The 72,089-nt window shown below is 43.3% G+C and overlaps 1 protein-coding gene and 1 pseudogene across 1 annotated transcript; both read right to left on the bottom strand.

Annotated features, from left to right (window-relative positions):
- Positions 1 to 16,400: 16,400 nt before the first annotated feature.
- LOC134909950 (uncharacterized) lies at positions 16,401 to 24,174 on the bottom strand. The gene is made up of 6 exons (XM_063917405.1): positions 24,079 to 24,174; positions 22,798 to 22,912; positions 22,510 to 22,700; positions 21,947 to 21,968; positions 17,648 to 18,421; positions 16,401 to 16,507 (listed from the first exon to the last, which is right to left on the bottom strand). The coding sequence occupies exons 3-6, from the start codon at positions 22,528 to 22,530 to the stop codon at positions 16,401 to 16,403; spliced, it is 924 nt and encodes a 307-aa protein (XP_063773475.1). The 5' UTR covers positions 22,531 to 22,700; positions 22,798 to 22,912; positions 24,079 to 24,174.
- A 14,390-nt stretch (positions 24,175 to 38,564) lies between these two features.
- LOC134961620 (5S ribosomal RNA) lies at positions 38,565 to 38,683 on the bottom strand (annotated as a pseudogene).
- Positions 38,684 to 72,089: the final 33,406 nt, after the last annotated feature.

Below are 72,089 nucleotides of genomic sequence, written 5' to 3'. Positions count from 1 at the left end.
GGTAAAATTACTGTATGAAATTCTATTATGATAGCAAGAAAGTAAAGTAACAAAACACACACTCACCCACACTTACTCATATACACAGGGCTGGAGCCACCATTAGTCAACTTAGGCAGCTACCAAAAGGCGGTCACCTCTGGAGGGCACTTCTGCAGTGGCGTCACAAGCCTGGTGCGGGGGGAAGCACGGTGACACCAAAGTGCCGGCTCTTCTGCAGTGACAGGAGCCGAGTGCTGCAGTGTGATATTTACTGGTAGCACTTGACTCTTGTCAAAAATAATGAGCTGGCACTCGATGCAGGCCAGTCTCCAGGTGCAGGCAGCATCTCCAGGGATGCTGGAACCCCTCCCCCACCCCCGAGTGAAGAAACGAAGATCTCCATGAGGCCCCTTTTGTTAGGCCACACCCTTTTTGGTGTCCGCATCTGCGGTGCAGGGGGAGATGGTGCAGGGTGCTGTCTCAAATAGATAGCATTCTTTTACCCTGTGCTAGCTGCAGCTGTGGGTCTAACCAGCCTCAGCCACTGCTGTCACTCAGTAACCTTATCTCTCACATGACCTCACTGGCAATGTCAGGTCTCCACTACATCTACCAGGGCTGTCAGCAGCACAACGCTGGCTGACATGCACTGTTTTCAAGTTTGGGCGCTTGACCTCTGGTCTGCTCTATCCTTCCCTTAACGCCTACTCTTCCTTTGCAGAGGAGCAGACTAGGCATGAGCGAGAAGACTAGGTCTGCTGGCGCCTGGTGTATTTTGAGGAGAAAAGATTGAAGGGTGATTGTGTGTATGATGATGGGGGCTTGTGCGGATGTTTGTTAATGAGTGCTGGCAGAATAAGTGTGTGTGTGTGTGTGTGTATCTATCAGGTGGAAGCCATTGTATACTGTGGCATAAATATGTATTGGGGCACTGATGTGTGGCATAATGTATGGGGCACAGCTGCATGGCATATAACAAAATTGGGGCACAGCTGTATAGCATTTAAAAAAATTTGGGACACATACTGTATGTGTGGCCTAAATATAAATTGGGGCACTTATGTATAGCATAATGTATTGGCAGCACTGCCGTGTAGCATATAAAGAATTTGGTGGAGTGATGTATGGTGCAATGCATTAGGGGCACAGCTGTGTGGGATATAAAGAATATGGGGCACATATGTGTGGCATATGTATTAGGTCAGGCTTTTTCAACCAGTGTGCCGTGGCACACTAGTGTGCCGCGATCAGTTGCAAGGTGTGCCGTGGAGCCAGAGCAGCTTCTTGCACATTCAGAGTGAGCTGTTGGCCCAGGCTCTTCTTAGAGGATCAGTCGTGCTCCGACCGTGACCTATGCCTTGAAAACGGTGTGATATCATAGGTCACGGCTGCCGCGTCTCACCACCCAGCCAGCCCACTTGCCTGCATACACATCTTCCAGTTCCTGCCTGCAAACACAGTTTTCCTTGCCAACCTACATCCACACCTGCCCGACCGCCCGCTGCTCATTATTCATAGAACACCACTATGAACAAGCCCCACCACTGAGGGACAGGGAGGAGGACAGCTGATAACAATATTTTTTATTTTATTTCTCCTGTGGGGAACAATAGGATTTATGTGGGGAGAATAAGAATTTATGGATTTATGGTGGGAACAATGTGAATAATTCATGTGGGGAGCAATAGGATTTATGTGGGGAGAAATGTGATTGATTTATGTGTGGAGCAATAGGATTTATGTAGGGAGCAACATGACTTATGTGGGGAGCAATGTGATTGTTTTTTCTGTGTAGGCCAATTTATGTGTGGATTTTTTTTTACTGTGAGGGCCAATGTGTGATATTTTTTTTTTCTGTGGGGAACTGATGGTGTGCCTTGGCAATTTTAAAATATTGTTCAGTGTGCCGCGTGTAAACAAAGGTTGAAAATCACTGTATTAGGTGCATTGTTTGTCCTAAGCAGTGCTTAAAGTGATCCTAGAGAAGTGATGGTGCTTATTTAATAAAGGAACTGTGGTGCAAATAGGAATGTGGCCTCAAAAAGGGGAGTGGTCTTGAAAAGAAAAGGGCGTGGAATTGCAATTGTATCAACAATTCAAATTACGCTACATAGTAGCACAATTTTATTCACATTACACCACATAGTAGTGTCCCTTATTCTTGTTATGACACACAGTAGTGCCTCTTTTACACAATGCACACATTAGTTTCCATTATACCCAATGCCCACAGTAGCAGCACCCCTAATACACAAATCCCCACAGCAGTAGTGCCCTTTATGCAATGCCCACTGTAGTAGTAGTGCCCCTTATGCAGTGTCCACAGTGGTAGTGCCCCTTATGTAGAGCCCATAGTAGTGGGGCCCATTATGCAGTATCCCCAGTAGTACTGTCCCTTATGCCCCCAGGAGTGATGCCCCTTATGCAGTGCCCCCTATGCAGTGCACCCATTAGTAGTGCCCCCTGTAGTAGTACCCCCAGTAGTAATGCCCCCTGTAGTAGTGTCCCCAGTGGTAATGCCCCCAATAGTAGTTCCCCCAGTGGTAGTGACCCCATTAGCAGTTCCCCCTGTAGTAGTTCCCCTTACACACAAAAAACCCCCCAAAACACAATACTTACCTTAAGCCCCTCTCCTGCATCCGACTGCTGCCATCTGTCTGGCTGCCCGCTCCTTGGAACTATGGGAGAGATGTCATGACATCATGATGTCTCTCCCATAGTGCACACTGCAAGAACCGGAAGCCGGAGCTCAGGAATTAACTCCTCCCTCCGGCTACTACTGTAGGGAAGGAGCCGAGCACCGGCTGGTAACAAAATCTCACTGTGTGCCCAGCATCTCCCTGTGGTGCCAGGCTGACATCCTTGGTTAGGTGGGCCGGAGGAGGCAGAACTGGTTTTGTCTCCAAATAGAACTGACAGAATGCAGTTCCGGCCCACTTTAACCCCTGGTCAAAAGTATGAATTGGAGGAAGAGATTTGTGTCTTACAATAAGTTTTGGTCACAGCTACAGTATGTGGCATTTTATATATTGGAGGCATAGATAGGTAGCATAATTATAATATGCGAACACAGCTGTGTGACATATAATGAATTTGTGGCATAGATATGTGGTACATTATTAATTGGGGAAGTGTTACAACGAGGCACATTACGATTTGGGGGCTGTGTGGCATATTATAAACGGGACACTGATGCATGATATATTATGAATTGGAGGGAGCAGGGTCAGTGAGTGAAATGTTGCCTAGGGCACCCTGAAACCTTACACCGGCCATACACACACACACACACACACACACACACACACACACACACACACACACACACACACACGCGCACACACACATCCACACGCCGGACCTGATGTGCACTGTGCTTGCCTTCTGCTGTCTCTCTCTCAGTTGAACGCCTGTCATAGAAGCAGCAGACAGCAATGATGGTCCCCATTGGGATCACAGTGTCCTCATTAATCAGGCTGACCCAGAGAAGCAACCAATTACAACACCAATATTTTTTTGCAAATCCACAGACCAAAACCTTTAACTTAGTACTGTATATGATGTTCCCTGCTCAGACAATGGCATCATGGAAATATGTCACTCATAAAAGTCGTCCTTCTGCTATTAGTGCCATTGGTGTTTCTATAATGGGTGCAATGTGTGCGGTGCACACGGGCCCCTGGGTCCAGGGGGGCCCACACCGCACACATTACACCCATTTGAATACTTACCTTACCGGAGTCCAGCAGCGGGTGCAGCGTCCGCGATGGAAATCACCACCAAAATGGCCGCCGCGCACGCACAGTAGCCACATTGGTCTCCGGATCATGGCGGGTGCCATGTTTCCAGAGACCTGCGCATGCGCAGTAGACTCCGGCACACTGCCAGAGTCTACAGCGCCGTTCAGAGGAGGGGGCCCACCCTGAGGTGTACACGGGCCCCCTCCTCTGTAGATACGCCCCAGCTGAGTGCTGCACTGTGATGGACTTTCATTTATTTATAAAGGCACTAGGCACAGTCATTGTATTTATCTGGAGTGCCGGACCTGTGCTGTTATATATTAATAGTTATATTATATTAACATTTGTTCTTTATTTCAGTTAGATGAAACAATGGAGACTTAACCATTTTATTCCATTTCTATTTAATGACAAAAGAGTTATGTGTACTTTGTAACCAAGCTTCAGGAACAAAAAAGATTTACATTAGTGTTACTTACTGCCAAACATAAAACAGCTGGTACAGTATTTTAGCCATCATGAACTCAGTGTTTGTATTTTGATGATATCATACTTAAACTATTTCTGCAATAGAAAGCATTCAAATAGAGATACCACAGTTTAAAGAATCAATTAAATCAGTGAAATACCATTTTATAATGTCTCATGAAATATAGAATATATTGATTACTACTGTAGGTCTTATTTAATATACTGAACACTGATACATTTTAAGCTTACACCACTAACATTAAGTGAGTTTTGCCCACTACATTACCCTAACATAACACTTTTCCACCCTGCTTTCATCAGTCTTCAGCCTGCATTTGCTTTCTGTTAGTGGTGATGGCCCAGGAGTGAGCTTCCTGTTGAGTTGGTACATAGGTGGAATTTACAGGTTCAGTATGGGATCCCAGCTGTCGGGATGCCAGTGGTCACATGACCAACACTGGCATCCTGACATTGAGAATGCCAACAGGGGACAGGGTAATAATTTTAGCCCTCCCTTGTCCCCTATCCTAACCTTAACCTGCCTTGGAGATGGCTAGGTCTAAGGCTCTGGGGGTTGCGGCTAGGGCTAAGACTCTGGGGGTGGCGGCTCTGGCTAACCCCCCACTCTAGTGCCTAACCCTAATCCCCAGGCCCTAACCCTAACAGTGACCCCAATACTTACCTTCAGTATGTCGGTGGTTGGAGTTCCAGTGCCGGGTTTTCAAGGTGTGTCGGGATTCTGGCATCTGTCACATGACCGCCAGCATCCTGACTGCCGGGATGTTAAACACATCCCGAAATTTACATAGCTGGTATAGTCCAAAATGTAAAAATCCATTTAAATATGCACTTATTTTAACAAGCAATTTGTTTACTAATCAATAAAAACATTTATTGCATTTGTTTTTGTTTGAACATTAAGTTGCAATGTACAGTATTTTCCATCTGTAACCTGTAAATAAGATATGTTACACTATGGGGGGAATTCAAATGTTTGAAAAGTCGGTTGGGTGTCTGTTTTTTCCTGTCTATTAGATAGGAAAAAACAGACACCCAACTGACTTTTCAAACAATTGAATATCCCCCTATGAGTTGCCTACACACACAATTTTCTTAATGTTAAAGTGAACAATCTGATTCACAAATTCTCCTATCATTGAATAGTGCATTTGGTATAATAATTTTGTTAATATAGACAAAAGTTTGAGATTTTGAACATGTTCAAAAGTATATTGTGTCTGGGTTGTACCACCATAAACAGGCAAACAGTGATACAGTAGAAATGTTGTTAAGCAATGGTGAAAGTTGATCTTACAAATACTGTATGAGAACAATTTCTTGGAGGATCATACTTTGTTTTTGAAAAATCAGTAAGTATAAATATATATATATATATATATATATATATACATACCATAATTGATATAATATTTGGTCATCAATTAATATAACTAAATATGTGGACAGCTTAATTTTGTAGAAGTAATTAAAAATGTATATGAAATATGATTTAGATTTTTATTTATTTATCTTATTTTCAAATATCATAGCATAATATGTTCATTTCATTCGATTTCACATTATTGGAAAAACACAAAACATATTTGGCAAAGAATGAGCCTGGCATATTGCACAGACTAGACACTAAGCAGGCCATTACTGGATACTAGTGTTTCATCAAAAGTTACATTTTTGCAAGTTAATAATGCTGAATGAATTGCATCTTAAATCATTAAAAGACATAGCATTATAATAAGTTGGTCTGGAGTGCTCTGTACTGTAATATTGATATTTTTCTCTGGCACTGATAGTGCTTCAGCGAATTGAACTGCTTATAAACTAAAGCCAACAAATATGTAATAAAGAAAACAGATGTAAGGTGGAGTCCTTTATTCACAGTGTTTAAAAAATATTATATCTACATTTCAGTAATTCTGGACTTTAACTATAATGATAATAAATGGTTTTGGTGCAAAGGGGAAACATAAATAATAATGTGATAGTTTGTACAGAGTGGATATGTACTGTAAAAAGTACAGTAATAATAAAAGCTAAGAATTAATCATTGTAGCTAGTTATTAATTCATACATTGTAGACAAAACATATGTTTTAGGTTTTACGGAGTATTTTGTAAAAATAAAAAATACTGTATAGATGAATGACCTGCTTATATTTAGATCACATGTCTGGAGTGAAGATATTGATTTTGGGTGAAATGCAATGTTACTCATCCATATTCTTTTTTGTCATTATATAATTATATTGTCTGTTTTAAACGTGCTGCATATTTTTTTTTATCATCAATGTAGATTAACTCATTAACTCTGGGCCACTGGGGTTCTCTCATATGCTCTGACAGATATTTCACTTATATTCCCAGTCATGTAATATTTGCACCTGTGCACACTAGAATATCATTCCCAAATGCCAACATTTTTATATTTTAGTCTTGTACATACATTACCCATTGAGTGCTTTGGCACTAACAATCAAATGGCAAGGAAAATTCATGGGCGGTCTTGATTGTATATGACTAAATGTAAGAAGATAACACGATGCAGTAATCTTACTGTACCAATTTTCAAAGTCATTGTTAAATTGATGTATTTGAATGAAGAATTACTATGTTCCATAATAATTCTGGGTTCCAGACTTTGTCGAAGCAAAAGACAGTACCATGATAGTGCAGATAGTGCAGGAGATATTGTACCTATATTTGATGAAATGAGCGTGCAAAGCCAGTATGACTCACCAGCCTAAAGCCACCGCTTCCCGGCTTATGCTCTGCATTAGTCTGGTACATGCTCAGAAGCTCTTTTGAGAGCAGAACATGGTGCCCTGGTGGATAATATGGCATCACCGTTTCCCAAAACAGATTTGCTAAGTGTCTCGACGATGCACTGTACAACCTCTGCCATTATGGTTGTTGTACGCAATATTTTACTTTTTTCTCCTTTCCTTTAATTAAGTTTTCTGGGTCTTCTATCAGCCTTTGACGGAACTAAAGTAAATTAACTCAATTTGCAAAGTGTATTCTGTTCTGAATTCTGTTTCTGCCTTAGTTTGCACTGTTTAAGCATTTGTTGCACTAGATTTTCCACCCAAATCATGGCCTGTGGTACTGGATTATTTTCTCCACAGTAACTTTAGAACCAAGACATTAGCATCTACAGAAGGATTATTAGCACTCAAGTTTCTAGCTACTTTATTGTTTATGATATATGTTTATATGTTGTAGTACATAGTCAGGAAGTGACAGTGTAAATAATCTTTACTCACTTAATAACATTTGTTGGGATGATGGTTTGCAGCTTTATAGAGTTATACAGCAGAATATCTTTTTTGTTATATAGCACTATTGGACCACTGTTCTGGCTATCTATTATTGTATCAAAATAAATCTGAAGACTCTCCCGAATTTTCCTCACACATAAATGAAAGGAAAGAGGAAGGAGGATAACATGTCATGCGAGAATGATTCTAAATGTTGCCCCTTCCCTATCCAGCAGAATTCAGCAACATGTCCCACTGATTTACTAATCACTGTACTCTCCTTTCTTAAAATATCTCTGGAAAGCTCTCAGAGAGAAAGTGCAAGTGGTACTAATTCTAATCTAATCAGAATGATTTTCATAGGCACTTCAACTAGGACATCAGCGCAGCAGGAAGTGGCTTGGGGGCATGACGCGGTGTGGGGGAGGGTGGTTTGGGGGCATGGCACATGAGGAGGGGCAGGAGGCATGGTTGCATATTTGCATCATTGTGGCCATGACAGGGCCGGATTAAGCATTGCTGGGGCCCAGTGCACTTAAGACAGGGGGGCCCAAGGGAAGGGGAGGGGTGTATATTAGATTGTGCATAAGTCCCAACATGACCCCTTCTAGGAGTTCTCTCTAAATATATGATTGGTGCCACTTGTATTGAACTATTTCATTGATAAGAAAGTTATTTCAACAGAGGTGATTGCAATCATAAATTAAGAGGGAAGTCCAGGTAGAGGGCATTTTGTCCCTTCTTGAATGGGTCATGTTGAGAGGTATGGATTGTGTATATTACATTTAAACCAATGTTCTATATTAAAATGAAACTCTTGCAAAAATACAATAGCAGCGGCCTCTGTACCATTTACACCCTGGACAGGACTCAGGAAGACTCTCTATGTGTCTCTTTCTTTAGACCTAAATGCTCTCATTAGAGCCAGGTAGGGAGGAGGAGAAGCCTGGATCCGTGGGTCACTTAGAGCTCTCCCCCCTCCTATCTATCTTCTGGTTGGTTAGCTTCATTGGTAGCTTATGACACCTGATACTCCTGTGTCTCTCCTGCACTGCATACTGTACTGTTCACATTCTGGCTGCCTGGTTCTGCTACTGCACAAAAGGGAGAGCTACGGAAATCAGAGGGGGGCCCGGGTTACAGTATGCCCTGTGCCCCCGTCTTAATCTGGTTATGGGCCATGCCCACCATAGACAATGCTGAGATTACCGACACTGTACAGTACGTGAATTGCATCATCTGCCATCTACACCCCCCACTTCCATTGGTAAATGGGAGACTGGCAGCAGGTGATGGCTTGGTCCGGGAGACTTGGCCGCTCTTCCGAGTGGCCGGGAGCACCACCCAAGTTTCAGGATCCTCCTGGCTGTTCTAGGAGGGTAGGCAAGTATGGTGTATGAGAAAATCATCGGGTTGGTGAAGCTGCTAGAGTGAAAAAGGAGGATTGCCATGATTTCATAGTCTGATCACCTTTCAATCATAGAGGAGAATGACTGGTGACTGGTAGCATGTGGCAGGTTGGACAGAAAATATGCCGGCCACACAGAACGCCAAGCTGTAGTAGTACGTTTTTGCAAAATATAAACAACATTTTAGATTGGTCCCTCTTTATCCACCCCTATCATTCTGCTTATTGAGATGTACTTGACTCAGCTATCATAATGTTAAGGACAAAGACCCAAGGGGTATAGCCACTCAGTCCTTACACTGAAAAAAGGCACAGATAAACACGCCTTCCAACCTTAGAAAAACATCAATAACTTTTTTGTACTGTTGGATCACTAACTCTACACTGACCCAAAACCTAATCCAAACAATAACCTTAACTCTGACCCTAAGTCTAACCATAACCTAACCTTAACTGCAGTTGAAGCCCAAGCTTAACACTAACACTAAACCTGTAATATCAATATTGTAATGGTTGACATTCACAATGTCAACATACTGTAATGACTATGTTCCCTGTTAACATTTCAATTATGTTAACATTCCTTAACTGGATGTACTAAGCCTTTTAGAGTGATAAATTGGAGAAAAATAAAGTACCAGCCAATCAGCTCCTAACTGCCATGTTACAGGAAGTGTTTAAAAAAATAACAGTTAGGAGCTGTTTTTTTTAGTTTCCCTTCACCTGATCTCCTCTGCAGCCACCGTAGCTCCACAGGGAAGGTGGGGAGTGCTGCTGGGATGACCTATTAGCACTGATCCGCAGCATGGCAGGCACTAGGTGTGAGGGAACCAGAAAGCAAAGAGCTGCAAATGCAGGAATTTCTACATTAGCTAGGAGCTTTAGAAATCATAAATATACACCTGAGGATCAAGCACTGGTTATGTGTGATTTGGGAATCACTAGGATGTATTGATTGGGAGAAATGAGATAGCCAAACAATCATACCTCCCAGCTGTGTCATATTTATATTCATATTATTGCTTAACTAATGAAGATCAATGTGAACATACCATATTTTATATAGTTATTATACAGGGGAAATTATGTACAGTTATTTTTTACTTAAGCTAAAAATGACATGGGCAGTCGTAGTATGGATCCCGATTTAAATAACTGACCAGACAGTGAACAGAAACTTGTTATGACCTCAGGATGGGGAAGAAAGCTGATAGAAGGTGTCATGCCTGAGGTCTGACTCTGACCAGTGGAGAAGGCGTAGGGGCTGAATGGAATGTGAATCTGGGAGCTTTCATACATAACCAGGATATGGTAAACCTGAGAGTAGGCCCGAAGGCGTGACCAGAATGGAGGAGAATATAAGATAAAACAAGTCTTTTATTCAGCACGCAAGATGGTACAGATAGCGGCAGATGGTGTTAGACTCAATGATCGGTATCACAGATAATGCAGTAACATTGGCACAGGAACAAGGTAATGCAGAAGCATATGTAACATAAATGGCAAGATGTAACATGAGATGCAGTGTGAATCACTGATGAAGTCCCAATTTAATGAAAACACGATAGCAGACACAGTTGCGGTGTAAACCACTGATGAAGTCAATGTAGAGGAATACATAACGTTACTGACCACTGGAGAAGAAAAGGATACCAATGATACTGGGTATTGATGGCAGAGCACCAATGAAGCTAGAAATCGACGGCGGAAAACCAATGGAGATCGACGGCTGAACACTGATGGAGATCGACAGCTGAACACAGATGGAGATCGACGGCTGAACACCAATGGAGATCGACGGCTGAACACTGATGGAGATCGACGGCTGAACACCGATGGAGCTGGAGATCGATAGCAGAACACAGCTGGAGCTGGAGATCGATGGCAGAACACCAATGGAGCCAGGCAGAGCTGCAAGCAGGATGGAACTCAGGTCTCAGGGCAGAATGGAATCTCCTGGGGCAAGGTAACCTGGAAACAGCTGAGCGCAACCATCCATATAGGGTATGACAATCATAGCACTGGCGATCAGGCAGTCCTCACCCAGCATTCTTATAGGAGCCAGTGTGCAGGGATTGGATGGGATGATCAGGTGTGGTAGGGAAGCTCAGACAGTCACATAATTGGCTGTGCTGCTGTCAGGTGATCAGGACTTGTCACAGCAGTGCTCAAGGCTTAGGTTCTGATGTGGATTGAGGCCTAGTAGGCCCAAACACTAGTAAGCAGACATTGGCCCTCATTCTGTCGCAGCGCAGCGATCAGGCTAAAAATCGGCACTTCTGTGCATGCGTATGGTACGCAGTGTGCATGCGTGAAGTACTTTCACACAAAACTATGCAGTTTCACACAAGGCCGAGCAACGCTTTTCAGTCGCTCTGCTAATCGTAGAGTGATTGACAGGAAGTGGGTGTTTCTGGGTGGTAACTGGCCGTTTTCCGGGAGTGTGCTAAAAAACGCAGGCGTGTCAGGTAAAAATGCAGGCATGCCTGGGGAAATGGGGGAGTGGCTGGCCGAACACAGGGCGTGCTTGTGACATCAAACCAGGATCCAAACAGTCTGAAGTGATCGCAGGGAAGGAGTAGGTTTGAAGCTACTCAGAAACTGCTTGCAAAAAATTCAGCACTATTCTGCTAACCTTTCGGCCGCACTTCTGCTAAGCTAAGATACACTCCCAGAGGGCGGCGGCTTATCGTTTGCACTGCTGCTAAAAGCAGCTAGCGAGCGATCAACTCGGAATGAGGGCCATTATGCTGAGAGAGCTATGCAGGAACAGCATGTAAAGACTTTACTCATACCTCCCAACATGACCCTCTCCAGGAGGGACACAATGCTTTGCTTCTGGACTTTTCTCTTAATGTATGATTGCTGGCACCTGTGTTGTACAGGTTAATGGATAAGAAAGGTGTTTCAGCACAGGTGCCAGCAATCATACATTAAGAGGGAAATCCAGGAGCAGTGTATTCTGTCCCTCCTGGAGAGGGTCATGTTGGTCATGAGAGGTATGTTTACTGCCAGCTGGGAGTGATAAACAGAGCCTGGTTGCTGAACACTGGATCTTGGCTATTACTCACAGTGGAAATCCTGCTCAGGTGCTAACCAGCAAGTAATCAAGACTGCAGTTTGTATGAGAAGCAGATGCCTGTTTGCAGAATAAGCTGAGGTAAGTCACAGAACATGATAAATACCATCAGAATAGTGACAGAAGGTATATGAGTCTTTTGTCCCAGTTCAGACTTTGAGGAATTAGTTGTAAGTTGAAGCCTGTACCTGCATTTCCTGCTGTTTCTATTGGCCAGAATAAGTTGCCTGTTACATTGTGTATGTTTTTTCCTTTTTATTTGATATTGCAACATATGTTTGTTTTTCTTTTCTTTTTTAAAATAAATTATATTTTTATTAGTCTATCTCATATGTTTCAGAATGCTGCTTTGAGGAAACGTTAGATCGCTAAGGCTATGCTCAGTGCCGTAACTAGACATTTTAGCGCTGTGTGCAAGAAACGGCATCGGTGCCCCCTTAACACAAACCCAGTGGCCTGTTAAGGGGCGTGGCTTCACAGGAAAAGGGTGTGGCCACGAAATAATACCAATTCATATAATGGTGCACAGTAGTCTCCATTATTCAAATTACGCCGCACAGTAGCACCACTACACCAGGTAGAGCTCCTTTTACACATTACGGCAGACAGCGTCCCCCTTTTACACCTTACGGCAGACAGCGTCCCCTTTTTACACATTACGGCAGACAGCGTCCCCCTTTTACACCTTACGGCAGACAGCATCCCCTTTTTACACATTACGGCAGACAGCGTCCTCTTTTTACACATTACGGCAGACAGTCTCCCCTTTTTTACACATTACGGCAGACAGCATCCCCCTTTTTTGCACATTGCGGCAGACAGCGTCCCCTTTTTTTACACATTACGGCTGACAGCGTCCCCATTTTTTACACATTATGGCAGACAGCGTCCCCCTTTTTTACACATTATGGCAGACAGCGTCCCCCTTTTACACCTTACGGCAGACAGCATCCCCTTTTTACACATTACGGCAGACAGCATCCTCTTTTTACACATTACGGCAGACAGTCTCCCCTTTTTTACACATTACGGCAGACAGCATCCCCCTTTTTTGCACATTGCGGCAGACAGCGTCCCCTTTTTTTACACATTATGGCAGACAGCGTCCACATTTTTTACACATTATGGCAGACAGCGTCCCCCTTTTTTACACATTATGGCAGACAGCGTCCCCTTTTTACACATTATGGCAGACAGCGTCCCCTTTTTACACATTACAGCAGACAGCGTCCCCTTTTTTACACATTACGGCAGACAGCGTCCCCTTTTTTACACATTACGGCAGACAGCGTCCCCTTTTTTTACACATTGTGGCAGACAGCGTCCCCTTTTTTACACATTACGGCAGACAGCGTCCCCTTTTTTACACATTACGGCAGACTGCATCCCCCTTTTTTGCACATTACGGCAGACAGAGTCCCCTTTTTTTACACATTACGGCAGACAGCGTCCCCCTTTTTTTTACACATTATGGCAGACAGCGCCCCCTTTTTACACATTACGGCAGACAGCGTCCCCTTTTTTACACATTACGGCAGACAGCGTTCCCTTTTTTACACATTACAGCAGACAGCGTCCCCCTTTTTTTTACACATTGTGGCAGATTGAATTGATAGAGAGAGAGATACTTACCATTCAGGGCAGCACTCCGAGTCCTCTTGGTAGTGTCCTGCTCCTCCATGTACACACAGCCGCCCCATCTTCCTGCAGACTGACTCACCGCCGGCTACAGCAGCAGCTTCACAGTCCCCTGCAGCCAGACCCTTATAGGAACAATCAGCAGCAGCAGCGGCGGCGGTGGGTGAGGGGACACAGGCTCCACCACCAGCGGGAGTATGAACACAGGCAGCGCTGGCGGGACACAGGCGGAGGCACCGCCAGCGGGACACAAGCGGCGGCACCACCAGCAGGACACAAGCGGTACCGCCGCCAGCGGGACACAAGCAGCGCTGCTAGAGGGAGTAGGGACACAGGCAGCGTCGCACACTGTAGTGGAGACAGGCAGCGCTGCACACAGGACACAGGCGGCGCCGCCAGCAGCAGCAGCAGCAGTGAGTGTGGCTGTGTGCTGTGCAGCACGATGGAGATAGCGGCCGTGCAGGTGTGTTGCAAGATGGTGCGCCTGCAGTGCAATTGCGCTGTGGGCAAGGCACCATCGGCACACACCTAGTTACGGCCCTGGCTATGCTATAAATGTTACTAATTGCTAGAAACAGAGGGAGACCAAACTAACTACATGTTAGTCTATGTCATTTAGCCTGCGCAGGATATAGTCAGAGCGCAAACATCAAGGAAACATTTTCTAGGGTCCCTGACAGTCCCTTTTACATGCACAACCTGTTGTATCCTCAGATTAGATTCTCTTGCACCACATGGACTAAATGATACTCAAGGTCTGCATTGTTTCTGCAGAGATATATACAGTGCATCCGGAAAGTATTCACAGCGCTTCACTTTTTCCACATTTTGTTATGTTACAGCCTTATTCCAAAATGGAATAATTTCATTTTTTCCATCAAAATTTTACACACAATACCCCGTAATGACAACGTGAGAAAAGTTTTTTTTTTTAGATATTTGAAAATTTATTAAAAATAAAAAAACTAAGAAATCACATGTACATAAGTATTCGCAGCCTTTTCTCAATACTTTGTTGATGCACCTTTGGCAGCAATTACAGCCTCAAGTCTTTTTGAATATGATGCCAAAAGCTTGGCACACCTATCTTTGGGCAGTTTTGCCCATTCCTCTTTGCAGCACCTCCCAAGCTCCATCAGGTTGGATGGGAAGCGTCGGTGTACAGTCATTTCCTGAGTGCCGCAAATCTCCGCTAAGCAAAAGTTGTTGTTTTGCTTATCTGTAAAAGAGCTGTGCAGTGTAGTAGTTTTTGTAATTATTTATTTGTAAATATTTAGTCCATGTATGGTGTACTATCAAGCAGGTTACAACTTACAGTATATTGAAAAGTTAATGACTATGGGGCCCATTTATCAACGAGTGATAAAACTCGTTGCATATGATAAATGGTGCTCCAGCCAATCAGCTCTCAACTGTCATTTTTCAAATACATGACCGTTAGGAGCTGATAGGCTGGAGCAACATTTATCATATCAAGTTTTATAATTCGCAATGAATTTTATCACAATGTCGAGTAAATATTACAGGATTTGGGGGGTGATTCCGAGTTGTTCACTAATTTTTTTGTTCGCACAACATATTCGCAAAATAGCGAATACGTTGCATAATAGCGAATATCCGCCCCCAACGTAATTTTGCAATTTCGTACGCAGTAGTACACAAAGTAGGCATATGCCAAATGACATCACACTAATGCGAACCCATCGCAATACCACAAACTTCATCGTAAAAATCCTACCTTCTCGTAGATTTACACATTCCTCTTAAAATTGCACACGCTTTTGCTAAAAAACGCACAGCAATGTTTTTATTTTATTTTAAGTTAAATAAGGCTCCACAAGACTTCCTCAATTACGAATCCAATTAGTGTAATGATTGTTAATGGTCATGACCAATTAAGTCTTCAAATAATACCTGACGAACACTTTGTATGCATAATTGGCCATCCACATTAAAAATAAGTAATTTAAAATATAGGGCCCTCATTCCGAGTTGTTCGCTCGCTAGCTGCTTTTAGCAGCATTGCTCGCGCTAAGCCGCCGCCTACTGGGAGTGTATCTTAGCTTTGCAGAATTGCGAACGAAAGATTCGCATAATTGCGAATAGAAATTTCTTTGCAGTTTCTGAGTAGCTCGGGACTTACTCTGCCACTGCGATCAGTTCAGTCAGTTTCGTTTCTGATCTGACGTCACAAACACACCCAGCGTTCGCCCAGACACTCCCCCGTTTCTCCAGACACTCCTGCGTTTTTCACAGAAACGGCAGCGTTTTTCCGCACACACCCTTAAAACGGCCAGTTTCCGCCCAGAAACACCCACTTCCTGTCAATCACACTCCGATCACCAGAACGATGAAAAATCCTCGTTATGCCGTGAGTAAAATACCTAACTTTTGTGTAAAATAACTAAGCGCATGCGCTCTGCGAACCTTGCGCATGCGCAGTAAGCGACTAATCGCAATATAGCGAAACTCGGCAACGAGCGAACAACTCGGAATGAGGGCCTAGATGTGGTAAATGTTTTTTTTTGTTTTGTAGAGGTGTAGTGTGTGAATAAATGTGTTAATATGTTTTTTTAATCAATAAGCTCCTAACTATTTTGCTTTTTAATTGTCGGTTTTAAATTTAAATTCACATTCTTAAGTGACATGTCTGAAATGTTTAAGCTAAACAATTTCTGCTAGCCATTCTGCAGTTCCTTTATTGCATAAATAAACACAACACCCGATTAACTTGAACAAAATTATTTATTTGTATTTTTTATTTATATTTTTTTTCAATTTTTTTAATAATAGAAATAATTTTTGTTTTTAAACTAATTTCTGCATCAACTCAACATTTTCAAGTAGATTTAGGAGTTGCTGGCGCATGTTTGCCAGAATTCCTGACAAACTTGGGAGATCTCCAACCGCAACATCTGAAATTAAGATGCAAAATAAACATTACTAACTTCCTCACATTACCTATTATACAAACAAGGCACAAAGCACACTTTAATGCAGGCATGTCCAAACTGCGGTCCTCCAGCTGTCTGGAAAATACATATACCAGCATGCCTTGACCCAGTTTTGCTGTTAGAGAGTGCAGAAACTGTGTCTGGCCATGCTGGGATGTGTAGTTTCTCAACAGCTGGAGGTCCGCAGTTTGGGCAGGCCAGCTTTAATGGCCAAGTAACTGCATCATGGATGTTTTAATGAGAAAACATTAGCAGAACAACACACAAGCCTGCTCAGCAAGGTTTTATTTTAATTTTAAAAACAAAGTGTACGACACCATGGGGTACATACAGTAATATGGGAGTTATATTTTAGATGGGACGTTACCCATAGCAACCAATCAAATTCAACATATTATCTTGTAGAAGATGCAAAATAAATGAAAAGTATGATTTGCTTGGTTGCTATAGGCAACATCCCAACTTAAATAGTAATACCATCTTAGTAAATGTAGCCTCATGCAGGGATTCATTACACATCTGGAGTGAAGCAGTCTTTTCTTTGTTGTTTTTGGTCCGGCATCATCACACTGCATATCCACATCTTCAGAAGGACCACATATCCTAGCATGCCCACCCTCCATGAAAGCCTGCCATACAACATAAGGTCTAACAGCTTACAAAAAGTAAAATGCCTAAATAGTAAGAGTGTAACTTTCACAACCCAAATCACTGTGTCCTTAGCCTGCCTAACAAAGTGACTCCTGCGAATTTAATCTGCAAATATTGCAATAACCAGGCACAATTGTAAAAGTAAAACCACACAAAAAGTACCACTCAGGTCTAAATGTTTGGCATATAATGTTTCACATAAAAACCCTGTTGTGCAGGCAAACCTGTCAACATAGTGATTGGCGACCCAGAGTGGCCATCCTCAACATTACAGATGTAGACACTGTACATATAATGTGCCTCACACAAATGTAAATGCATCATCCATACCATGATGAAGAAGACAAGCATTTAACCTTGACAAAAGATTGGCCACAGTACAACACTGCATTTATTTGAATGTGTCGTAAAATACTTTTTTATAAATAAAAACAATGTGTGTGAACTTACTCTCCTCTGCCACTTGCCCAACTCCCTCAAGTGGCTCCGGGGCCTCTGCTGCCCATTCTGATGGGGGCGAAGGTGGCTGGCTGCGGGATGGAGCCTGGATGGGTGAGGTTGGCTGGATGGGGGATGGGGGCTGGATGGGGGAAGGAGGCAGGATGGGGGAAGGAGGGTCGATTTCTGTAAGAGGATGGAAGGGGGAGGATCTTACAGAGGAGGTTTGAGAATGATAGGGTGAGGGTGGTGGAGAGGTGGTTTGGGACACAGAGGGGGAGGGGGGCAGAGAGGGGAATTGGGAAAGAGAGGGGTATTGGGCCGGAGAGGGTGATTGGGCCGGAGAGGGGGATTGGGAAAGAGAGTGGGATTGGGCCGGAGAGGGGGAGGTGGCCGGAGAGGGGGAGGTGGCCAGAGAGGGGGAGTGGGCCGGAGAGGGGGAGTGGGCCGGAGAGGGGGAGTGGGCCGGGGAGGGGGCCAGAGAGGGGGAGTGGGCCGGAGAGGAGGAGGTGGCCGGAGAGGGCCGGAGAGGGGGCCGGAGAGGGGAAGGTGGCCGGAGAGGGGGAGTGAGCCGGAGAGGTGGAGGTGGCCGGAGAGTGGGGGTGGGTCGGAGTGGGGGAGTGGGCCGGAGAGGTGGAGGTGGCCGGAGAGGGGGAGTGGGCCGGAGAGGGGGATTGGGAAAGAGAGGGGGAGGGGTGCAGAGAGGGGGAGTGGGCCACAGAAGGGGAGGTTTGTGGAGAAGGGGCTTGGGCTGGACGTCTTCTTCTGCGAGCCGTTGTGCTTGCCCTAGAATGACATATGTAATAATTAGGTTGTGGCTTTTATTGTTTACAAAACATCATGTTTCAAAAACATTGTTAGTTACCATGTTAAATACACATATAAAGTTATATGGTAGAGACGATAGCATGTGTACCAACTCAGTACAACGCCATTAATAGTTTCACAAGCACTTTGCTACACACTCAGTACTGCAAACCATAAACACACACAATGTAGAAACTTGTGTAAGTTTTTGGGCTACAATAGTGTAGTGATGTGCACCAGACATTTTTCGGGTTTTGTGTTTTGATTTTGGATTCGGTTCCGCGACCGTGTTTTGGATTCGGACACGTTTTGGCAAAACCTCCCAGAATTTTTTTTGTCGGATTCGGGTGTGTTTTGGATTCGGGTGTTTTTTACAAACCCCCCTCAAAAACAGCTTAAATCATAGAATTTGGGGGTCATTTTGATCCCATAGTATTATTAACCTCAATAACCATAATTTCCACTCATTTTCAGTCTATTCTAAACACCTCACACCTCACAATATTATTTTTAATCCTAAAATTTGCACCGAGGTCGCTGGATGACTAAGCGAAGTGACCCAAGTGGCCGACACAAACACCTGGCCCATCTAGGAGTGGCACTGCAGTGTCAGAAAGGATGGCACTTCAAAAAAATAGTCCCCAAACAGCACATGATGCAAAGAAAAAAAGAGGCGCAATGAGGTAGCTGTGTGGCTAAGCTAAGCGACCCAAGTGGCCGACACAAACACCTGGCCCATCTAGGAGTGGCACTGCAGTGTCAGACAGGATGGCACTTCAAAAAAATAGTCCCCAAATAGCACATGATGCAAAGAAAAAAAGAGGCGCAATGAGGTAGCTGTGTGACTAAGCTAAGCGACCCAAGTGGCCCACACAAACACCTGGCCCATCTAGGAGTGGCACTGCAGTTTTCTAGCGAGAGCATGAGTGCTTCCATCCTCATGTGAAGCTGAATCACTAGCCATGAACATAGGCCAGGGCCTCAGCCGTTCCTTGCCACTCCGTGTCGTAAATGGCATATTGGCAAGTTTACACTTCTCCTCAGACGCTTTTAATTTAGATTTTTGGGTAATTTTACTGTACTTTAGTGTTTTGGATTTTACATGCTCTCTACTATGACATTGGGCATTGGCCTTGGCAGACGACGTTGATGGCATTTCATCATCTCGGCCATGACTAATGGCAGCAGCTTCAGCACGAAGTGGAAGTGGATCTTGATCTTTCCCTATTTTACCCTCCACATTTTCCACGTTCTCCATTTTTTAATGTGTGGGATTATATGCCAGTATTAATAGCAATGGCCTACTACTATATATACTGTGCATTACTGAAATGCACCACAGGTATGGATGGATAGTATACTTGACGACACAGAGGTAGGTAGAGCAGTGGCCTACTGTACCGTACTGCTATATATTATATACTGGTGGTCAGCAAACTGTGCAAAACTGAAATACACCACAGGTATGGATGGATAGTATACTTGACGACACAGAGGTAGGTAGAGCAGTGGCCTTCTGTACCGTACTCCTATATATTATATACTGGTGGTCAGAAAAATTATGCACTGTACTCCTACTATATACTACAATGCAGCACAGATATGGAGCGTTTTTCAGGCAGAGAACGTATAATACTGGTGGTCACTGGTCAGCAAAACTCTGCACTGTACTCCTCCTATATAATACTGCTGGTCCCCAGTCCCCACAATAAAGCAGTGTGAGCACAGATATGGAGCGTTTTTCAGGCAGAGAACGTATAATACTGGTGGTCACTGGTCAGCAAAACTCTGCACTGTACTCCTCCTATATAATACTGCTTGTCCCCAGTCCCCACAATAAAGCAGTGTGAGCATAGATATATGCAGCACACTGAGCACAGATATGGAGTGTTTTTCAGGCAGAGAACGTATAATACTGGTTGTCACTGGTCAGCAAAACTCTGCACTGTACTCCTCCTATATAATACTGCTGGTCCCCAGTCCCCACAATAAAGCAGTGTGAGCACAGATATATGCAGCACACTGAGCACAGATATGGAACGTTTTTCAGGCAGAGAACGTATAATACTGGTGGTCACTGGTCAGCAAAACTCTGCACTGTACTCCTCCTATAATACTGCTGGTCCCCAGAATAAAGATATTTGCAGCCCCCTGAAAGTTCTGAAACAAAGTGAGAGGACGCCAGCCACGTCCTCTCACTATCATTTCCAATGCACAAGTGAAAAATGGCGGCAACGCGCGGCTCCTTATATAGAATCCGAATCTCGCGAGAATCCGACAGCGGGATGATGACGTTTGGGTGCGCTCGGGTTAACCGAGCAAGGCGGGAAGATTCGAATCTGCCTCGGACCCGTGTAAAATGGGTGAAGTTCGGGGGGGTTCGGATTCCGAGGAACCGAACCCGCTCATCACTACAATAGTGTCATTACACAGTCTGCAAAATGTATAAGTATAGGTCCTCTTAGTGAAAATGTGATTTATAGACAATTTAAAAGTGCAGCAAATAATCTCAGTGCAATCAAAATTTATGTAGTGTTCAACTTACTGCGTCTACGCCGTATGCGTATTTGTTGGCGTAGCTCCGCCAACAGCTCTGGCGTGCGACGGCGGAGGTCACTCCACCGCCTTTCGAACTGGATAATACTGCGGCGAGTGCGGATGTTTCTCCGTAGTATGCGGCGGACCTCCGCGTAGGCCTCGCGCTTAACCCTATTAGGGATAACGGGCCCTGCGCGTTCTACGCGGCGGTCCATCACGGACACAAGCACGCACAGCTCCCGGTTTGAGAAGGCAGCCGTGCGCATGGTGCCAATGGCGTTTTCCATACATGGACATATATTTATAGTGTGTGGGGTGCATTTTAATTGGTTGAAATGGGATGGTGTCATCTGTATTAAACTTTATTGATATGTGTACATTAATGTTCAGGACAGTGTGTACATTTAGCATCAGCGGAAATTCGCATCTGCGGAAATTTAGTGTTAAAAAAATATTATACAAAATAAAACATTCGCACACAATCACACACACACACACACACACACACACACACACACACACACACACACACACACACACACACACACACTTCTTGGTGCAAATTTGGTGTCCACATACAGGATTTTAAATTACTAGCATTGTAGATTTGTATGATAAAAGATAAATTTAAAAACAAAGTAGGTTTATAATTATGCCTCTATAGAGTTAGATATATATACATACACACACATATACCTGTTTTTTTGGTTTGGTAATCATAAACATATACGTCTCTCTCTCTCTCTCTATATATATATATATATATATATATATATATATATATTTTATTACATTATATGTTTTACAAAAAACCTACATTATATATATATATATATATATTTAACTTTTACAAAAAAAATATATATATAGAGAGAGAGACAGAGAGAGAGTGAGAGTGAGAGACAGACAGAAAGCGAGAAAACACAACTAAAAACCAAAAAAAACACACAAAAAATGTTTACTCACCACATTTTGCGGGAACAATCAGCTACACAAAGTCATAAAGGGTATGACATTTAGGATCATATGTTGTGTCATTTGTAATGTAAACAGATGCACAATCCAAACATAAAATTAAAAAAAGGAAATTAAAAATGGACATTAACACAATAAACCTAAATAAAATTAAATATAAGTAAAAAACAAAAATAAACATTGTCAACAACAATATTACTCAAAAAACATGATGAGAACATTACAGATTTATATAAAAAAAAAATAGACTTACAAAAACAACACCAACACACTATCAACTTTACCAAGCTACCTAAATGACATCAGGCCAAAATTACAATAAAAATACAGAGAGCTTTGGAAAAACAAAATAAAGGAAGGGAAAAAAAATACCTGAAATAATCATGGACAATTCTTGCCCTTACTTCATTTCCCCGCTGGGACACACTCCCCCCACCGATTGTCCGGCCAACCCCTGGCTCCTCATCAGGCAAGTCCTCCGTTTGAGGAAGCTCTACGCGACTCCTTACAGCGATGTTATGTAGGATAGTGCACAGAACCACAATTTTACTTACCATCTCCGGCGAATACATCATGTCGCCACCAGTGCGGTGGAGCACACAAATACGGCCTTAAAGGACACCAATCGTGCACTCCACGAGCTGTCTAGTGGCAGTAAGCGCGGAGTTAAATGCCATCTGTGGTCCTGGCCTGGGTTTACTGTAAGGAGTCATGAGCCATGGGGTGCAAGGATATCCACGGTCTCCTGTTTGATAAGATGAAAATAGCAAAAGTAAAATTGGTCAAAACATAATGTAATACCAAAAATATGACTGTTCAAAACATTAAAAAAGTAAACTCACCCAATAACCACATGTCTTGGCCTTCCATCATTCTTAATCTCTGCCATATCCCTGATTGTCTAATGACATGTGCATCATGGGAGTTCCCAGGGAACTTAGCATTCAGGGACGGGATCTGGAGGGATGGCCCACAAACAACCATTACATTCAGAGAATGAAACAGTTTCCTGTTTCTATAAATTTCTTCATTATGTCTTGGTGCAACAATAGCTACATGTGTTCCATCCACAACCCCAATAACGTGTGGGAAGCGACTACCACCTTCCTGAAATTGCCGCTTCACCACATCCAGGGCACCAACATCCAAAGGCATTGCTATAAATTGCTTTACTCTCTTTATGAAAGCATGGCTGACACGCCGCAGGACCTTACTGAACTGGCCCTGCGACATGCCAACCAGATCTCCGACCACATGCTGATACGAGCCAGTGGCCACAAAATGTAACACAGCAAGGAATTGTGTCAATGCTGGTATTGCTGTAGGATACCTAATGGATTGTTCTAGATCACTCTCTATTATGGAGAGAGTGTCTAGGATTAGATCAGGTGGCAGTCTGTATCTGCACAACACTACATCATCAGGCATCCCAAAAAGGAGGACACGGGTACGGAAAATTGGTGGCCTAGCACGCCTCCGTTGCCTTGGAGGATGAGGAGCCGGTTGTGGTTGGAGGGCTTGCGGCGGTTGGGGTGGGAGTGGTTCCGTGGGTTGTGGTGGGAGGGCTTCAGCTGCCACATGAATGGACATCACCAACTTAAAATGAAGGTAAGAATCATTAAAAACCACAAATAATTAACAACACACATTGTCAACCAAAATCTAAGTCAAAGTGTATGGATGTTCACTTACTGCAGGAGCGTATTCCATTTCTTCAAGATATAAATACGGGTCCAAAACACATAAATTTATAAAAATAAAAATAAAATAAAAATTAACTAATTACCACCAACATAGGTTAACATCACAAATCTCAAACTTTTTGAGATTTAAAACATACCCATATAATTACTGCAACAATATATTTTAAAAATACTAAGTATGTATTATTTTATTAACACAAAAACCTGAAATACAAAAACACAAAAAAAACACAGATCCGAAAATAAACGGGGCTCCTTTAGTAGCAAATAGAGCTAAAATCTGGCCTACTTTGTCAAAAGTAAATGCTTTGTAAACAAACAAGAAAAGAGACACCTACAAGAGAGAGAAATGGTCTGTAAGAAAACAAATACACACTTGCAACAAACACACACCATGACACCCAGGGACAGGCAACTTACCTGCTCAATAAATAAACCAGCAACTTTTGCTGAATAAACAACGAAAATGAGGCCTACTTTGGCACAAAATAAAGTTCTGACCAAACAGCAGAAAAGAGATGCCTACAAGAGAGAGAAATGGACTATAAGAAAACAGATACACACTTGCAACAAACACACGCCATGATACCCAGGGACAGGCAACTTACCTGCTCAATAAATAAACTAGCAACTTTTGCAGAATAAACAATGAAAATTAGGCCTACTTTGGCACAAAATAAAGTTCTGACCAAACAGCAGAAAAGAGACACCTACAAGAGAGAGAAATGGTCTATAGAAAACAAATACACACTTGCAACAAACACACACCGTGACACCCAGGGACAGGCAACTTACCTGCTCAATAAATAAACTAGTAACTTTTGCAGAATAAACAACAAAAATGAGGCCTACTTTGGCACAAAATAAAGTTCTGACCAAACAGCAGAAAAGAGACACCTACAAGAGAGAGAAATGGACTATAATAAATCAAATATACACTCTCAACAATAGAACGGACACACTGTTAATTACAGGTAACAAAAGTATTAGATAGTACATGATATTAAATTTTTAGGCAAAAACATTAAACACCAAACTACTAATACCCTGTTTAAAACACTACAAAGGACCATTGCACACCCATACATACTTGGTGTGTTAATATCATAATTTATTTATATTAAACATAAAAAAATTAGCAGAAAATAAGCACTCCGCAACACAACAGTAAAACATTTGCAAGCAAACAAACGCACATTTTTCTGCAATATACCTCAATAAAAACTTACTCAGAAATGTGTGAGCAGACACGACCACCTTGCATGAAACCCGTCCAAACAGCATTTGGCATCATACACCCACTCACACAGGCTGCAATCCTGGCATTTAAATAGGCTGTACAATTACTGGAAGTATTAGCATAATTGACACCTGTGCGAATTACCGCACTGGAAACCACATGCAGCTATAAATCGCTAGACACCTGTCCAAACACACATGCCACCAGCAACATGGCTACTCGTTAGCAGATGGCAGCAGAGATTGACCGCGTGCAGCAGCAGATGTCCGCTTTGACACATAGGCGCCTTGCGCTGCGGAGGCAGATGCTGGAAGCTGCTAGTTCGGATTTTCAAATAGCAGGACCCAGTACTGTACAAACTCCATCTTCTGATACCCAGGAGTTAGGAGTGAATCCCCTGCCAGACATAGATACTGGGGTAACTGAGGGAGATTCTGGAATACCATCTCAAACACAAAGTACACAAGCAGCTAGTGAAGATGTAGATGGTGAGGAGGGACAGGACGATAGCTCACAGGCTACATCCAAAAAAAAAAAAAAGACAGCCTGCCTTCACTAAGAGGGAGTTACGTGTTTTGGTCACACAGGCCATGGAAAAAATTCATCGAGGACCCAAAAACATGGGTGCTGCATCCAAAGAGCGAATCTGGAGGGACATCACTGATTCTGTTAATGAAGTCGGCTCAATAGTCCGCACATCACAGGAAGTTAGAAGACGGTAAGTGTATATTGACACAACATTTTCTGAGCCAAGTATTATTAAAAACTTAGCTAGATGTGATGTTGCCTATAGCAACCAAATACACAACATGTGTACTATCAATTAAAGCAGGTATTCATAACTTTTCTGTACCTTGCCCCTATTTTTCATCACATATGTAGTTGGGCCGACTTCAAATCCCGCCTGAAGGGCAAGAGGTCTGCGGAGTGGAATGCCTCGAGGGCAACAGGGGGAGGTCCAGCCGCTACTGTAGAGAACAAAAGGAGAAAAGAGAAGGCTCTTGTGTGGGCGCACTCATTAATTTAAATAACTTGAATGATTAACCTTAGCAGATAAAACACAATTTATTTAGAAATAATATTTAAAATAGGTATAATTGCCCCTTATCAAAGAGATGTGAATGATCCTAGATAAATAAAATGTTCTGGTCCTGCCTCAGGAAATGAGATAGAGAAGGGTGAAGACACTGCAAGTCATAAACCCATCTCACCCGACCAGTACAGATAATCTGTATTAATGAGATCAATTAAGTCAATTGATTTTTAATTCTGTCATAATCCAAATAAAGAAATAACAGCTTGTTTAAGCAGTATGCAATTGTTCATAAGCTGTGCTTGGTTGATTAGTAACCTGTTTATAGTATATTCTAAATTAGGAAAGATCAAAGGGTATATCTTAGTAGGGAGTGGAGAGGATAGAAGCAAGTGGTGATACTGCTGTTGGAGTCACATACCACACATCATACGAGATGATTATTGCTCTACAACACTGGGTATTCCCTGTGAGTCTCCTCTTCAGGTACTAACTCAGCCCACACTGTTTCGCTTCCAAGATCGGACTATCAATTAAAGCAGGTATTCATAACTTTTCTGTACCTTGCCCCTATTTTTCATCACATATGTAGTTGGGCCGACTTCAAATCCCGCCTGAAGGGCTAGAGGTCTGCGGAGTGGAATGCCTCGAGGGCAACAGGGGGAGGTCCAGCCGCTACTGTAGAGAACACAGATCTTGAGGAGATGGCGATGGACTGTGTGAGTTACGAGGAGGGGGTTGGGGTGTCTCATATGGACACGGACCTGCCTGAAATACTGAATGCACATGACTTGCCAGGTAAGTTTACACACATATTCCTAAACAACTAATTTAGTGGTTCAAAAAGTCTCATGTTGTTTTTTTCTACTCTTTTTCAACTCATTCTTATTTTTGCTTTGAACATAACACAGCACAGATGGGTGAGCAGGTAGAGTCAGAGGAGGGTTATGTGGCTGAGGCTGAGGTGGGGGGACCTAGTGTCTCTGGCACTGTGGGACCACAAATTCCATCTGTCCAGATTCCAACTGGCCCCCCCACCCAACCCTCTGCTATCCCGGACATCCTGTCTCAAATTGCCAAGTATGGTGAGAGCCTGAATGCTTTTCAAGACAGGATGATCCGGGAGGTAAGCTAGATACCTGTCCGGCTCACTGAGCACAGAACCAGTGTGGAGCAAGGTGTAACTCAACTCTGCGAAGGTCTGGCAGAGATCAGGCAGGGCCAAGAGCAACTCGCCTCCTCCTTCCAACAAATTGCAAATTCCATTCTGCAAGGGCTCCAGGACATTGCTGTCTCCCTTGCCCACAGTGGCAGAGAGCCAGCCACATCTGCTCCCTCCCCTCCCTCTGCCCAGGAAGAACATCCCACTGGGCAGGACCCTCGAAGGTCGCTTCGCAGACCGAGCCGTGAAGATCTACATCAGGCGGGTAAAAAGAAGAGAAAGTGATGTCTCTTCAGATTGGCAGCACCCATGTTTTACATGTTGCCTCGATGTTTTTTTTATAATTTTGGCTTGTGTGGCCAGAATGTACAACTCCCTCAAAGTGAAAGGGTATATTTGTGTTTATTTAAATTGTAGCCTGTGAGTTATTTTTCGTGTACACCTGAGCCATCTTCCTCTTCCTAGCGTGCTGTGTATGGTTGTGTTTGTGTGTTGGTTCCAGAATCGAGCTCAGTTCCCCTAAAAGTTTCGTCTGGCTGGGGGTTCACAACATATACTTATTAAATATTAAACATCATATTTTGTCAGAAGATGGTGTTACCATAGTACTGGGTTCTGCTATGTGAATTTTGTCACTGGCATCTGCTTGTTGCTATGTCCATCTTTGTATGTGATGCTCATCTGTAGCCATGTTGTGTTTCTGATTTAATATATTTTTTGAAGTAAGAAAATATTGATTACAAAATTGTTTGTGTGTTTTATTAAAGGTTATGCACTATGGAAAACTGAGCCCTGTAAACTTTAACATGGCATATAGACATTTGTGGAACAAGGGAACAATCAGAATATTCATACAAACATTGCATATTATAATTTAAAACATGTATGCCTTGCACTTAACTGGGCATATAAATAAAAATAAAAAAATAGGACCTTGGGTTACTAGGGGCAACATGACATAATATTAGATATGGACACATATTCCCACCGGGTTCACTATGGCTGGCCGGCGGTCGGGCTCCCGGCGACCAGCATACCGGCGCCGGGAGCCCGTCCGCCGGCAGACCGACAGTGTGGCGAGCACAAATGAGCCCCTTGCGGGCTCGCTGCGCTCGCCACGCTACGGGCACGGTGGCGCGCTACGCGCGCCACACTATTTTATTCTCCCTCTATGGGGTCGTGGACTCCCACGAGGGAAAATAAGTGTCGGTATGCCGGCGGTCGGGCTCCCGGCGCCGGTATACTGAGCGCCGGGAGCCCGACCGCCGGCATACAGAAGACCACCCTTCCCACCAAATTTAAAAAAAAATGTATTAAGTAACATTAAGTGTAGGCTGCATTATGTTGTTCATGTTATTTGGTATGTACAAAGGAATATGTCTATGTCGAGAAGATTTAGCTGATGTAGTTTAGAAGTTGGTTTATTCACACTTGATTACATTTGCTAGTATTAAAGAAATAATTACAACATGCATTTAACATCAAAGTTTATTTTGAAATTAAAATAAAAAATGCATTATTTGGTAGCGTGTTAGATTTATAGGTGCTAACAATAAAAATGTTATGTGACCAGACAATTGCTGTTTGTAGTATTTTGTCAGAGCAGTGTTTGCCAAGTAATTGGACGACAGGTGAATTAATTTGCAAATTAATTGCTAATTATGGCAGACATACATGTAACAGTACTTTGCAAGTGCAGAGTAGCTGCAGACTTACTCCTCGGCTGCGACAAGATAGCAAACATTTGTTGTGTACATTTTACTATCGGATACGCATTTCTGCTAAAAACACGCCTACTGCTGGTTGCATACTCCCACACTAGCCGCCCACTTTCACGCCCAGTTTGTTAGATAGCGAAGCCGAGCCTCTGTCACGCCTCCGTCACTCCCTGTTTTCGGTGGTGTAGTACGAGCTGATTTTAAGTTAGTAAGTTTGCACAAGCGTCGTATAGCTCCCTGTGCGCACGCGCAGTTCTGCATTCGCGCATGCGCAGTTTGTGGATTTTCGCCATTTGCGATGCAATGAACTGCTGCGAACAACTCGGAATGAGGGCTGATGAGAAATAGCCATTGGTTATTACTAGTGAAGTGCACCGGAAATTTTTCGGGTTTTGTGTTATGGTTTTGGATTTGGTTCTGCGGACGTGTTTTGGATTTGGACACGTTTTGGCAAAACCTCCCTTAAAATTTTTTCTCGGATTCGGGTGTTTTTTTTCAAAACCCCCTCGAAAACTGCTTAAATCATAGAATTTGGGGGTAATTTTGATCCCATAGTATTATTAACCTCAATAACCATAATTTCCACTCATTTCCAGTCTATTCTGAATACCTCACACCTCACAATATTATTTTTAGTCCTAAAATTTGCACCGAGGTCGCTGGATGACTAAGCTAAGCAACCCAAGTGGCCGGCACAAACACCTGGCCCATCTAGGAGTGGCACTGCAGTGTCAGACAGGATGGCACTTAAAAATATTGGCCCCAAACATCACATGATGCAAAGATAAAAAAAAAGAGGTGCAAGATGGAATTGTCCTTGGGCCCTCCCTCCCACCCACCCACCCTTATGTTGTATAAACATGCACACTTTAACAAACCCATCATTTCAGCGAGAGGGTCTGCCACACGACTGTGGCTGAAATGACTGGTTGGTTTGGGCCCCCACCAAAAAAGAAGCAATCAATCTCTCCTTGCACAAACTGGCTCTACAGAGGCAAGATGTCCACCTCCTCCTCATCATCCGATTCCTCACCCCATTCACTGTGTACATTCCTCTCCTCACAGAGTATTAATTCGTCCCCACTGGAATCCACCATCACAGGTCCCTGGGTACTTTCTGGAGGCAATTTCTGGTAAATGTCTCCACGGAGGAATTGATTATAATTCATTTTGATGAACATCATCTTCTCCACATTTTGTGGAAGTAACCACGTACGCCGATCGCTGACAAGGTGACCGGCTACACTAAACACTTTTTCGGAGTACACACTGGAGGGGGGGGGGGCAACTTAGGTAAAATAAAGGCAGTTTGTACAAGGGCCTCCAAATTGCCTCTTTTTCCAGCCAGTATACGTACGGACTGTCTGACATGCCTACAGTGATGCTGTCACTCATATAATCCTCCACCATTCTTTCAATGGTGACAGAATCATATACAATGGCAGTAGACGACATGTCAGTAATCGTTGGCAGGTCCTTTAGTCCGGACCAGAGGTCAGTTTTCGCTCCTAACTGCCCTGCATCACCGCCAGCGGGTGGTTTTGGAAATTTGATCCTTTTCCTGGCAGCTCCAGTGGCGGTAGAAAATGAAGGAGGAGCTGTTGGCGGGTCACATTCCACTTGACTTGACAAGTGTCTTTGAACATCTGCAGACTTGTGTCTGCCGGAAAGAGAGATACAACGTAGGCTTTAAACCTAGGATCGAACACGGTGGCCAAAATGTAGTGCTCTGATTTCAACAGATTGACCACCCGTGAATCCTGGTTAAGTGAATGAAGGGCTCCATCCACAAGTCCCATATGCCTAGCGGAATTGCTCCGTTTTAGCTCCTCCTTCAATCTCTCCAGCTGCTTCTGCAAAAGCCTGATGAGGGGAATGACCTGACTCAGGCTGGCAGTGTCTGAACTGACTTCACGTGTGGCAAGTTCAAAGGGTTGCAGAACCTTGCACAACGTTGAAATCATTCTCCACTGCACTTGAGTCAGGTGCATTCCCCCTCCATTGCCTATATCGTAGGCAGATGTATAGGCTTGAGTGGCCTTTTTCTGATACTCCATCCTCTGAAGCATATAGAGGGTTGAATTCCACCTCGTTACCACCTCTTGCTTCAGCTGATGGCGGGGAATGTTCAGGAGTGTTTGCTGGTGCTCCAGTCTTCGGCACGCGGTGGCTGAATGCCGAAAGTGGCCCGCAATTCATTGGGCCACTGACAGCATCTCTTGAACACCCTTGTCATTTTTTTTTTTATTCTGCACCATCAAATTCATTGTATGTGCAAAACATGGGACGTGCTGGAATTTGCCCACATATAATGCACGCACAATATTGGTGGCGTTGTCCGATGTCACAAATTCCCAGGAGAGTCCAATTGGGGTAAGCCAATCTGCGATGATGTTCCTCAGTTTCCGTAAGAGGTTGTCAGCTGTGTGCCTCTTATGGAAAGCAGTGATAAAAAGCGTAGCCTGCCTAGGAATGAGTTGGCGTTTGCGAGATGCTGCTACTGGTGATGCCGCTGCTGTTGTTGCTGCGGGAGGCAATACATCTACATAGTGGGCTGTCACAGTCATATAGTCCTTAGTCTGCCCTGCTCCACTTGTCCCCATGTCCGTGGTTAAGTGGACATTGGGTACAACTGCATTTTTTAGGACACTGGTGAGTCTTTTTCTGACGTCTGTGTACATTCTCGGTATCGCCTGCCTAGAGAAGTGGAACCTAGATGGTATTTGGTACTGGGGACACACAAACTCAAGAAATTCTCTAAGTCCCTGTGGACTAACGGCGGATACTGGACGCACGCCTAACACCAACACAGCTGTCAAGGCCTGAGTTATACGCTTTGCAACAGGATGACTGCTGTGATATTTCATCTGCCTCACAAAGGACTGTTGGACAGTCAATTGCTTACTGGAAGTAGTACAAGTGGTCTTCCAACTTTCCCTCTGCGATGATGATCGACTCCAGCAGCAACAACAGCAGCACTAGCAGCAGTAGGCGTTACACTCAAGGATCCATCAGAGGAATCCCAGTCAGGAGAGGACTCGTCAGACTTGCCAGTGACATGGCCTGCAGGACTATTGGCATTCCTGTCTAAGAAGGAAATTGACACTGAGGGAGTTGGTGGTGTGGTTTGCAGGAGCTTGGGTACAAGAGGAAGAAGAGATTTAGTTGTCAGTGGATTGCTTCCGCTGTCACCCAAAGGCATGTCAATGGCCTTATTCATCTCACAGACAACAGGTGTCTTCCCGGGTGCCTGACTTAAACAAGCCACCTCTCCATCAGAATCCTCCAGGTCAATTTCCCCCTCAGCACCAGCAACACCCATATCCTCATCCTGGTGTACTTCAACAGTGACATCTTCAATTTGAATATCAGGAACTGTACTGTGGGTGCTCCTTCCAGCACTTGCAGGGTGCGTGCAAATGGTGGAAGGAGCCACCTCTTCCCGTCCAGTGTTGGGAAGGTCAGGCATCGGAACCGACACAATTGGACTCTCCTTGGGGATTTGTGATTTAGAAGAATGCACAGTTCTTTGCTGTGCTTTTGCCAGCTTAACTCTTTTCATTTTTCTAGCGGGAGGATAAGTGCTTCCATCCTCATGTGAAGCTGACCCACTAGCCATGAGGAACATAGGAGAGGGCCTTAGCCTTCCTTGCCACTCCGTGTCGTAAATGGCATATTGGCAAGTTTACGCTTCTCCTCAGACGCTTTTAATTTAGATTTTTGGGTCATTTTACATAACTTTTGTTTTTTTGATTTTACATGCTCTCTGCTATGACATTGGGCATCGGCCTTGGCAGACAACGTTGATGGCATTTCATCGTCTCAGCCATGACTAGTGGCAGCAGCTTCAGCACTAGGTGGAAGTGGATCTTGATCTTTCCCTATTTAACCCTCCACATTTTTGTTCTCCATTTTTTAATGTGTGGAAATATATGCCAGTAATATATCTGGAATTAGACGGCAGTAATGTCTGGAATTAGATACCACTAGATAGATACCAGATACCAATGTGACTGGAATGATGATGACCTATGCACAGTGACAGGACACTACCAGAGCACCCTACAGCAGCAAAATGCAGCACAAGACACTGGGCTTTTAGTTACCACAATGCAGCACTGACACTGAGCACAGATATTATGCACTGTTCAGGATACTAGAAGTGACACGGAGCTGCAAGATACAGCAATGGACTACTGTGCTGTACTACTATATACTGGTGGTCACCACAATGCAGCACTGTACTACTATATACTGGTTACCACAATGCAGCACAGATATTGAGCACTGATCAGGAGAATAGAACTGAGTCTGACACGGAGCTGCAAGATACAGCAGTGGACTACTGTACTGTACTACTATATACTGGTGGTCACCACAATGCAGCACTGTACTACTATATACTGGTTACCACAATGCAGCACAGATATTGAGCACTGATCAGGAGAATAGAACTGAGTCTGACACGGAGCTGCAAGATACAGCAGTGGACTACTGTACTGTACTACTATATACTGGTGGTCACCACAATGCAGCACTGTACTACTATACTGGTCACCACAATGCAGCACAGATATTAACCACTGATCAGTAGAATAGAACTGAGTCTGACACAGAGCTGCAAGATACAGCAGTGGACTACTGTACTGTACTACTATATACTGGTGGTCACCACAATGCAGCACTGTACTACTTTATTCTGGTCACCACAATGCAGCACAGATATTGAGCACTGATCAAGAGAATAGAACTGAGTCTGGCACGGAGCTGCAAGATACAGCAGTGGACTACTGTACTGTACTACTATATACTGGTGGTCACCACAATGCAGCACTGTACTACTTTATTCTGGTCACCACAATGCAGCACAGATATTGAGCACTGATCAAGAGAATAGAACTGGGTCTGGCACGGAGCTGCAAGATACAGCAATGGCCTACTGTACTGTACTACTATATACTGGTGGTCACCACAATTCAGCACTGTACTACTATATAATGATCACCACAATGCAGGACAGATATTGAGCACTGATCAGGATACTAGAACTGAGTCTGACACGGAGCTGCATGATACAGCAATGGCCTACTGTACTGTACTACTATATACTGGTGGTCACCACAATGCAGCACTGTACTACTATATATACTGATCACCACAATGCAGCACAGATATTGAGCACTGCTCAGGAGACTATAACTGAGTCTGACACAGAGCTGAAAGATACAGCAATGGCCTACTGTACTGTACTACTATATACTGGTGGTCACCACAATGCAGCACTGTACTACTATATATACTGGTCACCACAATGCAGCACAGATATTGAGCACTGATCAGGAATCAGATACCAGAACTGAGTCTGACATGGAGCTGCAAGATACAGCAATGGACTACTGTACTGTACTACTATATACTGGTGGTCACCACAATGCAGCACTGTACTACTATATATACTGGTCACCACATTGCAGCACAGACATTGAGCACTGATCAGGATACTAGAACTGAGTCTGATACAGAGCTGCATGATACAGCAATGGCCTACAGTACTGTACTACTATATACTGGTGGTCACCACAATGCAGCACTGTACTACTGTATATACTGGTCACCACAATGCAGCACAGATATTGAGCACTGATCAGGATACTAGAACTGGGTCTGACATGGAGCTGCAAGATACAGCAATGGACTACTGTACTGTACTACTATATACTGGTGGTCACCACAATGCAGCACTGTACTACTATACTGGTCACCACAATGCAGCACAGATATTACGCACTGATCAGGATACTAGAACTGAGTCTGACACGGAGCTGCAAGATACGTCAATGGACTACTGTACTGTATACTGGTGGTCACCACAATGCAGCACTGTGCTACTATACTGGTCACCACAATGCAGCACAGATATTGAGCACTGATCAGGATACTAGAACTGAGTCTGACATGGAGCTGCAAGATACAGCAATGGCCTACTATACTGTACTACTATAGACTGGTGGTCACCACAATGCAGCACTGTACTACTATACTGGTCACCACAATGCAGCACAGTTATTGAGCACTGATCAGGATACTAGAACTGAGTCTGACACGGAGCTGCAAGATACAGCAATGACCTACTGTACTGTACTACTATATACTGGTGGTCACCACAATGCAGCACTGTACTACTGTATATACTGGTCACCACAATGCAGCACAGATACTGAGCACTGATCAGGATACTAGAACTAGGTCTGACACGGAGCTGCAAGATACAGCATTGGCCTACTGTACTGTACTACTATAGACTGGTGGTCACCATAATGCAGCACTATACTACTATATACTGGTCCCCACAATGCAGCAAAGATATTGAACACTGATCAGGAGAATAGAACTGAGTCTGACACGGAGCTGCAAGATACAGCAATGGCCTACTGTACTGTACTACTATAGACTGGTGGTCACCATAATGCAGCACTGTACTACTATACTGGTCACCACAATGCAGCACAGATATTGAGCACTGATCAGGAATTGGATAATAGAACTGAGTCTGACATGGAGCTGCAAGATACAGCAATGACCTACTGTACTGTACTACTATATAGTACTGGTGGTCACCACAATGCAGCACACTGAGCACAGATATTGAGCTTTTCAGGCAGAGAACGTAGACATGTCCTCTCCGCTCAGTCGACAATGCACGAGTGAAAATGGCAGCGACGTGCAGCTCTTTATATGGAATCCGAATCTCACGAGAATCCGACAGCGGGATGATGACGTTTTCCCCCGTTCGGGTTTTGCGTGTTAGGCGGGAAGAACCGAGGCTACCTCGGATCCGTATAAACTACGTGAAGTTCGGGGGGTTTGGATCTTGACGAACCGAACCCGCTCATCTCTAGTTATTACAAAGCCAAATAGAGATAAACAAAGCCAAATCAAAACACAGTTATTCCAAACAGAGAGATTCAGGGAATAAGCAAGGTCAGTGTGCAGGTAATCCAAAAGAGCAGCATTCAGAACTTAGAAGTGTAGCTGAAAGGGATAGAGCCAGGGGTCAAATATAGGGATCACAAGCCAGGTTCACAAAAGTCTATAGGAACTTAATCGGGTGGTATTCATGTGACCGCCGGTCTGCTGACCGACAGTCACATGACCTCCTCCACCATCCCGCCGGCTCAGTATCCCGATGGTCGGCATGCCGACCAACAGGGACTATTTCCACTCGTGGGTGTCCACGACACCCATAGAGTGGGAATAGAACCCGTGGCGACCGCAGGTCACCACCGAGCCCGCAAGGGGCTTGCTGCACTCGCCACTCCCCGCCAGGATCACGGCTTCGGTATGCTGCCGGGATCCCGGCGTCGGTAAGCTGACCGGCGGTCAGGAGACCGCCGGTCAACCATACTACACCCACTTAATCACCTAGTATTTAGCAAAAGGTGAATTTCCTCTCAGCTTCCAGTGGTGGTAAATACATGCAAACATCCGCCTGAAGTCTGAATCGCAGGCATATATATGACCACAGTACCCCCAGTCCGCTGTTTGTGAGTGCATCTGCCGTTCAGCACTTTTATCTGCATTTGGGTTGACACCAGACCTATCCTTGGTGCTGGAAAGCCGACTGAAGTTGGATGGATCTCTGTATACACTGACTTCTGGATCACCTGCAACTGTACATACCCTTCTACTTGTTCATGCTGTATTGCTTGCTACCCAGTTATGCCAGTTCAGCTGTAAAGGTACTGGCATATTTAAAATCGGTGCAGTGGCACCTGGGGCCCCTGAGCCCAGGGGGGCACACACCGCAAATGCTGCACAAATTTCTTGAATACTTAGCCCTCCGGAGAACCACACTGATGGCAGCAGCGATATAACAATCACTGATAAATGCTCTAGATTGCATATGCAAACTTTACAAAAAATTGCAATAGCCTACTGCATTCATGTAACTTGTGTTCTTCCAACCAGCAAGTGAAAAGGAAAAGTACTGTACTATTACTAGATGCAAATGAAAAAGAATATAACAGTTGATATTGTAGCTGCTTACGTTAGATTGAATGCATTTTCTCTTTAATGAAAACCATACTGAGTGAGAATTATCTTGTAACCCATTGTTCTGTGACCACAGTCTAAACTTTGCATAGTGTTCTTTTCCAGCGTTCTTTTGCTAATCCCCAGTATCAATCTTCTATATGTTTAGAGCATCTGATTGTCCGCCAACATATTTTGACACTATAAATTGTTATCCTACAGCTTTCCTTTAATACTCACAAAATATTTCAGCATTCCCGAAAGCAGCAGACATTGCATTTGGCATATAGTTTCATTTTTATTCTTTCGTCTTCTTCTTTATAGCCATGTTACTGCCAAAGGAGGATGTTTTAAAATAGCTAGGAAGCAGAGAGGGTGAATTATTCACCTCTCTTTTATAAGTATAATCTCTGTCACTTTAATACCCTGGTAGAGTACAGTAGCTCAAGTTGTTAAAAAGTTAAGTTAAATTATGTTTTGCTTTAAATTCAACTTTTCCATGGGAAATCAATCATCTACTCAGATTAGTAGTGTCCTGATACATTCAGCAGTGGTATCAGTCGGCGGATGTCTGTAAACATTGTAGGGCAGATTACAAATGTTTCCCCTCCTCCCCGCACCCATGTATGCCCGCCGGCAGCTATGTATTCAACTGTTTCTGCCAATGGGAGTGCTAACATCATTTCAGCTCACTACCCCCGGGGATTAATGCTGTAAAAAAGAACAATTAAATAGATACTAGATGGCTGATCAGGCGCAATACAACAATTGAATGTCGCCTAAAGAGCACTAAAAAGAGTGAAGATTTTCAATGCACCGGCTGCAGCTACTGTATCTATTGAAAGGCCAACTGTCATTTCTAGCCCCTCTTCCTCTGTCTAACATAGAGCTCAGGGGTAAATGTATGAAGCAGTGATAAGTGTGGAGAAGTGAGCCAGTGGATATTTTATCTTGGAAACTACAGAGGTTTTTTTTGCCCTTTTTATTATTTAGCTGTGAATTGATCAAGGGACCAGGGCCAGATGATACTCTGGGTTGCCCCAGGCACTGTTATCTGCTCAAGAACAAAGAGCGACCGGGCACTGGTCCAAGGTGAATTATAGTATAAATGTGTAAAAGACCAAGTATGGACAATTAAAGAAAAGAAGGTTACTATCTTTTGGTTTGTAGTCCTAGTTGGTGGTGCGCCCAGAGCCAGAAAGTACAATTACTAACAACAGGAGAAAAAGAAAGCTCTTGTGTGGGCGCACTCTTATTCAAGGAAAAAAATTCTTCAAATGTATGTCAAGAAGATATTTAAAACATCCATTTATTATTCAAAATTAAAAAAGGCAATACCCATTTATGATCCAAATGTGAGATATGAAAGACATAACGAATATACGAAAAATAGTTAAAATGTTCTGGTCTTCTGTAGAGAGGTTGTAGACACTTGATTGTCTAACAGCCGTCTCCCCTGACCAGTACAGAAATTCTGTATTAATGAGACCAAGGAAGGAAAGAAGTGTGTACCTGGTGTATCTTCAAAGAACCAATATAGTTGGATCTATGTTGTACACTTTGGCTGGCAACCAATTGCTAGAATTACCCACGTATTGGGGCTGATTATTACTGTACTACAAGTCTGACGCTAAACTGTTATATAACAGAGCAGGGGGGGGGGGAAAGGAGATTAGTGGTGATACTGCTGTTGGCATTCGCCTTACAAAAGGAATGGTTCCTACTCTACAACACCGGGTATTCCCAGGAAGTCTCCTCTCGAGGTACTGACCCAGCCCGACGCCGTTTAGCTTCCAAGATCGGACGAGATCGGGCATTAGCGGCGTGGTATGATAGTAGAGGAACTATATACCAATGAGAGTGCACCTATATACGTACAGTAGGGATTATAGTTTGAGAGAGGAAAAGGTATAAGGTGTGGATCTGCTTTCCCGTTAGGCAGGGCGCAATGACAACCACTGACGTGGTGTCAAGCGTCCTGGATCGTGGATGAGAGTCCACAGAAAGATAGTAAGTAGGAAAATATATGGGGAATAATCTTAGTTATAATTTATGAATATGTTGTTTATAATTTTATTAGTATTCATATTTTATATTTAAATACGAGGTTTGATAGGAATAAAGGAATTCCTAGGAAAAATCAAGCGTCAGACAAATTTATAGGTCATGTATGGGTTTGAACATATTTTCTCTTAAGTGGAGACATCGAATATTGCTGTAAGACAGGAATCATACATAAATAGGACAACGTTCTAATTAACAGAACTTGTGGCCAAGATTAAATGGCTATAGTATCTCTTACCGACTAAAAATGTTAATCTGGACACAGTGTTAATAATTGTGATCCTTCTACATTATACACTGTGATACTAATAAGCTGCTTACTGCACACCAAGAAAAAATGAGAATGAAAATTGCCCATTAGACCTGACTACATTGATCTCATATAGATAAATGTGTATATAGTAATCACATGTAAGCAATTATACAGCAAATGTAGATATGCCCACACTATATATGAGGCTATATCCAGATATACTGATCACACAAAAAAGAAGTGTGTCTGATATATATATAAGTGTAATTAAACACCTAGTGGGTGCAAGCTCACAGGAGTCCACGTGTGACAGTCAGGGGAGATGGAGAAAAATCTCCTATCCTAGGAGCAATTAGTGCCAAGGGGTCTTTAATTGCGTGGAACTACAATATAAACTGTGACACTATTGAGCTGCTTAATGCACACCAAGAAAAACTGGAGCTGTAAATTACTTGATAGATCTGACTATATTGATCTCATAAAATAAATATATATATGATGATCATATGTAAGCAATTGTCCAGCAAATATGGATATGCCCACACTATATGAGGCTATATGCTGATCACACATGAAAGAGTGTGTCAGATGTATGATTATGTACCCTGCGGGTGAATGCTTACGAGACTCCAAATGCTGACAGTCAGGGAAGTTGGTGGAAATGACCTATCCTGAGAGCAGTTGGTGCCAGCGGATCCTTCCTTGCGTGGAAAACGCGTTTCGCACGTACGGGCTTGTTCACTTCCTGGATCGGAATCCTCGATCTCGGTGGGAGGTTTAAAAATGGTGGAAAATTAGATAGCAGCCAATCAGGACGGGACGCAGAGGGCGGGAGTAAAAAGGCTCCCGTCTTGTTGATTGGTCTGCCTGTATGTCCTGTACTATAGCGGCGGCTATTATTGGATGGATGTAGCAGGGGCGGGAGCAAGAATGCTCCTGATCAGAGACGTCAAGCGTCATACGTGGGTCCTTTTAGAGATGAGGACAAGGTCCGTAAGAGAAGGGAATATTAGTATTAGTGGTGTGAGTTTAGAAACGCCATCTTGAAGAAGGGATATGTTGCCAGTCACAAGTGTCATCATATTAGACGGAACAGAGGTTGCTGGTTTATACTGTCAATAATACTTTGTGGATATTAGCTGAGGATCTTGAAGGCCAGGGGGATAGGGGGCAAAAAATTAATATGAAAAAAGTGAAAAAAGTGGGATGGACTGGAACCGTGGGTGAGAATTACTAGGGGGGATAACTGGGGGAAATATAATTGGTCAGTGGGTGATGTTGAAATAATTGTGCAAGGATGCAGGTATATTGCAGACAGGGAAACAGTGAATAGGGATTGTGAGTGAAAAGGGAAAACCTAACTAAGTGTCATGTGATAATGATTAAAATGTTAGAGTTAGGTGAAATAGTGCATGGGTGTTATGAGAAAGTGATAGTGTGTGCAAAAATGTATTTATAATTCTGGGAATGCGTGAAAGTGAAGGTATGGGGCATGTATGTATAAAGTAAATCTTAAAATCCCAGTTATAAGCTGGGTTTGTATTAATGCCAGGGCAAATATTGAAGTTGTATGGACTAAAGAAATGTGACCATGACAGTGAAAATAATAATAGAAGGGGTGCAAAATTTAATTCATTGTGCAAAATTGCGTCCCCAAGTAAATATGTATATGTATCTTGCATGCATATACACTCGCATGGGTAAAAGGAGGGGGGGGGGGAGAAGGAGGGTTGGGTTGGAAGGATGTTGGAGGTGTGGGAATTGTCACTTAAAGAAAAACGCCATAATTTATGTTCTCATTCAGGCCGGATGGTCTAAGACTCCCAAGGCGGAAGATCCATTCACTCTCTTTCTTATAGAGTTCTTTAGTGATGTCTCCTCCTCGCATGCCCAGATGAATGTGGTCTAGACCAAACACCTTCAATTCCTTGGTGGAGCCTTTATGCTGGTAATAAAAATGCCTGGCAACTGTCGTAAGTTGTTTCATACGTGCTAAATCTTTTGATGCGTTCTGCTCCTCAGAAATGGCATCTGTTGTGCTTGTTGTCGCCCACACCTCAGAAATAGTGCCCCGTTTTTTTTACATTGTTCTCTACTCCTCAAAAATAGTATCCCCTTTATATGACACTGGCCCCCACCCATGCTGCTTTTTTTTTTAAACAAATCTTTCTTTATTAAAGCATGACAAGTACATATAAGCCATCAAAGATGCACTTTCCATAAGAGTACAGCAGAGCACACCCTAAAAAACATTTATCCAATAATAACAATATTAGATTAGCAATACGGTCAAAAATGGTGTCGACTCAGAAACAAGTCCTGGAAAATAGTGAGAACCCAGATCCACGTCTTCCATCTTCCTTCCATCCATTTGTAAAAAGAAGAAAGGTAACTCCAGCAAGGTGTTGATCCCATACTGCTTTGTACATTAGCAAGTGGGAGGTGGGGTGATCTATTCTAAGTTAAAGAGTTGTACTTGACAGTGACAAGCACCATACTTCCAGCAGTGAGGTGCGGTGAGGCCAATGACTGGGGAGGCACCAGGGCCGGTGCAAGGTCTCTCTGCACCCTAGGCAAAGCATCAACCCGGTGCCCCCTAACCTGCAACCCTCCTGCAGGAGGTGCATTATGGCTATGAGGAGCCACCATGGGGGCGCCTCTCGGGAGCCATAGTTACATCCGCCTCCTATGTGCCTTCACGTGACTTGATGTTACAAGTGTCGGCAAAGAGAAAGCGCTGAGGCACTATGTGGTACAGCCTGATAGTGGTGGCTGCACCTGGTTAGACCTGCAGGAGCAGGCAGCACAGTGTAAAAAGAGGAGGCCACATACAGAGACATCTTTCAGTTTTTTGCTAGATGAAATGAATTCAGTTGCGCCCTCCAGGGACTGGCGCCCCTAGGCAGCCGCCTAAAGCTGCCTAATGGTAGAGCCGGCCCTGGCCGCAGCTTTACACAGCTTTCACTGCAGCAGCTTCAGCTCCTCCACACAAAAAACACTGACACCGGGTGAGTAGGCGCCATACATCCCTCGCGGTGAGCGCAGTGCAGATCCTGTGAGTCTGTGACATCATTGATTTTGTTGCATCACTCAGTGCCACCCTCCAAGTGCTGGCGCCCATAGGCAGTTGCCTAAATCTGCCTAGTGGTGGCGCCGGCCCTGGGAGGCACTGGCTGGTATCAGAGCCAGATTTACACACATGTGATTTGGTGGTGACTCTTTACTATAATTTTTTTTAGAATAATACAAAGTTAATATTAATAATACAAAGAGACTATTTCTAAGTTATAAATATCATCTTTGTATTACTCTAATCATTTTTATAGTAAAACTCTGGAGTGTTCTGCTTTCCCTGCCTACCCTTATTGCACATCACTGACTCCCAGCCCATCACAGACAGGGAGGATCAGTCAGCTTTATAGGTAAGTAATGGCTGACTGCTTCTCCTGCAATGGCTCTTCTTTCAAAGTCTTCAAGCTAAAAATTAGTTAAACCATATTAACTACTATGCGCAAAGTACAAGGAAAATATACAAAGTAATGGAAAATGGAAAAGAAACATAACCACCAATTATTTCAACTTCCAAGCATTTTAGCCTGGAGACATGGGGGTTGGGGTAATAGGGTGTGAGAATCAGACAGTGAGAGATTTTGGGAGAATTTTCCTGTTTTTTTTAAAGTGGCAATCATTTATATATACCCACCACCTCCTGCACCATAATTTACTGTTCACTGCTCCCTACCTCTGTCAACTGCACAATAAAAAATAATAATAATAAAATAAAAAAAAAGAATTACCCGACCTTCTTTTATTAGTGGCCTATGCATGGATCTCATGTAGGGGCATCTGCTATGCTGTCCAGTGGCTTCACTAGAGGGGTGCGCGTGTGTGTGGGGGTGTGTTAGGGGCAGGCAGCAACGGGGTGCGCAGGTGGATGGATGGTTGAGGGGTTAACACAGCACCCGGGTGTCACCCTCTGAAGGGGACTTCCAAATTTCAGCTCTTTCTCAGTGGCAGGAGCCGGGTGCTGCACTGTAACATTACATGAAGCACTTGGCTCCCGTCACAGTGAAGGAGCCACCAGTGCAGCAGCCAGGCAGTTTCCAGGGGCAGTCCAGCATCTCCAGGACCCCCAGAGTGATGAAAACATGGTCCAGCCATGAGGCCATGCCCCATTTTTGCATCATGGGGTGCACAGGGGTATTTACAGTGACTTGGGTGTCACAGGTCATAGTACTGCCCCCCAGCAAATGGCACCCCCTAGGCATGTGCCTCACAACATACAACATAGACTTCATCTTGTGGACATTAGGCCTCTTGGGATATGCATCCACCACATTCAGAAACATGTGATCCATAAATAGACATGCAAATTCAATATACAATATTTGATATGTGGAGTACCATTGCTAAGTGTGTAACAAAGCTATTGGAGTTATATTTTAAATCTACTTGATATTTTTCACAATCCTTAGTAATTGATACATTCTATCTATCAATTCCATTCCATTGAACACAACGTGACTTGTAGTTAAGGCCTTCATGTTCTGTGTATGGTAGCCTTTGTGAGTTTTACCAATATTTTTGTACAAAGCATTGTACATTATGTTACTCTAGAACAGTGGTTCTCTACCACGGTCTTCAAGTACCCCCAACAGTTCATGTTTTCCAGGTCTCCTCACAGGATTGCAAGTGAAATAATTTGCTCCACCTGTGGGTCTTTTAAAATGTGTCAGTGAGTAATGAATATACTTGTTCAACTGCTAGGTGACCTGGAAAACATGAACTGTTGGGAGTACTTGAGGACCGAGGTTGAGAACCACTGCTCTAGAACAGTGGTTCTCAAACTCGGTCCTCAGGACTGCACACAGTGCATGTTTTGCAGGTAACCCAGCAAGTGCACAGGTATATTAATTACTCACTGACACATTTTAAAAGGTCCACAGGTGGAGCTAATTATGTCACTTGTGATTCTGTGAGGAGACCTGCAAAACATGCACCGTGTGGGGTCCTGAGGACCGAGTTTGAGAACCTGTGCTCTAGAACCACACATTTACAATCACTGACAAAGAGTTAGATAATCTTTATTATTGCTGAAAATTTTATATACAATGAGTTGCCAAGTTTCAGACAACCTATAACTGTAGTATCATAGACTTACTGTACACAGGATAATTTGAGTTTTTTATGCTAGATAACAGCATTAGTTATTGGCAGCTACTACAGTAATATTGAGTGATACATATCTTCTTTGTCTGTCTTGCTTGTTGTAAAGGGGAAGGGGGCCGTAATTTGCACACCATAATTAAGTAATGAGGTGCTACTCTGCTTGAGACTTGGGGGGTCATTCTGAGATGATCGCTCGCTACAGATTTTCAGATTTTCACAGCACAGCGATTATGGCAGAACAGGGCTAATCTGCGCATGCGTATGCACCGCAATGCGCAGGCGCGTCGTACAAGTACAAAGAGCTTTGTGGTTTTGCACAGGTTCTAGCGATGCATCCAGTTGCACTGGCGGACGCAAGGAGATTGACAGGAAGTGGGAGTTTCTGGGTGTCAACTGACAATTTTCTGGGAGTGTTTGGAAAAATGCAGGCGTGGCCGGGCGTTTGCTGGGCGGGAAAGTGACGTCAATATCAGGACCTTCGTCGCCGCAATCATCGCACAGAATAAGTAACTACAGGGCTGGTCCTGTTCTGCACAAAATGTGTTTGCTGCCACACGGTTGCACAGGCGTTCGCACTCCTGCAAAGCGAAAATACACTCCCCCGTGGGCGGCAACTATGCATTTGCACGGCTGCTCAAAGTAGCTAGCAAGCGATCAACTCGGGATGAGGGCCCTAATACAGTGTACATTGTTGTAAAGGGGATTGTTACAAAATATCAGTGTTGCATTGAAAGTTTGTATTCTTAAATTAAATTTAATAAGTGTGAGGTCGTAACAATGACGACTATCTATGTCATTTGGTTATAATTCACATGTAAATTGCATGCAATGCTGATGTGGGGGTGTAGTTATGGTCCCGGCGGTCAGCATACCGACGCCGGGATCCTGGCCGCCAGAATGCTGGCAGGGGGCCCAGACTATTCCCACTCGTGGGTGTCCAAGACACCCATAGAGTGCGTATAGAACCTTTTGGCAAGTGCATCTCACCCATGAACCCTCAGCATGGTGAGATCGCCCCCCTGTTGGCATACTGGTGGCCGGGATCCCAGCGTTGGTATGCTGACCACCAGGATCCCGACTGTCAGTCAGCCATTCCAAACCCCTGATGTGCACATAGTTGAGTAAATATTTGCCACTGTAAATGCAGGAAAAATTTAGAAAACCCAGACGGCTCATGACTGTGTTAACCTGAGTGAACGCAAAAAGGTGCTACTATGATCATGTCAGACAGTATTAGAAATTGAGCGATAGGCACGCCCCCAGATGGGTGTGGGAGGTGGCCTGAAGTGAACTGGCATGTCAGTGAAAGCAGCTGCATTCTCAGATGCACACTGCTACCACAGAGGCAATTCTCATATAGAGAAACTGCATCTGCTATAGGGCTAGTGCAAGTGTTTAGGTACCAGCGCCAGATCAAAGAGACTGGTGCTTGTTATACTGCTGGGCAGACCCCACACAATTGTTTTTTTTACAAGTTTTAACCTGTACAATTACAAAATCACTGCACATATTGCACTGTTCTGTGCAGGCTTCTACATAACATGCTGCTGAGGAGGTTGTCTATTTGAAATGTCTCTTTTGGTTCAAGGGGTCTATTTACTAAGCCTTAGATGGAGATAAAGTGGGCGGAGATAAAGTACCAGCCAACCAGCATCTAACTGTCATTTTTCAAACACAGCTTGTGACATGACAGGAGATGATACGTTATCTCAGGCTACTTTATCTCTCTCCAAGGCTTAGTAAATAGACTCCCAAGTTAGCTCTGTATTAGAAACACGATTCCTAGTAAATTTCCATGTTGTATTCTTTTGTATGGAAAGTACTTGAAAGTAGAGATGTGCGGTGGGCACTTCTCGTGTTTTGTGTTTTGGTTTTGAATTTGGATCCCCACTCATGTTTGGATCTGGATAGGTTTTGCCAAAACCACCCTTTGGGGGTTTTGGTTTTGATTTTAAATCTGGATGATTTTGGAAAAAACAAAACATAAAAATAGCTAAAATCACAGAATTTGGGGGGTAATTTTGATCCTATGGTATTATTAACCTCAATAACATTAATTTCCACTCATTTCCAGTCTATTCTGAACACCTCACAATATTGTTTTTAGGCCTAAAAGTTCCACCGAGGTAGCTGTATGACTAAGCTAAGTGACACAAGTGTGCGGCACAAACACCTGGCCCATCTAGGAGTAGCACTGCAGTGGCAGACAGGATGGCACTTAAAAAAACTAGTCCACAAACAGCACATCATGCAAAGAAGAAAAAAAATTGTAATGAGGTAGTTGTATGACTAAGCCAAGCGACACAAACAATTAGCACTGCAATGGCAGACAGGAGGGTAAAAGAGGTGCAATGAGGTACTGTAGCTGTATGACTAAGCTAAGCGACACAAGTGTGCAGCACAAACACCTGGCCCATCTAGGAGTGGCACTGCAGTGGCAGACAGAATGGCACTTAAATAAAGCTGGGCCCAAAACAGCACATCATGCAAAGAAGTAAAAGAGGAGCAATGAGGTAGCTGTATAACTAAGCTAAGCGACACAAGTGTGCGGCACAAACACCTGGCCCATTTAGGAGTGGCACTGCAGTCCCACTGCACTAATGGTGGATACCGGACAAACGTCTAACACCAACATAGCTGGCAAGGCCTCAGTTATCTGCTTTGCAACAGGATGACTGCTGTCATATTAGATCTTCCTCGCAAAGGACTGTTGGACAGTCATTTGCTTAGTTGAAGTAGTACAAGTGGTCTTCCGAACTCCTCTCTGGGATGACGATTGACTTCCAACAGTAAAAACAGCAGTGGCAGCAGCAGCAGCAGGAGGAAGTGGTTCTTGATATTTCCCTATTTTAGCCTCCAAATTTTTGTTCTCCATTATTTTCCTAGAGTTATATAACATAATACAGCACAGGAGAGCGTACCACTACACCACACAGGGCAAACCCTGTAAAACTTATTTGGATTAAGTATTAATAACCCCTTTATTTGGAGTAAATAGTATACAGCACAGGACAGAACCACTGAACTTATATGGCAGCACCACTGGACTGGACTTATACGGCAGTACTACTGGACTGGATTTATATGGCAGTACAACTGGATTTATACGGCAGGATCACTGGATTTGTATGGCAGTACCACTGGACATATATGGCAGTATCACTGGACATATACGGCAGTACCACTGGACATATATGGCAGTACCACTGGACATATACAGCAGTACCACTGGACATACAGATGTAGCCACCTTCATCTTGACCGATTCTCCACCTAGACGGCCGTTTAGTCACGCTAGGGCGATAGCTGAGTTTAATCGCAGGCAGACGCGTTGAGGCGATCTAGATACTCAGCATGCATTACACATCTCCACCACTGGGTGGCTAATGCTCCACTAATCCAGTACTTTCGATCGTACAGTATAGCGTCGGATTGATCTACAGCTCTGGCAATTGGTCAGTGACGACTGTAATGTCAATACTGTAGGCGTAACGGGAGGCGGTGAAAAAAGATGGTGACCTACTGTATGGAGACGCAACTACAGTAATTGTGTAAAAGGAAGAATGTACAATACAATGTATAAACACACAATGCAATGTATAAACACCGTGCTTTTAAAATACATGTACAGTAAATGAGCGTCTGAGTTCCCTAAGGCATAATGGGTATGGGCTAGCGGGAGACGATGGGAAATACTGTGCTTTACAAATGCGAGCGTCCGAGTCCCCTAAGGCATAAACCAACACCAATGGGGAGGGGGCAGGGCGCTGTTTGCTGTACTTTCACACATGAAATTGGGAATACTCATCGGGCGTCGTGGGCTAGCGATGAAAGCTCCCACCTCCCACGCTGGGGGTCCAGGGTTCGAGACCGGATGTTTTTTTTTTTATATTGTAATAATATACTGTATTATGTTATTTTCATTGTAAGACAGTCAATGGAAGGGTGCACACAAGTTACATATAAATCAGAGTACATCTGCAGGAGCGATGGGGGTAGGGGGAGACGATGGGAAATACCGTGGCTTTGAAATGCAATTATATGAGCGTCCGAGTCCCCTACGGCATAAACCATCACCAATGGGAAGGAAGTGCCAACCTTTTTTTTTATTTTATGTGTTCCTGTGACATTCACTTTAATATTTTTTTCTTCTCTCTAATACTGTACATCCAATGGAAGGATGCACACAAGTTTCACATAAATCAGAGTACATCTGCAGGAGCGATTCTTTACGCTAAATGCCACTACCCAGTGGCAATGAGTAGAAATGAGTGTATTCTGAGTGAGCAAAACAGTACTGTAGATCTTTGGCGTTTGTGTATTGCACAGGACCTGATTTCCCTCCCTGTCCACTGCATGATCTGTGCAGGCTCCCAGGGGGGAAGGGCGATGGGGGTAGGGGGAGACGATAGGAAATACCGTGGCTTTGAAATGCAATTATGTGAGCGTCCGAGTCCCCTACGGCATAAACCATCACCAATGGGAAGGAAGTGCCAACCTTTTTTTTGTTGTTTATGTGTTCCCGTGACATTCACTTTAATATTTTTTTTCTCTCTCTAATACTGTACATCCAATGGAAGGATGCACACAAGTTTCACATAAATCAGAGTAGATCTGCAGGAGCGATTCTTTACGCTAAATGCCACTACACAGCGGCAATGAGTAGAAATGAGTGTATTCTGAGTGAGCAAAACAGTACTGTAGATCTTCGGCGTTTGTGTATTGCACAGGACCTGAATTCCCTCCCTGTCCACTGCATGATCTGTGCAGGCTCCCAGGGGAGAAGGGCGATGGGGGTAGGGGGAGACGATGGAAAATACCGTGGCTTTGAAATGCAATTATATGAGCGTCCGAGTCCCCTACGGCATAAACCATCACCAATGGGAAGGAAGTGCCAACCTTTTTTTTTATTTTATGTGTTCCCGTGACATTCACTTTAATATTTTTTTTTCTCTCTAATACTGTACATCCAATGGAAGGATGCACACAAGTTTCACATAAATCAGAGTAGATCTGCAGGAGCGATTCTTTACGCTAAATGCCACTACCCAGCGGCAATGAGTAGAAATGAGTGTATTCTGAGTGAGCAAAACAGTACTGTAGATCTTCGGCGTTTGTGTATTGCACAGGACCTGATTTCCCTCCCTGTCCACTGCATGATCTGTGCAGGCTCCCAGGGGGGAAGGGCGATGGGGGTAGGGGGAGACGATGGGAAATACCGTGCTTTACAAATGCGAAAATCCGAGTCCCCTAAGGCATAAACCAACACCAATGGGGAGGGGGCAGGGCGCTGTTTGCTGTACTTTCACACATGAAATTGGGAATCCTCATCGGGCGTCGTGGGCTAGCGATGAAGGCTCCCACCTCCCACGCTGGGGGTCCAGGGTTCGAGACCGGATGTTTTTTTTATATATATTGTAATAATATACTGTATTATGTTATTTTCATTGTAAGACAGTCAATGGAAGGGTGCACACAAGTTACATATAAATCAGAGTACATCTGCAGGAGCGATTCTTTACGCTAAATGCCACTACCCAGCTGCAATGAGTAGAAATGAGTGTATTCTGAGTGAGTAAAACAGTACTGTAGATCTTCGGCGTTTGTGTATTGCACAGGACCTGAATTCCCTCCCTGTCCACTGCATGATCTGTGCAGGCTCCCAGGAGGGAAGGGCGATGGGGGTAGGGGGAGACGATGGGAAATATCGTGGCTTTGAAATGCAATTATATGAGCGTCCGAGTCCCCTACGGCATAAACCATCACCAATGGGAAGGAAGTGCCAACCATTTTTTTTTGTTTATGTGTTCCCGTGACATTTACTTTAATATATTTTTTTTTCTCTCTAATACTGTACATCCAATGGAAGGATGCACACAAGTTTCACATAAATCAGAGTAGATCTGCAGGAGCGATTCTTTACGCTAAATGCCACTACACAGCGGCAATGAGTAGAAATGAGTGTATTCTGAGTGAGCAAAACAGTACTGTAGGGGATTGTGATGCTCCTTCAGCATTGCCCCCTGGCCTGTAAAATTTATGCCATCTCTCACTCCATATCCGAGTGCTGCCACGTGCTGGGGGTTCACGGTCGGCAGCCATTTTGTCAGGTTGCTAAGCGATCGAGCTCGGTGTAATGTAATGTGCATAGACCTCGCTTATCCCGGTGTATTTTAACTTGGGGATTGTGACGCTCCTTCAGCATTGCCCCTTGGCCTGTAAAATATATGCCATCTCTCACTCCATATCCGAGCGCTGCCACGTGCTGGGTTTTCACGGTCGGCGGCCATTTTGTCAGGTTGCTAAGCGATCGAGCTCGGTGTAACGTAATGTGCATAGACATCGCTTATCCCGGTGTATTTTAGCTAGGGGATTGTGACGCTCCTTCAGCATTGCCCCTTGGCCTGTAAAATTTATGCCATCTCTCACTCCATATCCGAGCGCTGCCACGTGCTGGGGGTTCACGGTTGGCGGGCATTTTTAATATGCATATAACTCGCTTATCACCATAGGCCCCTGTGTTTTTTAACTACCATATTGAGATGCACATTTCTAGGCCTACAGTATTTAATATACAGTAAGCAGCATTGTTGTTAGGCAATAATTGAATTTACATACAGTACTGACATGTACTGTATGTAATGCTTGTACATCATGTCAGTCGCCCCTTATGCTGTACACTACTGTAAGTCTCACAGGGCCCATGCACTTCCAAGGAGGGTTGTTTACTGTATCTGTTTTATACAGGAAACTAATTGCAGTCCATAACACTGATGTGGTATTTTCAGTACTGTACAGTATACAGTACTAAAATTTGAACATCAGGTACTATATAGTAAACATGTACAGTATTAACTTTTATCATAACACTCTTACAAATTTTCAGATGTGTAAAGACTACAGTATTCACAAATGTTTTTTCTCCATACAGGAATTACAGTTGGACAACATGCCAGTAACTATCAACAAAACGATGAGCAAGATAATCGCCAACATGAAAAAAGAAAATAAAACCATCAAAGAGATCCATGCATGGCTCAAGGAAAGTGGCATTATAGTCACTTTAGAAACGGTGCGCTATCATGCTTTCGAGAGAACAACGCCCAGATTTGTATTTCCTACAAAATGCACATGGTACGTACTGTACACTACTGTAATGTTTAAATGACTTGCTGTATACAATAGAAAATTTTTTGAAAAAAAAAACATGTAATCTAACTGTGATTGTGCTGTTCATTAATTCATATTTTTCATACTGTATTGTACTGTAGGAGAGTGCAAAAAATTGTGGAGGAACTAACTCGTGAGGATGATGAGCGTACTGCTTTGCAAATAAAACAAATTCTCCATTCCAAGTATGACCTGCACATATCGGCCACCAGCGTCAGAAGGATGCGACGGAAAATGGGATGGACCTTTGGCGCAACAAGGTAAACTGAAAGCAGTATAAACCATACAGTAGATGCACACTTATTCACTGTTAATAATCCCTTGATAAGTGATATAACAATGCCATAAATCATTATACAGAGTGTGTACTTTATACTATATACAGTATGTGTGTGTATGTATATATATATATATATATATATATATATATATCCCAAAAGAGATACCTACTGTATAGGCACTCAGAGACAGCAATGAAGCATTGCCGGCTTATTGTGATGATTACATACTGTATACTGTGTTTGTGTGTGTATGTATGTATATATATATATATATATATATATATATATTACTCTGTATATACTGTAATGTATGTACAGTTTAATGTATACAGTAGGTATATAATACAGTATACTGCACATACAGTCTACTGTATATACAGTAATCTGTAAATCAGTAATTTCATTACTGTATCTGATTTCATTATTTTTGGCCCTTCACAGGATATCTCCCATGATAAGAGATGTGAATAAAGAAAAGAGAGTGGAACAGGCACGGTGATGGATTGAGAGTGGTGAAACATTTCATGATGTAATTTTCACAGATAAATCGTCTGTTGCCCTTGAGCGGTTCTCCAGAATGTCATTCCGGAAACGTAACCATATCTCATTAAAACCACGCCCAAAGCATCCATTGAAAGTCCATGTATGGGGAGGCATAACACGATTAGGAGCTGGTCCCCTATTATTTTTCGAAGGTACAGTACTATACTTTATTCTGTGCCTGTGTTCTGTAAAAATACATGCTGTACTGTAGAGTACATGTAACTGCACAATAAAATGAGTTGCTTATTAATGAACAACATTTTTTTATTTCTGTAGGGATCATGGATAAGAAATTTTTCCAAGAAACAATAGTAGAGGGATGTATGGTGCCATTTGTGAATAAATATTACCCAACTCACCATAGGATATTCCAAGACAATGATCCTAAACACTCCGCCTCAGCCAAATTTATGGAAGAGAAAGGTATGAATTGGGAACGCACACCACCAGAGTGAGTATTCTTTCAACAGTGTACAAGTAAAATTTTGGGTAGCACTCTAGTACTGTAAATATATTTTTTGGTTTAATAAACAGTACAATACCGTATGTTTAATTTTCTCTATTTAATGTCATTAATTGACTAACTTTTTTCTATACTCTTTTTATTTTATTTTTTTATAGATCACCAGACATGAATCCAATTGAATTAGTGTGGGCTCAATTGAAGAGGTACATTAGGAGTGTTGCGAAGCCAACAACAAAACAGCAGCTGTTGGATGGGATAAAGAAATTTTGGCTAGAAGTACTCACACCTGAGCATTGTAATAATTATATAAATCACCTGTATAAAGTATTACCTGTTATAGTCGAAAGAAATGGTCAAGCCACAAATATGTAGTTCTGTACTGTATTTTCTGTTTAAAATTTTTAATTGGTGCATTATTAAAAATGTTTATAAAATTGCCTTTGTCTGATTATTGCATAAACTAATGTTTAATATTATACAGTAGTAATGTTATTGATGTGTATGAACAGTTATTTTCTGTTTTATAAGTCCTGAATAAGAGTACTGTACATTTTGATCAGTACAGTACATGCAATCGGATGTTGTAATAAATACTTTTTTTTACATTAATATTGATTTTTTTCAATAAATATTACCTTATACAGTATGGTACGGTACAGTACATGGGGGTAACTGTACAGTATGATGTGCCGTTATGGGGGAGAAATACTGTATCCACTAAATGTACAGTAAAATGTTTTTTATTTTTTTATTACAAAAACACAAATGCATCCCAGATGGAAATCTGCTATACACAGCAGACAGCTTATGGTGACAGAACTTACCTACTGTATCCCCACCTATAGTCGTGGTATTTTTTAGATTGCCTAATGAGACACTCCTGCAGCATTGCCAATGATTCATGTAAAACCTGTGTGCAAACAGTATCTCTATTGAATGCAAAGTACAGTATTACCAGAGCCGTCCCTAACCAACATGATGCCCTAGGCTACATTTTGGCTGATGCCCTCTTGCACAGATGCTAGTTCCGCCTCTAACCCTGCACCCCTTTCCCAGCACCATCACCCATTTTGGCGCTCTTACCCCCTATAATTTAAATACTGTAGGAACAATGTGCACATTTAGTGCCAGCCCAAAACAGTGCATGTTCTTGCTGGGAAGGGGCATGGTAACACAATAATACCCCCAGATGAAATGACACAACACAGTACTGCAACTTTATTGACATTATATCATGCAGTAGTGTCTCTTATTCTTGTTACATCATATTACCACATTACTCCTAACAGTATTGCCCCTTATTCACATTACACCCCACCACATTGATCTTTATTTACATTAGACCACAGGTTCTCAAACTCAGTCCTCAGGACCCCACACAGTGCATGTTTTGCAGGTCTCACAGAATCACAAGTGAAATAATTAGCTCCACCTAATGTATGGACCTTTTAAAATGTGTCAGTGAGTAATTAATACAGTACACCTGTGCACTTGCTGGTTTACCTGCAAAACATGCACTGTGTGGGGTCCTGAGGGCCGAGTTTGAGAACCACTGCATTAGACCATGCAGTAGTGCCCTTTCCTTATGTTACGCCAGAAAATATTGTAGCACACCTTATACACATAATGCTGCACATTAGTAATGCATTTCATATTTACATTTTCAGATTTAATTTCATAGAGCCGCAGTCACACACAGAATATAGGCATGTACTGTAGCATCTCATTTTATTCAGCAGAAGCTGATTATTCCCGTTTGGCTAGTTTGCCGCCTCTGTATATTACAATAGAAAAAAATAATAGTGGCAGTGAAAAAAACACCTAATGACAGATACTGTACACAAGCATATGTCACATGGTATATGCAATTGCGGTCGAATTCCGTCTGGAATTCGACCGTTTTTAAATTCGACGGAATTCGACAGTCGAATTCCGGCCCCCGGGGCCAGAATTCGACATATTACATAAAAAACGGATTCGACAGTCCCGCTGTCGAAAAACGGACCAATTGACTGATATGTGCGTCCTGGATTCGACTTTTTGGACGGCAGAAAGGTATTTTTGGCACCAGGACCGGACGCAGAGCCCGGTGCTGGTTCTAAAAATACGGGGGATCCCCTGTCATTTCCCCCCCCCGTATTTTGGCAACCAAGATCGGCTCAAAGAGCCCGAGGCTGATTATGCTTAGGAGGGGGGACCCCACACATTTTTTTTTTCTGATTTTTAACCCATTCCATAAAAAAATATATATATATTTTAAAAAATATATAAAAAATACTTGTGCCTCCTAAATAGACAAACCAAGTACCTAATCCCTTCTAATATAAATAGATATGCTATTACCAATAAAAAAAACACACACAAAAACATGTTTTTAAAAAATGTTATTAGATTCCGCCAGCAAAGTGAGGCGGATTGAAACTGACGAATTTACTTTCTAAAAGCACTGTTGCGAATTTACAATCTTCAATTGAATATACTTTTGTCGAAATGCCGCATTTGTACCATTGTAGAAATGTCGAATTTGTCAAATGTCGAATTTCAAAAAGTTGAATGTGGAAAGTCCGTTTTTTTGACGGAAAATTACTGAATTGCATTGTCGAATTTTTTCCCGTTTTTCGACATTTTCGGGAATTCGACCGCCTGCCACGTGGTGGGAGTTCAGGGGCGACGGCCATTTTGACAGTGGATCGAGTCCGGTGTACCGTAATGATAGACCTCGCTTATCCCTATCGCTTTAGCGAGGGAATTGTGACGCTTCTTCAGCATTGCCCCGTAGCCTCCAAGACTACTGCTATCTCTTACTCCACTACTATCTCTCACTCCATCTCCGAGCGCTGGCTGCCACGTAGTGGGGGTTCAGGGGCGACATCCATTTTGACAGTGTGCTATGCGATCAAGTCCGGTGTACCATAATAATAGACCTCGCTTATCCCTATCGCTTTGGCGAGGGGATTGTGACGCTTCTTCAGCATTGGCCCGTAGCCTTCAAGACTACTGCTATCTCTCACTCCACTACTATCTCTCACTCCATCTCCGAGCGCTGGCTGCCACGTAGTGGGGGTTCAGGGGCGACGGCCATTTTGACAGTGTGCTATGCGATCAAGTCCGGTGTACCATAATGATAGACCTCGCTTATCCCTATTGCTTTGGCGAGGGGATTGTGACGCTTCTTCAGCATTGCCCCGTAGCCTTCAAGACTACTGCTATCTCTCACTCCACTACTATCTCTCACTCCATCTCCGAGCGCTGGCTGCCACGTAGTGGGGGTTCAGGGGCGATGGCCATTTTGACAGTGTGCTATGCGATCAAGTCCGGTGTACCGTAATGTGCATAAACCTCACTTATTCCTATCGCCCCTATGTATTTTAGCGAGGGGATTGTGACGCACCTTCAGCACTGCCCCGTTGTCCACAAAATCTATGTCATCACTCGCTCCATAGCTGAGAGCCTCCATGGAGTCACAGGCAGTAGCCATTTCAATTGAGTCTGCCCTGCTACAGAATTGTATGTGTACTGTATGGTGCATAGAACCTTAAAAGTACATCTGCTGCAGCATTGCCCTGGTTTATGTGATTAAAAATATGTATAAAGTGTCTGGAAAAAACTAACATGCGTTCGTACTGTACTTTAGGAATCGAACACGGGACTCTGAGTATAGGAAGCGGAACACTTCACCACTTCGCCGCAGACAGATGAATAAATTCATTAGTTTTGATTAAGACAAATGGCTACGGGATTAGGATGCTAACATACTGTACAATATTCCTAATATCATTAGGCAATAATGAACTTCTAACACGTCCATTTGCGTCAGTGTACACTACTGGTTTTACGAGACGCACTACTAAAGTAGTCCTTACTATACAGTATACAGTATTTCAGTATTATATTTTACGGAGCCCACACGCATGCGCAGTGGTGATTGTAAAAAGCGACATCTGGTGGATGATCGCAGGTATTACACGTACAGGTAACGCCAAACATCAAATGTCTGTCTCCGTGCGATTAGATAGCCTCTCTGTGACTAGGCGCGCCTCGCTACGCCCCAGTACGCTGCGTATGCTCGAATGGGACAAACGCCTCAGCCACTCAAGATAAAGGTGGCTACATCTGTATACGGCAGTACCACTGGACATATACGGCAGTATCACTGGACTTATATGGCAGTACCACTGGACATATACGACAGTATCACTGGACATATACGGCAGTATCACTGGACTTATATGGCAGTACCACTGGATATATACGGCAGTATCATTGGACTTATACGGCAGTATCACTGGACTTATATGGCAGTACCACTGGACTGGATTTATACGGCAGCACCACTGGACTTATATGGCAGTACCACTGGACTTGACTTATACGGCAGTACCACTGGACATATACGGCAGTACCACTAGACTGGATTTATACAGCAGTATCACTGGACTTAAATGGCAGTATCACTGGACTTATACGACAGTTTCACTGGACATATACGGCAGTATCACTGGACATATACGGCAGTATCACTGGATTTATATGGCAGTACCACTGGACATATACAGCAGTATCACTGGACTTATACGACAGTACCACCGGACTGGACTTATATGGCAGTACCACTGGACTGGATTTATATGGCAGTACCACTGGATTTATACGGCAGTACCACTGACTGGATTTATATGGCAGTATCACTGGACTTATAAAGCATAGGACGCCAGGCCTATTAGGACGCTGCAGTGGCTATTTTATGAAGTGGCTAGTTATAAAGTGGCAGCACAAAACAGCAGTGTTATACCTGTGTTTCATTAGTTACATCTTCAACTGATATTCAAAATTGACTCCTGTCTCTCCTTCTTGTCAACAGGTAATTATTTGCAGAACATTGCTACTCTCTTAGTAAAAATCTTGCTGGTAATTATTTGCAGAACATTGCTACTCTCTTAGTAAAAATCTTGCTGGTAATTATTTGCAGAACATTGCTACTCTCTTAGTAAAAATCTTGCTGGTAATTATTTGCAGAACATTGCTACTCTCTTAGTAAAAATCTTGCTGGTAATTATTTGCAGAACATTGCTACTCTCTTAGTAAAAATCTTGCTGGTAATTATTTGCAGAACATTGCTACTCTCTTAGTAAAAATCTTGCTGGTAATTATTTGCAGAACATTGCTACTCTCTTAGTAAAAATCTTGCTGGTAATTATTTGCAGAACATTGCTACTCTCTTAGTAAAAATCTTGCTGGTAATTATTTGCAGAACATTGCTACTCTCTTAGTAAAAATCTTGCTGGTAATTATTTGCAGAACATTGCTACTCTCTTAGTAAAAATCTTGCTGGTAATTATTTGCATAACATTGCTACTCTCTTAGTAAAAATCTTGCTGGTAATTATTTGCAGAACATTGCTACTCTCTTAGTAAAAATCTTGCTGGTAATTATTTGCAGAACATTGCACATTACATTGTATGTTTATAAAATTGTTTTAAGTGGTTTAATATCTGTAGTGTGCAAAAACTTATAGTGATTGACTGGGGTTTTCAAACCTCACATTTGTTAGCTGATTAACACCTATTGGTGGGAGGGTTGTTGTGTGGGGGAGGGGGTTGTAATCAGGACATATGTTTGTAGACCTATTTAGTCAGTAAAGCATAGGACGCCAGGCCTATTAGGACGCTGCAGTGGCTATTTTATGAAGTGGCTAGTTATAAAGTGGCAGCACAAAACAGCAGTGTTATACCTGTGTTTAACCGAAGGAAAACAGAAGGCAAACAAACTAACAAGATAACAGAAGGACTGCATCACAACCAGGGTCGGATCTAGACTTTTCTTTTAGGGGGGGCGGTTTACGGATTAATTTTGACCCCTCCCCTATCCAGTCGCAACTCCTCCCCTCTTCAGTCTTGACTCCTCCCATATCCAGTCCCAATTCCTCCATCACACAAATAAATATATTTTAAGTTTATTTGCTTTATTTTAGGCAAAACACTAAATAGCTATAATTAACAATAAAAGCAACAAACAATGAAATAGACAGAATATTCAACAACAACAACAACAACAAGTAATAAATAATCACATGTAACTTTTTACAAGACAAAATCCATTCTTCGATTTCCAGTGTTTGCAAAGCGATCAATCACTCTGTCCAGGTCTACTGCAATTTCGCGATGAGTATGTAGAAGAGCTAAACCAGTTAACCTCTCCTGACCCATTTGGTTTCTCAACCACGTTTTTAAACGTCGTAAAGAAGAGAAGCTCCTTTCAGCTGATGCAACGCTGATGGGCAAAGTTAAAAGAATTTTCAGAAGGGAGTTCACTAATGAAAAAATATCTTCATCACAGGCCTGCAGAGCTTCTTCCACGGACTCTGGAAGAGTTATGCAGTCAGCCGACCGTACCCACCTCTCTTTCCAAAGGTGAACCTCTGATAGTAGTGTCCATTCCAGCCCAGGTTTAGGACTTATTAGATCTCCATAAGTATTGCAAAATGCCCTTATTTTTAATGTCAGTGACTCAGTGTTCAAATGCAAGATATTTCTTGGCAGCAAGCAAGTCAGCTCACAAGATGACAGTGTTTCAGCAGAAAACCTGGTTTGTAAATCACCTATTACGGAATCCAGCAAAGGAATATAGATAGCCCTCCTATAGTAATCTTCCGGTGTTGAAAATGGAATATTTGCTCTATGCATTTGATTTTTTTTGGTTATTCGTGGTAGTTCTATTGAAACATCTAAGTTTGACAAAACCTGAGATGCTTTTGAAAATATATTTGAAAATTCTTCACTGCAATTTCTACGCTGTTTATTCAATGCTGACAGAAGATCAGTGACAAGGGTAGCAGCGCCAGTTAAATCTACAGTTTTCTTCTGAAACAGCCTACTAAGTGGTAGACACATTGTAAATATTGAGAGCTGGCAGTGCAATGCCATTACAAACTCAACATTTTGTATGGCACTTAACAAGGTCTGGGCTTTATCAGATGATGCTTGTTCTGTCCATTGAGATATGTATTCAAGTGCCTGAACAATTTTTTCTAATCGGGCAAGAAACTGGATCAAGCATTCACTTCTTTCCACCCAACGTGTTTCGCACATACCCTTTAATTGTGCATCCACAACATTCATAAGAACATGGTTCCGCTTAGCGAAAGCATTAAAGAAACACACAACTTCCTTGATGATGCCGATACAGTTGCGTACACCCTGAACCTTTGAAGTCTTGGACATTGACAAGTTTAGTGTGTGATTAAAGCAAGGGCATCTAGTGGCATATTTAGCCTCCTTTCGTATCTCTGCAACAGCACCTAACTGCTCTGAGATCATCAGGGAACAACCATCGGTACCAATCCCAACACAGTTCAGTAAATCTAAATTTAACTTTTTAATTTGCCTGATCACTAGCTGCCCCAAAACTTTGCCACTCACTTTAGGCTCAAAAGATGGTGATGAGTCCTTGAAACAAGCTTCATGAACATTTTCAAACGCAATGAAATCTTCGTATCTTTGGTTCTTGTATACATAACTCAAGCAGAGACTCAACTGAGAACTATGGGAAATATCTGTAGTTTCGTCAAATATCACACAGTAATATTTTGCCTCTTTCACACGCTCCACAATGACACTCCTAATTTCTTCTGCACAACAGTCAATCAACTGGTTTTGAGTAGTTTTACTGATATACGTTGCATTTGAACGAGAGTTCTCAAGGTGATTTGCCAGAGCAGTATCCCCACTGTTAACTTTAAACCGCAGCAACTCTCTAAAATTTCCTTCATTTATCAGCGGCTCTACGTCTGCTTCTTTAAACAGCTCTCCATCATCCCTATTCCCTCGCAGAGGAATATTTTGTCTGCCAAGGAACATAATGGATTCAACTATAGGCTTTAATCTTTGTCTGTTCTCTTGGACCTGCTGTAGTCGCTGTGAACTAATCCTGTTCATAATATTCTTCTCTGGTGCATAAATGGCCTTCAGAAAGTCTTTTGCTGCTTGCACAGAATCCCTGTGGTATTGTTGCTTCTCATGAGTGCATAGGTATCCATCTTTGCCTAGCAGCTTTGCAAAAACAGTCAGGGGCTTTTTTACAAGCTTCTGAAGAGGAACGTGATTGTGGGAGCCCCCCATTGCTGCCGTAACAAATAGGGCACAATATTTGCAGAAGACTCCTTTTTTAGCATCAGAGTACACCAACCACGGAAAACTGCCCAGATGAGATTGCTTTAGAAACCTTTTTTCCTCCTTCCCTTTCTTGTTATGCATTGAAAATGGTAGCTTGTATCCAAGTGAAGGCTTCCATGGTCTTTGCAGTAGCTCACATTTCAAATGGTCATTGAGAGTAAAAATGGAGTCAATGTAGTTTCCAATATCATTTTTTAGCATACTGCCACAGTCTTGCATCGTATTCACACAATCTTCAGCATATTCATCTTTTCTCATTTCATTAGTTTTTTCCACCTTACTGCAGTCTTCATCTTCCACTCTTCTCTTCTTTACTGTGAATAAATCCATAGTTTGCTGTCTGCGCTTCATTTCCTGGCTTGTAATCTTATGGTACAAAAAAAAAAAAAATGGACAAGTGGATTACTACAATGGACATACGGGAAGGTGGACGGAATTGTCTGAAAATACAGACGTGTCTTGGCGAACAAACGTGTCTGGAAATACAGACGTGTCTTGGCGAACAAACGTGTCTAGAAATACAAACGTGTCTTCGTGATCAAACGTGTCTGAAAATACAGACGTGTCTTGGCGAACAAACGTATCTGAAAATACAGACGTGTCTTGGCGAACAAAAACGTATCTGAAAATACAGACGTGTCTTGGCGAACAAACGTATATGAAAATACAGACGTGTCTTGGCGAACAAACGTGTCTGGAAATACAGACGTGTCTTGGCGAACAAACGTGTCTAGAAATACAAACGTGTCTTCGTGATCAAACGTGTCTGAAAATACAGACGTGTCTTGGCGAACAAACGTATCTGAAAATACAGACGTGTCTTGGCGAACAAACGTATATGAAAATACAGACGTGTCTTGGCAAACAAACGTGTCTGGAAATACAGACGTGTCTTCGTGATCAAACGTGTCTGAAAATACAGACGAGTCTTGGCGAATAAACGTATCTGAAAATACAGACGTGTCTTGGCGAACAAACATGTCTGAAAATACACACGTGTCTTGGCTAACAAACGTGTCTGAAAATACACACGTGTCTTGGCTAATAAACGTGTCTGAAAATACACACGTGTCTGGAAAGAGAGATGGACCAATGTGTCTGAACACCAATTCATTAGACTCTTGCTGTAGTGAGAATTAGACTCTTGCTGTAGTGAACAGACACTGTACTACTTAACAGCCATTGTCCCTTATTGACATCCCAAGAATAGAACAGCAGATTCTAATACTACTGCAGGGCAAGTCTCTCATATCCAGAATTGTGAAATACAGAATATTCCGAAATTAGGAATTTTTTTGAGCAAGACTAAGATAGTGGCACATTTGTGATTGTTCAATGTGCACAAACTTTGTGTAACACACAAAATTATAAAAAATACTGTATAAAATTATCTTCAGACCGTGTATAAGGTATATATGAAACAAATTAATTTCATGCATGTACACAAACTTTGTTTCATGCACAAAATTACTCAAACTATTGTATAAAATCACCTTCAGTCTGTGGGGGGTATTCAATTACCTGTAGTAATTTACTGCCAGTAATTATATCACCAGGTGCTATCCAATGAGCCCTGATGCCAGCGTTTATCAGGGGTTTGGTTTCACCTGCCTCAGGAAGGTGAAGCCAAATCCCTGATAAGTGGGCTTTTTTCCAGCGATCGCGGATGCAAAAATACATAGGTCTGTGGCTTCTCATGGACCCTATGTATTTTTACATAAAAACGGGAGGTTTTTGCACATCACAATAGGATAGGTGCGGGGAAAAAAACAGTGAAAGATTTTTTTAAAATTACTAAAACCCAGCTGTTTTTGCCAGCACAATATTTTTGGGGCTATTTGGATACCCACTTTCCCCCCGTGTGTATAAGGTTCATATGAAACAAATGCATTCAGTGTTTAGACTTGTGTCCCATCCCAAAGATCTGTCATTATGGTATGCAAGTATTCCGAAATATATAAAAATCCGATATCCAAAATACTTCTGGTCCAAAGCATTTTGGATATAGGAGACTCAGAAATGTGAGAGAGTCCTATCGCACAGGTATAATTGCAGACTATTGTTATGGATAGAGTGGACTTCAATAAGTCCTTACAGTATAACCATATATGTACCCCTATATTCATAATTGTTAACAACATATGTGTATCAAAATGGGGTGCTACCTTAGACACTGGTTTAGGTAATGTACAACACAAAAGAACAAAAGCTGTCTGTAATAGGTGCACTTATAAGTTTTAAAACATACCTTTTATTTAATAATATTAAAAATGACATATCACGTCCTTGTCAGTGAAATATTAAAATTATAGAGAGATGCGTGTAAAAGTACAGAAAGAAAGTGTGTATAAAAATACTATACCAAAAAACCTGTGTTTATTTGTCCTCTATTTGGTTTGTATCAATCGGAGATCTTTGGGATACTACCAACATTTATTGATACAAATGGTAATAAGTGGCATATTATTACCCCTTACGGGTGGTATTCAGTGTGCCGGCTGTTCAGTATACCGGCGCCGGAATCCCGACAACTATTCTCCCTCTTGGGGGTTCGCGACTCCCCTGGACGCGCACCACCGTGCCCGCAGCGTGGCAAGCGTAGCGAGCCCGCAAGGGGCTCATTTGCGCTCGCCCAACTGTCAGCATACCGGCGGTCGGGATCCCAGCGCCTGTATGCTGGGCGCCGGTAACCCAACCACTGGCAAAACATACTACACCCACCCCTTACACATCTCCAATGCTGGATCCCACATGGGAATTGGAAACAGGTCCTTCCCGGGTGGGATCCGGCATTGGACCTAAGAGGCTGCCTTTCCCAACCCAGTAATTTGGCGGGTCGTCTTGCTATGGGGGGTGGGACTGGAAATGCATATGATCTGTGTGGAGTTTATATGTTTTTGTCATGTGAAATTTTAAAATTATTAAATAGTACTTCACTATGGGAGTCATTCTGACCTGATCGCATGCTGCCGTTCATTGCAGCGTAGCGATCAGGTCAGAATTGCGCATGTGCCGCAGTGCGCCAGCGCATGGCTGACATGCAACGGCTGTCAATGCCTAGCGATCGACTCTGCCTGATTGACAGGCAGAGGTGTTCGCTGGTCGGGAGGAGGTGGCACGGCGGCGTTTGGCCACCATTTTGTAGGCGCGGTCCGTCCAACGCAGGTGTGGCTGGACCGTGTGGGGGGCGGTCCGCAGCGGCTGTGTGATGTCACACACAGCCGCTGCGACCCGGGCAGCGACGAGTAGCTCCCGGCCAGCACGCAAAAGCTGCGCTGGCCGGGAGCTACTCCTGAAGTGCAAAAGCATTGCTGCTGTGCGATGCTTTTGTACTTCTACGACGGGGCAGGGACTGACATTGGGGCAGGCTAGAACCTGTGCTTGGCGTCCCCCCGCATGTCAGTGTGGATGATCATAGCTGTGCTAAATTTAACACAGCTACGATCAGGTCGGAATGACCCCCTATATTTGCTTATCCCATCCATTTTGGGTACACTTGAAAGAGCCTAATGAGAAGTATGCTGTGAGATGTGACATCTGCTGTATCCGAAGTGGCCTATTTATGAACAACCTACATATGCAGTAGCGCTGGATCTCTCCCATTGATATATAAACTATTTGATGCATATTATAGGACCAATAATATACAGGAACTTGAAGACAGTTGTAACTAATACTCATTTGTAAGACTACAGCGGGGCCACCTTGTAGGTGGTTAATTATACGGTGAAGACAATTCCAAGTTGATACCTCATAGAATGTGTACGGTGTTATTTATGAGAAACTTACCAAATAGAGGACAAATTAGCAGACACAGGTTTTTTTGTATAGTATTATTATACACACTTTCTGTACTTTTACGCTCGTCTCTATAGTTTTAGTATAGGACGTGATATGTCATTTTTAACATTATGAAATACAAGGTATGTTTTAAAACCTACTGTATAAGGGCACCTACAGTATTACAGACGCCCTTTATTGTATTGTACATATGGGAGACTAAACCTGTAATACCCTGCCTAGGGAATTTAACAATAAGATCTCTTACCGGTTGTATGGCCCCTCTGCAACAGGCTGGTCCCTGTGACTGACTGGCAGGATGGTCCCTGTGGCAGACTGGCAGGATAGTCCCTCTGGCTGGTCTCTGGGTGCAGGAATGCAGTGTGCTCTCACTCTGTGCAGCAAAGTAAAGTGGAACACAGGATAGAAAGAAATGGAACGCACAGTTCCATTATGCTTCCTCTTCCTGTGTACAGTGTACACAGAACACGTTCTACCCTCCCAACAATATACTGTTTCTATTAGCCCACAGGCCTGTCATGTAACTGTAGCCACGCCCCCAGCACACAGCCACTTCCTGACCTCGTCTTATCAGCACTGTTTAGATGCCGGTAGAAGAAAGCAGTCTCAATCAACAAAATATGTTGATTTACTGCCGTCCAGGCCAAAGGGGTGAGTGGGGAGGAAGGGCACCTGCTGTGAGATGCTGCGTCTGGGAGCTCGGCTCGGCGCCACTGACAATAGCTGACAGCCAGCTGAGAGAGGAAGGGAGGAGGGAGCAGGACTTCACAGACAGTTTGTCTGCCTGTCGGACGGAGTTTGCTAGGGGGGGCGACCGCCCCCATCGCCCCCGTCTCTATCCGTGCCTGATCACAACCACAAAACGCTGGAACTTTATGTGGCCTCTCCTCGCATCAAACATGAGAACACCAAGACCAGGCTTAGCACCTCTCTGGCTGAGAACATAAAGCCTGCCCCCGGGCCTAACCACCAAGATGAACAGGGAACTGTGGGGCACAGGACCAGGTTCAGCAGGGACATCCCCATTGCTTCTGAGTATTGAGTATGCCCCCCACATTCTCCTACCCACCCGTACTAAGATCTGATCAAAATGTTAGCCCAATCCTACTCTGCCACTAGTTACCTGCTATTTTTTTTTTCTTCTATTTTTTTTTTTTCCTCCATTGCTCGCTTCCACCCCACCATGTGTTTTTCCTGTAATGTTTACCTCCACTGATTGCACACCTTTCCATTGTGCCCTACATACAGGGTACATCATACTACTACATAAGCATCAGTTTTCCCATATATGATCTTGGCCCTTGTATGGCTCACCTCCCACAGTGTAACCTCCAAAGTGCGCCCAACATGGTTGCCCCATATGGTACACTTGTGGATGGGATGAAAAATACATAGGCCTGATGGTTTTGATGGAACCCTACTCTGAACTGTAGGACTCTGAAATCACCCCCATTTTGTGTCATCACTTCTAGGGGTGGACTATCCCACCCTGGGTAATCCTACGCCGAGCGCCTAAGATGGCTGCTGCACCTGGTACCTTGTGAGGGTGGAATACACAACCCTTGGAAGTTATTACCCAAAATGCCTGCACCAATCCTGCGTTATGCTTTCTGTGGGCTTAAGGTTTTCTTTTATGTCTGTTGCTTGTCAATTGTTGTATTACTCAAATCCTCTGTATCATGTGCATTGTTTTTGATGTCTGTAAAGCGCCTTGAGTCCTGTTGGAGAAAGAGCGCTATATAAATAAAATTATTATTATTATTATTATTATACGGCAGTATCACTGGACTTATATGGCAGTACCAATGGACTGGATTTATACGGCAGTATCACTGGACTTATACAGCAGTACCACTGGACTTATATGGCAGTATCACTGGACTTATATGGCAGTATCACTGGACTTATACAGCAGTACCACTGGACATATATGGCAGTATCACTGAACATATACGACAGTACCACTGGACTGGATTTATACAGCAGTATCATTGGACTTATACGGCAGTATCACTGGATTTATACGGCAGAAACACTGGACAGGATTTATACGGCAGTACAACTGGATTTATCTGGCAGTACCACTGGACTGGATTTATATGGCAGTATCACTGGACTTATATGGCAGTATCACTGGACTTATATGGCAGTACCACTGGACTGGATTTATACGGCAGTACCACTGGACTTCTATGGTAGTATCACTGGACTTATGTGGCAGTATCACTGGACTTATACAGCAGTACCACCGGACATATATGGCAGTATCACTGGACATATATGACAGTACCACTGGACTGGATTTATACAGCAGTATCATTGGACTTATACGGCAGTATCACTGGATTTATACGGCAGAAACACTGGACAGGATTTATACGGCAGTACAACTGGATTTATCCGGCAGTACCACTGGACTGGATTTATATGGCAGTATCACAGGACTTATACGGCAGTATCACTGGATTTATATGGCAGTACCACTGGACTGGATTTATACGGCAGTACCACTGGACATATATGGTAGTATCACTGGACTTATATGGCAGTATCACTAGACTTATACAGCAGTACAACTGGACATATACGGCTGTACCACCGGACATATACGGCAGTATCACTGGATTTATACGGCAGTACCACTGAACTGGATTTATACGGCCGTACGACTGGATTTATACAGCAGTACCACTGGACTGGATTTATACGGCAGTATCACTGGACTTATACGGCAGTATCACTGGATTTATACGGCAGTACCACTTGACTGGATTTATATGGCAGTATCACTGGACTTATACGGCAGTACCACTGGACATATATACGGCAGTACCACTGGACATGTACGGCAGTATCACTGGATTTATATGCAATATATGTACCACTGGACATATATGGCAGTATCACTGACATATATGGCAGTACCACTGGACTGGACTTATACGGCAGTATCACTGGACTTATACGGCAGTCCTATTGGACATATACGGCAGTATCACTGGACTTATACGGCAGTACCACTGGACTTATATAGCAGCACAGGTACACCACCACTGGACTGATGCAGGACAACACAGCACCACTGCAATGGACTGGACTTATACAGCAGCACTGGACATATGGCAGCAGAGGACACCACCACCACAACTGTGACTGGATTGATGCAGCACAAGACACCACCACTGGACTGATGCAGCACAACACACCACTGGAATGACACACATAAGACAGAGCAGGTAGCCAAACCACTTTCCTGTACAGACAGACACTGAGGAGAGAGACAATTCCTCTCGCTACACTGCAAAGCATGGCTCCTTATATAGAATCCAAAACCCACGAGAATCTGACAGCGGGATGATGACGCTTTGCCTCGTTCTAGTTTCCGAGTCTGGCGGGAAGTCCCGAGCCGGACTCGGATCCGGGTAGGGACGTGAAATTCTGGGGGGTTCGGTTCTCAGAGAACCGAACCCGCTCATCTCTACTTGAAAGTTGGTTCAATGGTGTTTTCACTTCTGTTTGCAGGTTTGGCTGTTTTTTGCAGTTCACATTTTGTTTTTACTCCCATGCTTAACTTTAATAAATATCCGTTTTTGAGAAACTGGCCAAACTCGCACGAGATGCAAACATGATTCAAGTAAATTTACCCCTAAGTAGAGGTGGATTGGGATGGAAAACCAACTAAGGAAATTTATTAAAGCAGCCCTAATGGGGGTGCAGTCTAATGAGGGGATGGGATCTGTTGAAAGGGGGGGGGATCCTTCCTCATAGGGTCTGATTGTACATATTTTGCTGCAGACGAAGGGGGTGATAAAGACCTGATTGCTGATGTGCGTTTTTGCACGGTGGGTGATCAGCGATTAACCGCACATGCGTATGCATCGCAATGCGCACGTGCATTGGCAAACAACAATAGGCATCATCAGTCAGCGAAAGGCTGGTGCGAAAATTCTAATCGCACAGCCATTCGCATGCTAATTGACAGGAGGAGGCCATTTGTAGATGGTAACTGACCACTTTCTGGGAGTGTCATGGAAAACGCAGGTGTGGCCAAGCGTTTTCAGGGAGGGTTTGTGATGTCAGCTATGGCACCGATCAGCCCGTTCTGATCGCACTGTAGTCCTGGGCTGCGCATAGACTGCACACACTGGTAAAAACCATTCATTGGTGAGTTAGGTGCTAACGGATCTGCAGCTGTCCGCTGACTGAGAGATTCTTTAGCTGCTCGGCGTACACATGCGATCGCACACTTGCACGGTAAATATACACTCCCCTTGGGCGGAGACTATCTGATCGTAGGAGAATCATTTTAGCAGCCCAGCGATCAGGTCTTAATCAGCCCCTACATGGGCAGCACAAGAGGTATAACATACGGTGTAGCCATGGCATCATCACTGCATAGCAAAGTTGCTGTACTGCAGAGATGGAGTAACAGAATGAATGGGGACAATGCAGTGTACTGAGTGCAGTCTGTCATGTGGGGGATGGGGCCACATGGCAACACACAAACCACGCCCCACAGACACATCTGCGTACCAGGAATCTTCCTGGTGAGCCCTATTGCCAATATGCCCCTGACCCTAAGAGTGAACTTGAATCTTCTTTTAGAGCCGTAACTAGACATTTTGGTGCCCTGTGCCCTGTGGGATAGTGCACATTTCACTGGAAGGTGTGTGGTCACACAAAAGTACCAATTCACATTACACCGCAGAGTAGTGTCCATTCTTCACATTACACCACACAGGAGCGTCCATTATTCACAGTATAACACACAGTAGTATCCGTTATTCACATAATACCACACAGTAGTGTCTGCTTTTCACAGTACACAACACAGTAGTGTCTGGTAATCACATTACACCACACAGTAGTGCCCCTTAATGATATGGAAGCATTACCAGTAATGTTAGGGTGTCTGCACAGGGGGTGTTGCTAACATCATGGAGGGTATAGCTACATACATACACACACATACATTCATGGTGCTTACGTCTCTGCACTTTCTATCAAATGGCTAAAAATCCAGCAGGTTTAAATCCTTACCCTCTACCTAGAAACCTGCATTCCTCTCCCGACAAAGCTTTACCCTCTCCCTCTAAACACTCTTTCCTCCTACTATCATAACCTCTGTACTTCACACCTTTTTCTTTATCAGGGAAAGGCTGCAAGTAGTAGGAGCCGGGTGGCAGCTCCGCGATGATGGTGGGAGTGTTATCTGACTCCTCCCATCATGTGGCTCATGTGCCCTCCCTCTTCCTGTGAGAACTATACTGTATACAGGAGATCAACTCCCAAGAGACACTGCGGGAGCCGGGAAGTCGGGAGGGGGAGGATAACACAGACGGGCAGCTGTAATAACGTATATAGCGTTGCGCCCAGCAGAGAAGGAGCCAGGGTTGCGCTCCATACAATAGAGCAGGCAAAGCTGCAGCTGATGGTGCCGGCACATAGACCATCACGGGTTGTACTGCCAGATATTGCGCCCACAGTTTATATGCGCTGTGGGCAAGGTACCACTGACACACACATAGTTACGGCTCTATTATCTTTAGCCACTCACAGCCAAGCAATGCAAATTTTTTTTTTTTAACTCTCTATTTATAGAAGTGGAGAGCAAAAAGTATACAGCATATGCATAAACAAAGAATACATTGTCAGATTACAACTGGATGTATCATTTGTAATATTGTGCAATAGCGGAAGAAAATTGGCCTTGAATACCTGGTCATAATGTTTTGTGATCTGGATCCTAAATATTTGATGGACTTATGCCGCCAGATATACATCAAAATTTGTTTCAAGGAGCTTCATAGTGTTATTGGGAAGGTGGAATGCTAGTACCTCAGATTTAGTAACATTAGCCTTGTGTCCTGACATTCTTCCAAACAATGAAAGTTTGGCCTGCTAGTTAGGGAGCAAGGTCAAAGGGGAGGATAGGTAAAGCAACACATCATCTGCGAAAAGGGATGTTTTTTATTGGGAGCCTTGAATAGCAATCCCCTTGACGTCAGAGTTCATCCTAATGTGAGAGGACAGTGGTTCAATACTGAGGGCTTAGAGCAGAGGCGATAGGGGACACCCCTGTCTAGTGCCATTACCTCAACTAAAAGTGCGGGAGGAGAGCCCATTGGTGTAGACAGATGCTGTGGGATTGCAGTAGAGAGCTTGCACTGCAGACAAAAAGTACAGCAGAAACAATAGGATCTCAGAGTTTGAAACAGAAAAGACCAGGAGAGGCAATGAAAGGCCTTCTCTGTGTCCAGTGATAAAAGAATTGACGGCAATTTTCGTTTATTAATATATGAGATCAAGTTGATCATCCGTCTCATGTTGTCGAGGGCTTGTCTAGTCGGGACAAACCCCACTTGATCAGAGTCAATCAAATGGACCAAGTATGTATTCAACCTCATTGCCAAAATCTTTGCGAATAGCTTAATGTCTGCATTGAGAAGTGAAATCGGCCTATAACTCATACAACTAGTTGGATCCTTTCCTGGTTTGGGTAGCACAATAATTGCCAATTTTAGAGAATCCGCATGGAAACATTCACCTAACATTATTTTATTAAAGACAGCGATCAGATGAGGGGCCATCTGGGGCTCAACTGTCCACCCGGAACCAAAAAATATTGATTACTATAGAAAACTACACTTTGGTGGACAATAGAGACATTTTCGAAAAGAACTCAGTAACAATAACATTATCGTGATGGTAAGCAGGACAATACAACAGGGTGACATAGCCATAGGAAGGTAGATGTTACCATCTACCTAGAGATGAGCGGGTTCGGTTCCTCGGAATCCGAACCCCCCCGAACTTCAGCCTTTTTACACGGGTCCGAGGCAGACTCGGATCTTCCCGCCTTGCTCGGTTAACCCGAGCGCGCCCGAACATCATCATCCCGCTGTCGGATTCTCGCGAGGCTCGTATTCTATCGCGAGACTCGGATTCTATATAAGGAGCCGCGCGTCGCCGCCATTTTCACACGTGCATTGAGATTGATAGGGAGAGGACGTGGCTGGCGTCCTCTCCGTTAGAATAGATAGAGACACTTGAGTTGATTTACTACTAACTTAGTAATTTTGGGGAGCATTAGGAGTACTCAGAGTGCAGAGTTTTGCTGATAGTTACTAGTGACCACCACCAGTTTTATTTATTATTTAATATAATCCGTTCTCTGCCTGAAAAAAAACGATACACAGTCACATACCACATCTGTGCTCAGCCTCAGTGTGCTGCATGATAATATCATCTATGTATATCTGACTGTGCTGAGTGCTCACTGCTCACACAGCTGAATTGTGGGGGAGACTGGGGTGCAGTTATAGCAGG

Source organism: Pseudophryne corroboree, chromosome 1, assembly GCF_028390025.1.
Source record: "Pseudophryne corroboree isolate aPseCor3 chromosome 1, aPseCor3.hap2, whole genome shotgun sequence".
NCBI classification, from domain to species: Eukaryota; Metazoa; Chordata; class Amphibia; order Anura; family Myobatrachidae; genus Pseudophryne; species Pseudophryne corroboree.
The sequence above is the reverse complement of the archived record's forward strand: the minus strand, read 5'-3'. Positions and strand labels throughout refer to the sequence as shown.

Excerpts from the sequence above, each read along its gene's own strand:
- LOC134909950 (XM_063917405.1), bottom strand. The coding sequence starts at position 22,530 with ATGATGTATTCGCCGGAGATG. Across the intron at positions 21,969-22,509 it reads TGATGTATTCGCCGGAGATG|CTGATTGTTCCCGCAAAATG; the intron begins GTAAGTAAAATT and ends GACTTTGTGTAG. Across the intron at positions 16,508-17,647 it reads TGGGCAAGTGGCAGAGGAGA|ATGTTGCGGTTGGAGATCTC; the intron begins GTAAGTTCACAC and ends TCTTAATTTCAG.